At 42.4% G+C, this 72089-nt stretch overlaps 2 protein-coding genes and 1 long non-coding RNA gene across 5 annotated transcripts in view; all 3 read left to right on the top strand.

The window, feature by feature from the left end:
- MAPK1IP1L (mitogen-activated protein kinase 1 interacting protein 1 like) overlaps nt 1-2566 on the top strand; it is a 9908-nt gene extending 7342 nt beyond the window's left edge. For both annotated transcript variants that reach the window (XM_033107915.1, XM_033107914.1), the window contains 2 exons: nt 411-1118; nt 2105-2566. In XM_033107915.1, coding sequence (XP_032963806.1) covers nt 411-1118; nt 2105-2116 — 720 coding nt within the window. In that variant the 3' untranslated portion in view covers nt 2117-2566. The remainder of the gene's footprint in view (nt 1-410; nt 1119-2104) is intronic.
- A 27994-nt stretch (nt 2567-30560) lies between these two features.
- LOC117024200 (uncharacterized) lies at nt 30561-39514 on the top strand. The gene is made up of 3 exons (XR_004423322.1): nt 30561-30771; nt 36962-37078; nt 39302-39514. It is a non-coding gene; the product is annotated as an uncharacterized LOC117024200 (long non-coding RNA).
- Nucleotides 39515-52290: 12776 nt separating this feature from the next.
- Nucleotides 52291-69487, top strand: LGALS3 (galectin 3). Of its 2 annotated transcripts, XM_033108744.1 has the most exons (7): nt 52291-52426; nt 62169-62190; nt 62846-63122; nt 63153-63268; nt 65043-65131; nt 67678-67843; nt 69181-69487. In XM_033108744.1, exons 2-7 carry the CDS (start codon nt 62173-62175, stop codon nt 69334-69336), a joined length of 822 nt encoding a protein of 273 aa, XP_032964635.1. In that variant the 5' UTR covers nt 52291-52426; nt 62169-62172; the 3' UTR covers nt 69337-69487. The 2 variants fall into 2 exon arrangements, with proteins under 2 accessions (XP_032964635.1, XP_032964634.1); XM_033108743.1 differs by having other exon boundaries at nt 62846-63268.
- Nucleotides 69488-72089: the final 2602 nt, after the last annotated feature.

Genomic DNA, 72089 nt, shown 5'->3' with positions numbered 1-72089 from the left:
TTAAGTACCAGGCAGTGTGTAAGTGCATTACATGAATTATCTCATTTAAGCCTCAAGTTAACCCTGAAACTATTTTTTGAAAATGAGGAAACTAAAGCTCAGAGAGGGTATGTAACTTGTTTGAGGTAAAGCCAGGATTCAAATCCACAATACATTGATTAGTTATATTTAGAAAACTTGAGCTTGTCTGAGGAATTTGCATTATAAAGTTGATATTCAAGGTTAACCACTCAAGTTTTGGATTAAATGAATTGTTTTTTAAGCTGAACAGCTTGGCTTTTGAAGGTGTTAGAGAGAGAGGTTTATAATCCCTGCCCATATAGCTTACTATCCTTTATGGATTTATAATCATGTTTGGCATGACTTGTCCCTAAATAAGATCAGTAAGACATGCTCGTTTTATTTTTCAGTTGGCAGATGCGCTACCTGAACACTCCCCTGCCAAAACCTCTGCTGTGAGCAACACAAAACCTGGCCAACCTCTCCAAGGCTGGCCAGGTTCCAATCCTTGGAATAACCCAAGTGCTCCACCTTCTGTGCCATCTGGACTTCCACCAAGTGCAACACCCTCTACTGTGCCTTTCGGACCAGCACCAACAGGAATGTATCCCTCTGTGCCTCCCACTGGACCACCTCCAGGACCCCCGGCACCCTTTCCTCCTTCTGGACCATCATGCCCCCCACCTGGTGGTCCTTATCCAGCCCCAACTGTGCCAGGCCCTGGCCCCACTGGGCCATATCCTACACCAAATATGCCCTTTCCAGAGCTTCCACGACCCTATGGTGCACCCACTGATCCAACTGCAGCTGGTCCTTTAGGTCCATGGGGATCCATGTCTTCTGGACCCTGGGCACCAGGGATGGGAGGGCAGTATCCTACCCCTAATATGCCATATCCATCTCCAGGGCCATATCCCGCACCTCCTCCTCCCCAAGCACCAGGCGCAGCACCACCTGTTCCATGGGGCACTGTTCCACCAGGAGCCTGGGGACCACCAGCACCGTATCCTGCCCCTGCAGGATCCTATCCCACTCCAGGACTCTATCCCACTCCCAGTAATCCTTTTCAAGTGCCTTCAGGACCTTCTGGTGCTCCACCAATGCCTGGTGGCCCCCATGTGAGTGTTTAATTTGTTATTTAACATACACTAATAGGCACATAAGTACAACTGAAAGGTTATTTGTCTCCAGTTTGGAATGGAAGATTAGAGAGCTTTTAAAACTTTCTAAAAGAAGGTGTGTGTGTGTGTGTGTGTGTAGAGTTGTAGAGTAAATTTCAGGTAAAGCATTTAAAAGGATGAAGATACAAGTTAAGTATTCCCGGTACTAAAAATGGAAAGAAAAATTTCCCAAAGATCCCAAAAGACTTTGAATGTCGTAATAAGCAATATCCTCAACAGCATCCTTGAGGGAAACTCAGAGATTGTTACATTGGGCTTCTTAAAAATATTTCTCAATATTTTATAGCATCACACCAAAGCACACTTCAATAAAAGCAGTCTCTGCCTGTCTGGCTCCATACAGACGTAGATTTTTAGAGCATCTGGGGTAGTTAATTTGTAACATTTGCCCATCTTTTATGCAGCTCTCCATAGTGCTTTTCAGCCAAGGTTTGTTAGATCCCGAGCAGCATTCAGCTCAAGTTTATACCACTGTTCTACATGGACAGTTAAGTGTAATGCTTCATGTTTTACTGTCAGCTAAGCTGGAATAGGGTTTACACCTCAGTTGAGGAGCTAGTCTTAGACATATGACCAAATAGAAAAGCACCCCACTTCTCCTGGGAAGTAAGCCAAGTGAGTATTCAAATACAGTCAAGATTCTCCTTGAGGAAAAAAAAAAACTCTTAACAAAATAACTGATCAGATCTCCAACTAGATTAATGAAACATCCCACCTCAACTGTAATGGAAGAAAATCCTAATAAAGTGCCCCCAAAGCTTCCTTTCATTAGTGCAACTTCAATTATTTTTGTAAATTGGATGCCAAAATAAGTGAGATGACTTGCTGTTTGGATTTATTAAGCAATAAGTGTAAGCCACAGCCAGGAGTTAATAAACTCCATTTACAAAATCTAGAAGTTTACTTTTTTTTTTCTGTTGCAGTCTTACCATTAAGTTAACAATGGATGAAGAGATGACGCTTTCCTTTTTGAAGTACATATATATGCACATGAATGCATATATATAAAAATCGCTGGTTTCACTATTAGAGGGCATTCATGAAAGAACAACTCTTGCACCTCTCAGAGAAGATAATCTGCCTCTTGTACTTGGACGTATAGTATGTCAGATGGATACAATCAGATAAAAATGTAAAGTAAATCATTCAAATGTGATTTTTATTCAGTTTTTATGGAAAGTTAAAGTAATTAAGTATATTGAATAGCTCTTTGATACAATTTGTTTGAAACAAATTTTGGATTTGTTTAAATTATGAAATTCCACACTTAAAAATCTAAGATGATGTGGATTGTTGTTAGAATCTGCAACCTCATTGGCAAATATTTCAAGTATTTTTCTATAATATAATCACTTTTTTCCCTAAATAAACACACTTTGAAGACATTCACATTGTCATAATTTAAACAAATGATGCCTCAACATCTTGAGCTGCTCTATCTCTAGGATAAATAAACCTGGTCCTCTTGTTTTGGATATACATTTTAAAACCATCAGTAATTATTGTCAGATGTTGAGTTCATTAGCCAGGCAGTGTTCATTTTTATCCTTGAGAGTTCAGGAAGAACTTTCTTTTTGAGTTCCACCTGATTCGTTTTACTTTTATCCATATGGGTCATACAGCTCCACAATCTGCCATATAAAGAAACTTTTTTCTGTTTAATGCAGGCCAACGTGTATGTAAATTATGTTAGGGAATTGGTGATCTCTTTGTATTGCTTTAGAATAGATTATGAGATGTTCATATTGCTTTGGTAAGAGCTCAAGGAAGGAAACAATTCTCTCCTTTGTCTTGAACCTCAAATTAGAGGAAACCCTGGGAATTGCTTCGTAGTGACAAGTAATTTGCATTCCCACAAAACACTCTTCCACCCACACCTTTCCCTGTAGCCCCTCTTCCTCAGTTCTTTAGGAACATGTCCTTTAATTCCTCCCTGATACAGAAAACTGGCACACTAGGGATCTATCATAAACAAATAGCAGTGATGTTTAGAGAACCTTAGTCACACAGACATGACTGTTCTCTTTGTACAAGTGCGATCAAAATACGTATCTGTCTTTCAGAGTCTGGTTAAGCTATGTCATTGTCTCTTGCATAGTTTCCTGGATCTGTTTGTAAAGTGCTTATGGCTAACAGTTCAGTTCTGTATTAGTTGACAGGTAAATAGGTAGAATTAAGTGCCACACTTAAAAATTATCCTCTAGCTCTAACACTGAAAATAATAATAATAAAGTGTAGATCTCTGCATTTGAATTTTTTAAAAGTGTGATTATATTACTTAAGTGTTTGTAACCACCAAAATTGCCCAAGTAGTTTTTTGGCACCTTATCTTTAAATCAAATTCTTAGATTTGGGATGGAGCTGACCATGTTATTTGTGAAATAATATTTGAAACTTTGAATATATCCATTGGGTTACTAAAATGTGTTGTGAATTTCTTAACTATAGGAGAGATTTATGCTGGAGCTCGTTTTTGCTTAGAAATAAAGTATTTAGTAGTTTATTTCTCTCATAGTTAAAATGTCAAGAATGCCAAATGCTGCCAATTTAATGGTTTGACAGCTACCTCCTTTTAAGAAAGCAAGATGGTCACCTTCGAGAGGAACGTTCAGTAAAACCTCCCTTTTAAGTAGATGATAGATTCAGACTTTCAGAATTGAAACTAATTTGTTTAGATATTTTCAGACTGGTGAATGTCGTTAGACAGCTCTTATATAGTGGCACAAGCGGTCTTTTTTGTGTGTGTGTTTTTTTTTTTTTTTTTCATTTCCTTGCAACAACAAGTGGCAGCTATCTATAACACTTTTGGAATCTGTTATTAAAGTAGCCTCCAAATTACTAGGCAGGTAGCCTTAGAAGGTGCCATAGCTTAAATTATCAGTCAGTATCATGTCAGCTGACTGGAGGGATAAGACGATAGGAAAAGTGAGATGGCAGCAAAGATATCTCTCCTTATAGTTATTTTGGTTGTCCTACATTGGGATAACTTGACAACTCTGGCTTTAAATGCACTGTTTAATATAACACTAGAAAGTACAAGGTTTGACTAAAAGAAGAAGAGGTGGCAAATTTGGGGATCTGTGATTGTGGAGCCCATTTATTATTGGGGAAAGTCTTTTGCTGAAAGATTTGAAGGACCATAAACACAAGATTTGAAATGACTATTCCTATAAGTACCTTAATTTTGCTAGTGACCCATACTGCTCAGTGTGCCCTAGACAATACAGCTATTTTAACCTTTGCTTTTCAAGGACTGCCCAACTGGTATTGGGATTTTTGTTTTCCTTTTTTTAAAAGAAAGAAGGGAAAACAAAAGGAACAGAATTTGCTGTTATAGTTGTAATTCTTCAGAGCATCATTTCTCAGATTGGGGAAGAGAGGTCTCAGTTCTCATGGATATTCTGGGACAAAAAGTATTTTTAGGTTCAGGGTGGGATTAAAACAGAAGTTTTTTAATGAAGGAATGGGGCAAAGCATGTAAGGAAGACTTTTTTCTCTTTACAAAGGAATAATTTGCTTTCAAAATAAGTCATGCTAGGCTAAGATCAGTTTATGGAAGACTACGTATGTGTGGTCTTAAGGGGATACGAAGTATTGAATATGCTGGCATTTGGACTTCAGAGCAAGAATTTATAAATAAATTTGATAGTGTTTCTGGAGTTAGAATGTTAGACTTTGAAATGTTGAACCTAAAAATGACAGCGAAGAATTAAAGTACAGACCTAAGTTCTAATTCACTCGGTTCTCAAGAATCAAGGCTCTTTAAAGGACTCTTTAAAATACCTTGTCTTACTGGACTCAGCCTGACACCTATTCATGCTTTGAAGGTGGCTGTTTACAGCTCTGACTCCACAGCCCTGTTTTATTTAAAATGATACATTGATTATTCAGAAATAGACGTTTTTTTAATTACCCAAGGGCCTTTTTCCTTCTTTGTCTATTTTACTGTTTATTGTTTTCAGTAGAGAATAATGAATAATAGGGCAGAGAAGAAAAGGGGTGAATTTTTGGCTTTAGTTGGTCACGCCCCTATAATGGAATATTTTCTAGAAGTCAGTTGTGCCCGTGATACTTTACCTCATAAATAAGTGCTACCTATTGTACTCACATGTCCAGCTTCTGAAACTATGTGTGGATGAACATAGCCCTACTCAAAAGTTTCAGTTAAAATACTGTGCCTAGTTTGCATATCAGTCAGTTGCCTACACTTCTAAATGATTAGTGCCACGTCTTCTTCCTTCCTCCCTCACCCTGAATAATCTAGTGCTAGCTTTATAAAACGCCGGGGGAATAAACCCTGGAAATTAAACCTAAGCACAGAGTGTTAAAGTTTTTGAAAAGCAGAAGGCTAAATTCACATGAATCACACTATACACCGTACTATGCATAGAAAGTGGTGGGTGGGTGGCTTTCAGGGAAGACTAATTTAATCTCAATAGAGCAATATTTAGTATTAAAGACAGACACCGTTCTTTTTATTTTCAGAATTCTGCCAAGTAAAACAAAAATTGCCAATAAAATAATCAGTGTTAAAGAAATGCCATGCAAGCTTCTGGCTGTAGACTACATCTGAGAACTGCATTCATTCAACACTTAGTCTGTGATCCAGGATCCAGGAGTTTTGCCCAGATGCCAGAGATGCAGGGATGACAGAGAATGCCTATCTTTGAGAGGCTCACAGTCTATGGGTGAAATTACAGAATTCATTGGTGCACCCATTATTAGTTTAGCTAGATAAACATACTTTGGTATCGCTGCTGGTGGAAATTACAGACCAGCCTTTGGGCGTTTTAAAGAGCAGAATATGGTATACTTTTTTTTTTTTTTTTTAGTAAAAAATTAATGTTTTTCAAGATTGTAGTTTTGTCAGTGCAACTTTTCAAGCATGCAAAGTAATGGGATGTTTTTCCTCTTCACTTTTCCCCGGGATAAAGGCACTTTCACTGCCTGTCACTGATTAGCAGATACTGATTTGTTGCCATTAAGTACACTTGAGTTCTGTGTGCTCTATAACGGTTTTTTGTATTTTTTTCTTGATATTGTGATTTTTTTCATTGACTTAATAATGACAAATTTAATGTATGTAATTGTCTATGCATTTTAAGTTAAACTGCCTAAAATGTGATTTGAGACATATACATTTGTTGTTTGTATTATGAACTGTAAGCAATCTGTTTGAGACATTAGGTTTTATCACCTGCTGCTGTATTTGTAAACAAAGACAAATGTTGCTTTAAGAAGTAATTATAATTAGGAATAGTCTATGGATGTAATACTTGATATTTTTAAGATAAACTTGTTTGCTTTTGTGTATTATACCTGAAAACTTTTTTTAAAAATGTATTTTCATGGTTTCACAGTTTTTCCATGTATTTTATTCTTTAGGCCCAATTCTGGGCTTCCCTGAGCAAGTCCAGAGCCTAATTAACTGCAAATTTGTTATAAAGAAAGGAATAAGGGCCAGAGATGCCCGTGTATGTATGACCTGCATTCACCAAGGCAATTAAATAGGCTGTATGGGAACAACCTTGCCTCCACAAACCCTCTTTCTGCAGCATGGTATCCAGTGTGAGAATTTCCTCTTCTCCCTTCAAGGCCGGACTATTCTTTGTAACCAGGCTATCTGTAGATGCCAAGGTAGGGATCCTTCCCTATCTACCCCTGCCGTCGCCACCCCCACTTTCTTCTATAAAAGATAGTTCTGCGCTTGCCATAACTGCTATGCCCTTAGTGAGGATCACATTGCTAAGCTTGGTATAGTTTGCTATTTCCTTTCCACAGGGGGTTTGCTGGCCTTTCTTCAACCCCCGTACAAGGGGGGCTATGAATGAATGATTTGTAGTACATTCTACTTTGGAAAGGGGGTTCTGCTTGTTGCTTTATAATTCGACAAAATGCAACTATAATTTTTAAAATTGCATTTGATATCTTATATCTCCTAAAAGTACCCACCTAAAATGGAGCGATGAAATACAAGACCATTCTGGAGCAGAGCTGGTATTTTTTTCCCCATCATGAAATGATAATGGTTTAACAAACATGTTCTTCCTTGGGTACCTGACCCAAGCAGATTCTTTTTTCACCACCATATTAAAACTGAGCACCAATCCTTTTGCAACAGATCTCTACAACAATATAAAATCCTAACTGTTAGCCGACTTCTTTTAAAGATGATGATGCAATAGAAGAAAATTTGGGCCATCCCATAGAGTTTGTTCCTATAGCATTTGAACATTATTCTCATTTGGGCGGGTTTTATGTCAGTGCATTAAACAGTTTATTTCCATACTATGTCTTACAGTACTCGGGGTGGTTCCAGCTGAGGAAGGGACCAAGCAGGTAGCTCTTATTTCTTCTCTGCTCCCTGCTTTCACTAAAGCAATTCCATCCTTCCACTTTGTGTATTTTACGTACTGTGTTAGTCAACTGGGGCTGCCCTATCAAAATATCATTGACTGGGTAGTTTAAACAGAGTGGTTTATTTCTCATAGGTTCTAGAGATTGGAAAGTCCCAAGATAAAAGTGCTGGCCAATTTGATTCCCCAGTGAGGGCACTTCCTGGCTTGTAGGTGGCCACCTCGCTGTGACCTCAAGTGGTGGAAAGAGGAAGCAAGCTCTCTGTCTTATAGGGCACTAATCCCATCATGAGGGCCCCACCCTCGTGACCCCATCTAATCTAATTACCTCCCAAAGGTTCCCATCTCCAAATACCATCACATTGTGGGTTGAGGCTTTGACATAGGAATTTGGTGGGGCACACAATTTGCTATATAGCACTTAGAGATTAGTTGTTGGGACAAAAAGGTTTGCTGCTTTTACACTTTAAAAACCATACATGACCATGTGTCCTAGTTGAGGTTTGTTAAAATCATAATCACTTGTTCGCAAGTATAATAGAATCTCAGGCCATCTAGAATTCTAAGCCATGGTTAAAGTGTTAGTGTAACATAAGAAATGAGGAAATTTAACCCTAAGTTTTTGCTGTGGTCATGTTTATGTTAGGCCTCATTTTCTTAAATGGTCGTTTAGACTAGCATTCTTTAAAGGTTAGATTTAAACGATATCCTCTTATAGAGATAAGGAAACACTTAAAAAGGTTAAGTAAATTTCCGTGGTCAAACTACATAAATGATGGCACCAGCTATTTTGTCATCAAGACTTAGGGTTTGTCCGCTGGATTATATTCTTCTCGGGCATCCAATACCCTTTTTATCTAGTTCTTTGATTGCCAGTCTAGACCATTGCCTTTCCCACAAGACATCCTGACTTGTCCTCTTAAGTAGGTTCCTTTGGGTAGGTTCCAAAGCTATGGGAAAACTTTCCTAAGTTGCTAAGATAACACTCAACTGGTTAACTTTTTAGATGAAAAGGTTGTTAAATTGAGCTTCATGTATCGTCTCCCCTAATTCTTATCCAGCTTCGTTTCCTGGCAGCTAATAACGAGAGCTCTTGTACATTTCACATACTTCATCTCATTCTGAACTCCCCTGCCTTTGAGAAGCAACCTAGGAGGAGACAGAAACGTGTCTAGTTAACACTACTGAACTGTCTCATTGTCTCAGTTCAGCCTCCCAACAAGCCTCTAATACAAGGACAGTTCTTATCCTCATTCTACAGATGATAAAACTAAGGATAAGAGGTTATAGAGATCACACAGCTCATATGTTGTGGAACAGAATCCTATGTGACTGGCAGCAAAGCTTTTGCTCTAAACCACTGCACTACAGAACACTACTTTCCTAAGAACAAGTTCACGGACTATACTCGTATGTGTCTGTCATGGTTGCCTTCGTGCTTCCAAAATTGTGTACCTGGAAAGGCAAATCCATCTAACATTGAACGTTACGTAGCAGACTTTTTCACACATTTTATCATTGGATGAGTTTCATTGGATATTGACTTTAAAAGGCTAGTGTGTATGTTTGAAATGCATATCTTTATAGTTTAGTAAAGAAGTACAATTCTTAAATTGCTAATTTAGACAATTATATTTTCATAAACAAAGGCAAAGTTCAAAGGGGTAGCAGTTAAGAGGAGGTATAAGATATGGATGTGAGAGTTGTTATAAAAGGTACTGAATGATCAAACCACTAGCTGCAGTCCTACCGATTACTGATGACACTGGGTGTCCAGCTGCCATGCAGTGGGAAAGGCTCAGACAAGGCTGTTAGAATGTCTGAGACAGAAGTCTCTGCTAGCAGTGGAGGAGCAGCCAAGATGTATAGGAACTGTACAGGGAGTGGGAGAGTCTAAGGGAGTTCTGCCAAATAAGGCCTTAGAATTCTTTTTTAAACTTGCCAATGCAGGACATGCTAAGTAAAAACATCTTAACTGCAACACAAAAATCCTGAGTACGGTATTTAATGAATACCTGTATCCCTTGAATGCCCAAAGAAATCTTTACCAAAAAAGACCTAAGTACATGACTAATAATCAGGACTTGTACTTGGGCTTTTTATAGAAGTGGTATGAGAAGGATGACAGTAATGTGAACGAGGGAGAGCCTCTTCACAAACTTCACGAGATTTATCTGAAAGGTGGTGGTAAGTCTCCACCTCTGGCGAATCCATAATAGAAATCCAATCACATTCTAGAAAGCAGTCCTTCATGGTCCAGTGGGCAACACAATAGCTGGGGACTTAGGGGACAGAATTTTTCGCTTTGAGCTCAGCTCTAGTGTCATTTGGTGCGATTGCCTAGCTTCCTGTGCTCATCTGTAAAACATAATATTGCTCAAAGTTCCACAAGGGGAAAAAATTGAACATTCTTCCTTCTCTCTAGACAGGGATCTATTTGGTATACCCGCGTAACTAAATAAATACACATCTAATAATAGTATCTGTGTGAATGTTCCTTTTTCTCAGATTGTCAAGCTTGAGGGCTAAAAATTCCACAATGTGATAATACATTAGTATTTATCGAACACCAGGCTTGCACTGTAAGTGGTCATATATTCCAGTTTGCCTAGAACAATTCTGGCTTATGTTGTTCAGGCGTAATTATTAATAGCACCCTCCTTGAATTCTCAAAAGTGTCCTGGTTTTAAGGATAAATTATTTGGTTATCCTAACTAACAAAAAAGAATACAAGTGAAGATTTTCGGGCGGGGGAAGGGGGAGCTCGTCCTAAAAAACGTTTTAGCATGCAAGTTAATCTTTGATTCACATATATTATTAAGGGTGCTACTTCTGCATCTTTTAAAGGTGAAGAAAAATATCCAAGTCATTTAATTGCAGCCCCACTGTCTTCAGCAAATCCCCAAAGCAAGAAGGGAGCACGTTCCAGTCATAGAACAGGAAGCCAGGCCTTTTTTAGGGTAGAGAAGCTAGGTAGAGAAAGACAGATGGAAATAAGATTTCTTACTTTTCTGGGCATCTCTCCAAGGGTTTCTGCCTCATGGCCTAATTGTGTCTTTTTCCCCCCCCAATTCTGAAAGCAATTTCCCTTAAAGCTCCAAGTTTTTTCCTAGCTTAATCCTCAAAAACTGAGTAACATCAAAAATTATGTCCAATTCTTTGGGGTTTTTTAACTGCTGCTTACAAATATTACTAAATCTATAGTAGAATTGCATTTCATTTCCTCCAACCCTGGGCTGACATGAGTGTTTCTAAATTACAGTAACGGGGAGTTGCGGGGGGAGAGTGAAATTATTTCATAGGGTACATTAGCGGCAAGGAATAATTAATGAAAACTTGTTAAACCACTTCAGAAATATCTCTTGGCTGGAGTAATAGTTCTCAATTGGTGTTTGGGGCACATATTTTAATACTAGAACCTGTAGCCCTCCTGTAAGGATTAAACGCTTCATGAGTTAGCACACTAGTATTCATTCATCCGGCTGTTGGAGTAGAATGTCTACTACCATGAATGACCAAGTTCTCTCACACTCCCGTCCCTCCTGCAGTTTGAATCCTGCTCTTCACCGTCTGCAGCACCCACTCAGCTTAACATTCTGAAGGCCACTGCCATAAAAGAATATGCCCCCAATTGTGGCAAAAATTAATTGTGCTCATTGACCACAGTTTCGTGACACATCTGTTCTCAGCACTGTTGTGTTGCAGTGGTTATGAAGTTAGAATCGGAAACAGCTCGCTGAAAACACCAATTTGGCTAGAAAGGGAAACCTCCAAATACCTCATTGGAGTATGCGTTTGCTGCTAGCACCTTTCATAAAGTACTCAGGAATTACATCTGACTTACTCATCAGAAAATGATCACTCAAACAACTTAACACTCTGTAATATAATGAAAAGCGTATCAGCATTACCAGGTGAGGGCTGAGAGAGGGATGCAGTGGGGGAGGGGCACATGGAGGATTTGACAGTCTGGTAGTACGTCTACTGAGATGATAGTTATACATGAGTATTCATTGTATTTATTTAACTCCAAAGGTATGTAATACTCTTGTATGTGTAATTGACATATTTTTAAAAAGCAGATGGAGTCTGAGCTGAGCACCTAAAATGGAAGGAAACCTGTTTCACCCAGACTGTCTTTGAGATAGGCAGACAGTGCTAACTTCGGTGCTGACTGATTCCTGAGGAATGGAACAGTGGTCACCCCTGAGTCATTTCCTTTATGCTAATAACTGAATATCTCGATTGCTTTAGGAAACAAGATGGTTGTCATTAAGAACACACGCATAAAGGGTGTGCCCCGTGGTCCACTCAGACTAATGTGGAGTCTGACAGTGGCACCAAGAGATTTTTTTGTGAAAGAGCATAATTGTGACATAAAGCCAGCATAGCAAACCCAGCACTAGACAAATGGAGAGGCGATGTACAGCATTCCATTATACAAGGCACTGTGCTGGCCCAGCACGGAGAATCACAGAATAAATGGGACCCCACAAACACAGGAGGAGACCATAGGGGTGATAGGAGGTGATATTAGGGTAGGAGGTGATATTAGGGTAGGAGGAAAACATAATTAGAGTGAGGCTGAAGGTGGTATGGTACAGTGGAAAAGAGCACAGGTTCTGGAACCTGACCAGCTATATTTAAGTACTGGCTCTACCACTAACTGAATATATCACATTGGGTGAGGTACTTAACCTTTTGATGCCTCCATATCTTCAGCTACGAAATGCAGATAATTCCTAACCTCATAAGGTTTTGAGAATTAAATGAAGTAACCCATGTAAAGCACTTAACGCTGGGCATCATAAGCAGTCAACAGATGGATGGCATTTTTCTAGGTGTTGGGCCTACAAGGGTGTTACGGTCGAGAGAAAAGGGAGCCGGCTTTTGCACCCAGTGTGACCTTACTGACGCGGGAGGCGCAGAGGACTCAACGCCCACGGAGCACCTAACAGTTGAACAGCTGCCATGTTTCGGGCACCGCCGACGTACCATTCGTTGTCCTAAGGGATTTCATCACGGTATCTCATTGAGCCCTCCCAACAGCTTCAAGCCAGTGAGGGGTCAAGTTCAGCTCTGTCGAAGGCAGAGGCCGGTTTCCCCTTTAGGCAGGTCTCCATGAGTGCTTCCAAGTACCTTGCCCTTCAGAAAAAGTCCTGCCTCAGAGAGTGTACTCAAGGGAGACTGCCCTCCCTGCCAGCGACGTTGCCCTAATCACATCCACACCCTGCTTGAAAGCAGTTGACTTTGGAGATGAGCTATGGAACCCCCAAGACCCCGGCATGGGTATGTGAACGAGTTTGAGAGAGCAATGAAAGGCGGGCAGCTACTCAGAAGGAACCAACTGAAGCAGCTCCGTGTAGCTATTTTACCTCTGCGTGGCCGTGTTCCCAACATCCCAGAGAACCGCCCCGCACTGGAACCGCTTTCCATGCATTCTCCCCAGTGACAGCAGCAGCATACCTGCGAACATAACTTGCTTCATGGCTGCCCACAGCCACACCACTCCATCTTGCTGGGTTTTGAGAGTACACATGAGCTATTCATTAGCGTCTCAGACCCACTAGAAACTCCGAAAACCTCATTTTTTAAAAATTAGATTTATAGAGGTAATATTGCTTTAATAACATAAATTTCAGGTGCACATTACAACTCAACGTCTGTATACTCTATTGCGTGGTCACCACCTGAAGTCTGGTTTTCTTTCATTACCGTATATTTAACTCACTTAGTCCTCCCCTCGTCTCCCTGAACACCTAATATTTAAAAGGACAGTGCTGCTTTTTCCAGTCTCCTTTGCTCCACATGAGAGCCTGGATACAGTGATGACAACTAGTATCCTGATCAGAGAAAAGATAACAGAGGCATTTCTTGGAATGCGTATGGGAGGATCTGAACGTTGGACAAAGGGAATTGAGAAGACTTTGACCCACGACAAAGGAAGACAGAACAGCCCTAAATTAAATGAGCAAAAATATGCCAGCATCTAGATTTTTCAGTCATTCAGCAGGTACTTATTGACCACTTACTCTGTGCCATGTGCTGGTAATCCAATAGTGAACTAGTCAAACTATTCTGCCCTCATGCAGCTCACAAGCTAGTGAAAAAGACGATCATTAAACAATATTAATTACACTTGCAATAAGTGATGGGGGAAAAAGTATAATCTAGTATATAGGAGTCAAGTAAAGCTCTCCGAGAAATGACACTTGAGCTTCAATCTGAAGGATGAGCAGGATATAGGCAGGAGAAATATTGGGGGGAGGGCACCAGGAAGAGAATGCAAGAGGGACAAGAAAAAGGCATCCCTTGTGTGCAGAAGGAATGGGCCAGGAGTTGGGGTGCCTGCCTACATGCTAACGGTGTTGGGACAGAAGGTGTGAAATGGAACACAATAGGGTAGGAGACATATGATCAGCTCCACTTCTTTTCCTCTGTTTTGTCTACTAGATTAAGATAGCTGTCCTCCCATCAACAAATGCAGTGGACACCAATAAACTCAGTTTCAAGGCTTTAACATCATTTGGCCCTCCAGGGTAACCATATCAGGGAGATCCTTTGCACAATGAGCTGAGTTCCCTGAGGAAAAATAATAGCTAATATTTATTGAACATATTTTGTGTGCCAAACTCTGTGCTAGTTAAGAATTATCACTTCTTTCCATCTTGCCAGTAACTTATAAGGCAGATACTATTATTTCCATTAAGCAACTTATTCGAATCACACAAGTCTCATTAAGCATATTTGCCCAGCCTGGTGGTAAAGGAAGTCTCTGGGTATCACTTCCGGATTTACCCCAAAAGGGAAATTAGAGAAACCCTTGATTGAATAATTTGGTCAGCTCACACCTGAGTAACTTCCATTTCCCTGTCTGGCTTCTCGTAGTTTTCTTTCTAACCTCGAAAAGCAGAATGCTTATGCCTTAGAAGATACACAAGGGACTTTCAGATCAACTGCTTAGTCTACGGCAGCTACAGTAAACGTCTACATTTCCCAGCCTTCTTTAAGGCTTTGCACAGAGCAATCCCCAAGACAGTATTTCCCAAGATGTGTTCTGTAGAATACTAGCTGCTAGAGATGCACCTCAAATAAAGGGTTCCACGGGTCAGTAAGTTTGAGGACACAACATGTGCTGTCCAGTCGTCCCACCACATTAGTGCATTAAGACTCTAGCAAGTCCTACAGTAAATAAATCCAATATTTCCCACGTGTATTTAACCACAGAAACTCTTTGTCTGAATCACTGTACGAAAAGACTACCTGAGGGTATTCCTGTTGTTGAGGATGTGGAGCAACGGGAACCCTCACGCACTACTGGTGGGGATGCAAAATAGTTCAACCACTTGGAAAACAATTTGGCAGTTTCTTAAAAATTTAAACATATGCATATGTACTTATGACGCACCCATTGTATTCCCAGGAGAAATGTTAAGTATATGTCGATACAAAGACTGGTACACAAATCCTCATAGAATTTTTATTTCTAATACCTCAAAACTGGAAACAGGCCAAATGTCCATCAGTAAGAGAATGGATAAACGAATTGTGGTACATCTACTGAGCAATTGATACACTCGACAACATGGATGGATCTCAAAATAATGCTGAGTAAAAGAAGCCCAAAAAAAGTGCACATACTACCTGATTCTATTCATATAATATTCTAATAAGCTAACGTGGAGAGACAGATAGTAAATAGTGATTGCCTGAAGATAAGGAAAGGGATTACAAAAGGATATAAGGAAATTTGGGGGGTTTATGGATACGTTCATTAACCTGATTATGGTGATGGTTTCACAGATGTGTACATGTCAAAGCTTATGACATTGTATACTTTAAACATGTACAGTGTATATTGTATGTCAATTACCTCAATAAAACTGTTAAAGAGATCGGAGACTAGTTTTCCAAAATAAATGGAGTACCTATTTAAAAAATAATAGCTAATATTTATTGAACATATTTTGTGTGCCAAACTCTATGCTAGTTAAGAATTATCACTTCCTTGAATCTTGCCAGTAACTTTATAAGGCAGATACTATTATTTCCATTAAGCAACTTATTCGAATCACACAATGCTAAGCCAGGATTCACACCTTGGATCAACTGATTTCACTACCCACAGTCATAACCACTGTAGAACCTGGTTCCAGGAGGCCTTTGAGGAGTTTGAAGTTCAGGGGGGAGACAGACACCACCCACAAACTTACAAGAGAGTAAATGAAGGGGAGACAAGGGGAAATTACAGTGAAGATGAAACTAATCTCTTGCTCGGTTCCAAACTGGACCATTGACCCAATAGCAGGGGCGATGCTCTAGCCACAGTCTAGGTGCTTCTGTCAAGCCACTGGGGAAGGGTGGGGCTGGGGCAGGATAGGAAGCCTCTTCCGAGACTAAAGGAAATGGGACCGTGCACACTTGGTTCAGGGCTCCTCTGTTCTGCCCACATTAAACACAATCAGATGTATTAGGTTGGTGCAACAGTAATTGCAGTTTAAAAGGTTGAAAATAATTGCAAAAACCGCAATTACTTTTGCACCAACTTAATAACTAAGCAGACATTGCCTTATCCTATTTCAGGAGTTCCCAGAGAAATCTGAAATGGAAACACCTAAGATTTAGAACCTTGAGTGAGTCCTCTCACTGCTCAGTATTCCCACTTCCTCATCTGTAAGTTGGGGAAGGTGACTAGGTGCTGCTGTGGTTCCTAGGTCTCACATGCTCTGTCCTGGCCTGTTTCTATGGTTTTCCCAAAAAGTCTAAAGGCTCTGATGGGCATCTAGTAGGGTAACTTGACTTCTCTCAGCAGTTCTACTGACTACAGGGAAATATACTCAGATTACAAAGCAGCGTGATTAAATCGCTAAAAAAACCATTCACTTTGGACGCCTTTATATTAATAGTTACATTTCTTATTATAAAAGTAATACAGGATAATTATAGGCATTTTAGAAAATACAGACTGTGAGGAAACAGTTAATACAGCAGCTCTGGTTGCTTACTCCTTACATGTCTGCAAGGGACCCATGATTAACCTTTGGCCGACTGCTGGGAATGTGGCCCCTCGAGTGTTCTTTAAGAACCCTGGAGCGATGGACATACCTGCTTGTCAGGTTGCTTCGCACAAACACCAAGATTGACGATGTGCACCTGGTTTCATTGTTAGGGTCCTGAGTTTTGTTTGACATAGCTGGTTGCAGAGTAGAATATTCCTATGTGACCAGCTTCCCATAAAAGCCTTGGACTCTGAGAGTCAAACATGCTTCCATGGGCAAATACATTCCACACATATCCCCATAGTTGATGATGAGACAAAAAGTAGCCTGTGTGGCCTCGAATAAGGACAGACATTGGGAGCCTGTGGTGAACCTCTCTGGACCCCATTAATGCATATCTTTTTCGTGCTGTTTTTGCTTTGTATCCTTTGCTATAATAAATCTCAGTGAATGTATAGTCTTGTGGGTCCTTCTGGTGAATCCCTGAATGAAACGCACAAATATGAAAAAAGAAAATATAAATTAAACAAAACCCCTCCCCCAAGTGATAATCTTTTGGCTAGCTTTCAAAACAGGTTTTGACCAATCAAATCTTTTTGCAAAAATCCTTCTAAATTGTGAGAAGGCAAACAAAACTGCTAATTAAATCAATGTGTTGTATTGTGGAGAAAAGATTAAATTTTATGGAGGGCCCATATCGTCCTAAAAGAATAATTTTACTGTTTTAAATGATTACCACGATTTACTGAACTTTACTTTTGTGACATAATAACGGTTTAATCTATGACTTAGTCCATAATTTGGAAAGTAACTTTTAATCTTGATTGGGTTCCTGCAGAAAAGACACAACACTTAACAAGAAATGGCTCTATAATGTCCCCAAGAACAGGTGGTGAAAAGCAGAAGCTGCCTGTACATTTTGGGAGGCAAGGGGTGGATGAGCGAACAAGACTAGCTACATTTCCACTCTTCTCTGACAGCTTACCTCAGGAACTACTAACATTTATCCAGTACTTACTCTGAGCCCGATACTATTTTAAGCACGTTTTCTCTTATTTAATCTTCATAATAACCTACTCAGTAAATATTACTATTTTATTCTTTATACAAATGAAGAAACTAAGACTAAGTATGATTAAGTAGCTAGTTCATGAAGCTAGTAAGTTATATGGGTCTAGGATTTAAACCTGAACTCAGACGGTCAATTGCTGTACTTCATGTCCCTTTATATTCTGGGTTTGTAGTTAGGTTTTGTATTAGTCAGGATTCTCCAGGGACACAGATTCAAAAGGTGTGTGTGTGTGTGCGTGCGTGTGTGTGTGTAGGTGTCTGTGTTATTTTAAGATTTATTTTAAGGAATTGGCTCACGCAATTGTGGGAGATGACAAGTCTAGAGTTTGTAGATCACGCTGGCAGGCTACAAATTCAAGGAAGAACTGATGTTGCAATTTTGAATCTGAAGTCTTCAGCCTGGGAACTCAGGCAGGGTTTCTATGTTGCTGTCTTGAAGCAGAATTTCTTCTTTGGGAAACATCAGTTTTTGCAAAGTTTTAAAGATAAGGCCCACTCATATTATGAAAGGTAAAAAAAAAAAAAAAAAGTCTACCGATTTGAATGTTAATCACACATAAAATTAACCATCACAGTTTTATTTTTATTTTTTGGAGAAGAAAGGGAAGGTGGATCCCCAAATGTGATTTACTCAAGACTAACCCCAAGATGGGCCTGCCCCAAGCAAAACACCAGTCCCGAGTTGGCAATCTGTGCAAGCGTGGCATTGGCCAGAAGAGGGCAGTGCCTTCCACTTGTGTAACAATCTGCACTGAAATCAAGAGGATGCAAGAGATTTTGACATTCCTTTCAATTAATTATGTTTTTTTACAGTCTCAGATTTCAACTTTGGTAGAATGAATGACTGTGAACTTTTAGTTTCACTGAGAGACCAAAGCACCTCATTGACAGTATTCAACCTTTACGTTCCATAATGCAAGAAGACATGGAATGATTGTGTCCTTGGGCTTTCTTGGGGTGTAATAACTGGCCTCGTCAAGCCGAGCCCAACCAGTTTTTCGAGAGTAGGCCAACTCAGGCCGATGCAGGGGGAGAAGGAAGCTGGGGCATTTGGCAAGAGCTGGGAGGACCCCTGGGACTCCAGGCAGTTGAAGAATCTTCTGGTGAGATGCTAAGGACAGGCTTGGGAGGTTACTCATTGTGTCTGGGTTTGACAGAATAATACGCCACTGGCCTGATCCTTTGGCAACACAATTCTGTCTGGCAGAGCAGTTAATCTAATCTCTGATTCCGTAATTCAAAATGGAAATTCACATAAGCATAGTTATTCTCATTAATAATTAAAAAGCTCCCTCCTCTTCTTTCCATTTTAATGACAGCTTACATTTGCACAGCTTCAGACTTTAGAGTGGGCTTTCCCATCTCACAGGAAGTAATACAACAGGTATTAATTATTTCCAATTTACAGTTGCAGAAACACAGAGGTAAGTGGTTTGCTCCCCTGTAATCCAAACCTGGGAGGAGACCAGAAGCCTGGGGTCTGATCTTAGCTCTGTGCTCTGTCACGTGTCAAAAATACATTCCTAACTCTCATTCACTGCTGTTTCCAAGGTTCATTAAAGTTGAATGTATGCAAATACTGTGACCCAGCAATTCCACTTGTAGGAACGTTCGCAACAGAAATGCCTGCACATGAACACCAGAAGATATGTGCAAAACTGTTCATAACAGCATATTTGAAATAGCCAAAAACTGAAAACAACCTCAAATTCCATAAGCATGGAATGGTTAAAGAAACTGTGGTATATTTCTATCATGGAATACCTTTTAGTAATGAGAATAAATGAACAAGATCTACACAAAACGTGAATAAATTTCACCAATATATATAAAGGTCAAAAACAGGCACAATTAATACAAAGTATTGAAAATCAGGTTGGGGTTATACCTCTAAGGACTAGTACCTGGAAAGGGGGATATGGGAGTCTTCTGGGGGTACCGTGAATGTTCTGTTCTATTTCTTGGTCTAAGCAGTGGCTACCTGGGTAACATAGGTATATTCACTTTGTACAAATTCACCAATCTGTACATTTAAGATGCATGCACTATTCTGTTCGTATGTTACATTTCAATAAAACGATTTGTCTAAATAAATTACTTTTCCATGAGCAAATTTTGGTTTTGCATAAACTGCCCAAACATAGCTTATCCCTGATTAAAGCAGATTTGTTTATTGTCCTACTCTGACAGTGACCACACCACCATTCCCCGAAGAGTTTCCACAGGGTTGAGAGAGCAGGTCACCATCTGCCTTTGCATTTGCGTGTGCAAGAATACATTTCAGGAGAGCTGCCACACAGGAAGTTCACCCCTGCCTCCAATACCACAAACATATGTTCTTTTCTGTGTATCCAGAAAGTAAGGAAGAAGGAAACACCCAAGCAGAGTATGCCAAACACAGCAAACATCTCAATCAAATGACAAAGCTCTCCTGCCTGCTCCATTTTTAACAGCCAGTGACACTTGCAGGAGAAACGAGAAACCTAACCCCTGTATTCCAAAGGCACAGATGGCACCTCTAGATGAGAAAGACTGAAAACATGGGGCAGCAAACTGAAGCTGCTCAAAATTCCATGGCCAGCCCTAGTGAGGTCATAAATGAAACCAGATTTCCTGTTTCCCAGAGTACAGCCTGCTTCTCATTAGCCCTTATTGCTTCTTGCAGTACAAGGGTGCTTGAAAATCTTAAAGGACAAAAAGTATGACACTTTAGGGCAAGGGTTGGCTCTCTCCATCCATGGGCCAAGGACATTTGGTTCAGGGCTAAACACGCATGCACACGCACACACACACACACACACACACACACACACACACTTGCTTCCTTTGCTGCTTTGGAGTGCTTCTACCACCACTTCAGCTCCTTGTATCTTTCATGTCAGTGATTCATTGCCATTTCAGCCCCACACTCCTTCCCAAGAGCAAAAGAGTGAAAATCTTGAAAACCACTTTGATCAATACCCACTCTCACACTTTCTCCAGCTGGATTGCATTTGGAGAAGCTGGCCATCTTTCTTTCCTCCAAATGGTCAGAGAGACACTAGCTACACTTTTTTTTACCTTTCTATGTTATGGTAAAGTCAGAACTCTGGCGCCTGGGCCATAAGATATGACAGCAAGACTATGGGGCGAGAGCAGAGGCCAGGACTGAGCCAACGTAGTGTTCTTCCAAGATCTCAATGAGTCCTGGAGGTAGCAAAGATATTCAAGGTATGAATAGTTGGAGCCCAACACCAGGAGTTTTCCAGCAGTGGATACTCAAAGCCAGATAGATGGCACAAAGACATATATACAAAGGAAGTTCATTGCAGCGTTGTTGCTATAGAGAAAAAGTGAGAAGTACTGAAGCATCCAACAACAAAAGTGTTAAATTATGATATCGTTATAACATATGGGTCATTATGCAACCATGAAAAAGAATGAGGCAGATCTGGACAACCAAGATGGTGCAGTAGGTAAACGTTGTTTACTTTCTCGCACAACCACATCAAAATTATAACTAATCTATAGAACAACCATTATTGAGAATCACCTAAAATCAAGCTGAACTGAAGCCTTTCAACTAAGGACTTGCAGAAGAAGCCACCTCCAGACTTGTAGGAAGACCAGAGACGCTGAACGGGCTGGTCCGACACCCACGTGTGACCGTTAAAGATCGGGAGGGCTATTTTGGCTGTAGGGGGTCCCCCCATCCCCTAAAGGAGTGAAAGATACCAGCTCCACCCCAGCCCAGGGTTCCAGTGCTGGGCAGAGAAGTCCCCATAATTTCTGGCTGTGAGAACCAGAGGAGATTGTGACTGAGACAGTACGGTTGCACTCACAGGCGCTACTCGTAAAGGAACTGTGCGCGCGGACTTACCATCAGTGGAATCACTTGCTCTGAGCTCCAGCGCTGGGGCAACAGCTGGAAAGGCAGCAGGGACGTATGATGGGGAATTGAGTTGTCTGGCTTGGGACAGAGCCTGGAGAGGCAGCTTTCTCCTGGACAGAGGAGCTGGCGGAAGCCATTGTTTCTTTGTTGAGCCCTCCCACTTCCCCGCGCATGCGAGCACAGGCAGTGGCCATTTATGAGTTTCTGCTGCACGTTCGCCCAGCCCTGGCAATTTAAGACCTGGCCCCACCCAACTTTCAGGCACACCCAGGATGCTTCCAGTGGCTTTCTCATGCAGACCACCTGCCTTGGCTCAAGCTGCAGACTTTCCTAGGGTCTCTCAAAGGTTCCTGGAACCCAGACAAGCAGCATCTGGCTTGAGCGTGTCCTGCACCTCTGGCTGAGCAGCCCTAAGCCGGCACTGGTGGCAGCCGGCCTTGGTTCACAGCTTGGCCTCTCAAAGGCACTTCCGAAGCATACCATGAGTGGCAGACATCTGCGGATTTCTTTCTGGCTCCTGCTAGGTGGCTCCAGGTGGGGCATGGGCTGTGGCTGAAGTAGACCTACAGCGGCTCCCCTCCAAGGTAGTCCGGGGCTAACGCCCCCAGTGGCCAGCTTCAAAATGAGCTGAAGCATCACCTAGCTGTCTCCAAGTACGAGACACCAAGCTGTCTCCACACCCAAGGGGCAGATTGTGCAGGCACCAGAATCCTTCTGAGGCAGATCCTGCTCTGTAGGATCAGCCCCTGCACAACAACCCTTCTACTATAGTCAAGGTCAGTCCTTATAACCAGTGAGCCCAAGCATCAGTCCCTCACATTGATGTGCAATTATCAACCAAGGCTCAACTACAAGAGGAGGGCACACACAACCCACACAAGGGATGCACCTGGAGCGCATGGCTCAGGCAACCAGAAAGACTCTGCCACTGAACCCCACAGCACACCTACTACATAAGACCACTCCACTAAGAACGGAAGACATAGCAACCCTACCTAATACATAGAAACAAACACAGGGAGGCAGCCAAAATGGGGAAACAAAGAAACATGTCCCAAATGGAAGAACAGAACGAAGCTCCAGAAAAAGAACTAAGCGAAATGGAGATAAGCAATCTTTCAGATGCAGCGTTCCAAACACTGGTTATAAGAATGCTCAACGATCTCATAAAAATGAAGAAGGAGACCATGGGAAAAAAACAGTCAAAAATAAAGGCTACAATAATGGAAACAAAGAATATATTACAGGGAATCAACAGTAAATTAACAGTAAATAATGAAGCAGAGGATCCAACCAGCAATGCAGAAGATAAGGTAGCAGAAAACATCCAATCAGAACAGCAAAAAGAAAAAAGAATCCAAAAAATTGAGGAGAGTTTAAGGGGCCTCCAGGACAATATCAAGTGTACCAACATTTGCATTATAGGGGTACCAGAAGGAGAAGAGAGAGAGTAAGGAATTGAAAACCTATTTGAAGAAATAATGATAGAAAACTTCCCTAACCTGGTGAAGGAAATGGACATAGAGGCCCAGGAAGCACAGAGAGTCCCAAACAAGATAAACCCAAAGAGGCCCACACCAAGACACATCATAATTAAAATGCCAAACGTTAAAGACAAAGAAATAATCTGAAAAGCAGCAAGAGAAAAGCAGTTAGTTACCTACAAAGGAGCCCCCATAAGACTGTCAGCTGATTTCTCAACAGAAACTTTGCAGGCAAGAAGGGAGTGGCAGGAAATATTCCAAGTGATGAAAAGCAACGACATGCAACCAGGATTGCTCTACCCAGCAAGGCTGTCATTTAGAATTGAAGGACAGATAAGGAGCTTCCCAGACAAGAAAAATCTGAAGGAGTTCATCACCACCAAACCAGTAATACAAGGACTCTTAGAAGGACTTCTTTAAGATGGGAGGGGGGTTAAGGACAAGTGAAATGGGAAGGGATTAAGAAGAACAAATTGAGTGTTATACAGTAGTCATGAGAATGTAAGTTATAGCATAAGGAATATAGTCAACGATATTGTAATATGTATAGTGCCAGATAGGTACTAGATCTATCAGGATGATGGATGGGAATGGGGTTGGGGTCAGGGTGAAAAAGGTGAAGGCATTAAGAAATATAAATTGATAGTTAATACAGTATAGGGAATATAATCAACAATGTTGTAAGATCATGCAGGGTACCAGATGGGCACTGGACTTATCAGGGGGATCACGTCATAGACTGTGTAGATGCCTGACCAATGCACTATGCACCTGAAGAGCTGAAGTAGAATAATATTGAATGTCAACTATAACTAAATATGTAAGTATATATAGTCATGGGATGTAGAGTACAACACAGGGAAGATAGTTGAAGGTATTGTGACAGCTATATAAGATGTCAGAGGGGTAGTAGCTTGGGGGGTGGGTTGTCACTTTATGAGGGGTTTCATGTCTAACTATTACGTTGCTTTGTACACCTGAAGCTAAAAAAAAAAAAAAAATGAGACAGCGCTATATCAACTAACACAAAGTGGTCTATGCTATGATGTTATCTGATAAAGGCAAGTTGGATAAAACTATATATAGCATGATTCCATTTATGTGTTTTATAAATCCTGTATGCATGCACACAGTCTCACATACACACTAGCATTGATAAATGGACAGAAAGAGAATGAGGATACACACTAAATTATTATCAGGTTACCTCTGGGGAAGGAAATGGAAGTAGGGAGATGAGAGGGAATCTTTTTAATTTTGCCTTATTTGTTTATGGTGTACCAATAGTTCTTTCATAATTTAAAAAGCAATTGAAGAAACCAAGGCTATGGGAGTGGGGGAAGGCACATTTGATAGGGAGTGGTTAAGGGGCTTCTGTGAGTCAGGACCCTGGGCTGGGAAGTGGAGTCAGGGAGAGGCTCCAAGCTCCTGATGATACAAGGCAAGTCCTTTTTTTTCTTGTTTTCCCTCTTTGGGGTCACGTGCTCTTGGTTCTCAGCTGGAGGACAAGGGCCCCTCCCTAGAAAAGCCCAGGGAGAATGGCTTGGGCCACTGTGGTCTTAGGCCTTAGGAAGAAACCTTCTGTTTCCCTTAGTGCCCACTTTCTTGGGGTTCTTTTCCTAGACTTTTGCTATCACAGCACAAGATCTCCAGAGGCTGAGAAAAAGGGACAACAGAACCTGACCAAGTTTTAGTCCAGCATACTATTGTTTTCCGCCCAGACTCCACCTTAGAATAGCCTGGGGAGCCTTTACAAATACAAGCCTCAAATATAGACATATACATTGAAATATAGGATAAATGTTTTGTTATATTAGCAGATGACACATGCTGGGTAAAACAGAAATTTTCATCCATTCTGGAATGAGGGTAAATTGGTTAAGAGCTTTTGAAAAGCAATTGAACCAATAATAAAACTGAGAATTTCTCCTAATGAAATACAAAACACCTCCAATAAGGAAAATTTATGTGAAGACTGCTCTCATGTTTTCTTTTATAATAGCTAAAAATTGGAAACAAACTATGTGTTCAACAAATGGCAGGTGAATGGTTAAATACGTATACTCTATGGAACATTTCACAACAATTAAAACTGTAATGAAAATTTGTAATAAGAAGTAAAAATCTACTAATGATGGACTTGTAACTCTTTTTGGACAAAAGAATTTCTGTACTTACAGAAAGTTCATTTTAAAAGAAAGAATAAACATGTTCAGGCCTCATCGCAGTCTGATTAAATCAGAAGCTCAGGGGGTGGGGTCTGGACATCAGAATTTTTTAAAGTTTTCCCAGGTGATTCTAACTGAAGCCAAGGCTGAGAGAGTACCACTAGCCTTGGGCTCTAATGACACCTCCCAGTTCAGCTGTGGCCCAGTCCTGCTTATCTACATGGAGTTCTATGTGAGGTACTAAATTTCCCTGGCCTTGTCCCTGCATATAGGGACTCATGGGTCAGGTGGTGGCTAATCATAAATTTGGGATCATGGCCAGAGATCTTCACATCTTATCACAACCTGAGGCAAGTACACTCATTCAGAAGTAGATGGTTAAAATAATCTAGGTAAGATTGAGGGCTTCAACTGAGTCAGAATAGCAGTGGGAGGCTTAGCACAGGCAGATCCTACACAGCTAGGCAACTGAGCAAATGAAGGAGGCTAAGGAGTTGGGACCAAACCCTGGAGTGTATGTGGCCTGTTGAGGAGGGGACCCAGCCTGCAGAGCCCCCGATTGCCTGCTGGTGTCAGACTCCACGGTCTTGTTAGTAGAGACAAAAGCAGAAAGTTTAGAAGGTTTGCCACTAGGAGATTCTGGCAAGAGATACTTGTCTACAGGGCTTTTTGTAAGAAGGTGCTGCGGTCAATTCGCTGTTGGGCCAAAGGAAACAAAGGAAAATTTAATAGAAGAGAGAAAACTCAGGAAAGGCAGACAACAAAAGTGATCCTTCAGCAGAATATAATGATCCCTTTACGGCCCAACATTCTGAGGACCTCAAGAGAAGAGTGACATCCTAATGTGGCATGGTTGGTGGGGCATCAAAGAGCTCCCTGCTCATAAATGTCCTCCTCACCCAGGCTCCCAGGTGCCTAACTCTGCTAGGATTATTAGCACATTCGTTGGTGTCCTCTTCTAACATGCAAACTCCTAAAAGGAGTAATATTTTGATTCAGCAACAATTTGCTGTAATAAGCTTATAATTTATTCAGCCAATTTGAGTAGCTACTCTATGCTTGGTACTGCCCTAGGAACTGGGATACAGTGGAAAGAAGATCTTGTCAAGATGCTAAGAAGATACTTCAAGTCAGAAGTATCTACTGGACACCTGTCACCTGACCAGGAGCTGGTGCTGAGATAGGAGGAAAACAGAAAAATGCACAACACTGTCACCTCCCTCGAGGAGCTTGTAGCCTTGTCGGGGAATCCAGGCACACAAAAGACAGACAGAACAAGCAAGTGCTTATTAAACTGCTAATATAATCAAGGGCTAACATGAAGAGTGGGGCTAAGTGCCTGCATGTCAAAGAGCCTTCCCAGATTCTTCTTGTGATTGAACCACACTCACACTTTTCATTAGGGAGCTTGGAAAATAAGCTATTATAACTCCACTGTCTTCTAAATATTAACGTGGGAGTTGTTCATTAAGCATTTACAGGATCATAGGGGTCCGCCGAACTTCTCTGCCTGTGCCCTCCACTCTAGGCACTTGCCTCGTCTTGGTAGTGGATTGAGTGGTTTCACATTTACTAAACATCCACAAGATACATGGGTTCTGTCTATCATAGTCATATTCACAAGATACCCTCGTGAGAAAAGCCTCACCAGCTGCTGGCTGTGGCTGTTCCTAAGGGATAGTCACCCAACTGGGGTGAGGAAGCAAGATTTAGTAACAGAGGAACAGATGTGACTCAGAATCCAGGCATCAAGAAGGGCCAGACAGGAAGATATTGCTAAATCTTGAAGAACTGTGCCTTTTTAAGAAACTGTCATTATGTTATCCTGGAAGCACATTCCAGGCCAGAGATCCTTTGGGGCTAGATCAATAGCCCAGGAGGAATGAGGAATATAGACTAGGGCAGGAACCAAATCAACCTAGCCTGGAGGAGGAGCAGACTCACTGGCATCAGGGATGAGGAAAGACTGGAAGCCAAACTGGAAATCAAGGAAGAACAGACAAAACATGACCTAAGGCCAGACTTTGAGGTGGTGTGAGCTTCAGAGAGGGAAGAAAACAAAGTAGGGCACAGGATGAAGATGGGGGTTCAAAACCAGAGAAATTAATTGAGACTATAGACTAAGTAAAATATTGGAACAGTGGTTTCCTCTGGTGGTGGGGGCACTGACTGGGAGGAAACACAAGGGGACTTTCTGAGAAGATACAGAAATGAATATTCCAGATCTTGAAAGAAGAGTGGGTTTCACAGGTGTATCCATTTGCCATTGAATTATATATATAGAATTTGTGCATTTCAATGTATGTAAATTTTACCTTAAATAATTGTAAACAAACTGAACTCTCATTAGGTTTATTTTTAGCAGGACTATAGATTAGCAATTATGAAACTACAATCTGTGTACCCGTATTATTGAGCTTCAGGCTCAATAATAATAATTATTATTGAGCTTGGGAGGTGGATTCTTCATTGTTTGGGAAAGAAGTTACAAACATGGAAAGGGTGGTTTTACATTGGAGTTGGAGTTATCAGTATAACTATATGTCTAATCTCTCTATATATGCATACATATGATACATATCTATATTTATTTCTCTGTGCATGTTTGTGTGTGTGTGTGTGTGATACTACCTAATTCTCTCTGCTAAGAGGACCTACTCAATGACACACCAGTAGGAATTAGCATATTTAGCACCCAGATCTTGGTTTCTAAATACCATTCCCTACTAAAGGGACCAGGGATCCTTGAGAAATGACTTGTCCTAGGGCTGGGTCAGGGAAAATAGGAGATGAACTGGGGACATCTTGGTTTACACCAAAAAATAAGGACGTGCTCATGGGAAGAATTATGGGAATATGTTGAAAGAACTCAGAAGCCAGCTTGAAGGGACTCCCACTGGCCAAATTGGGGACAATTTGAGCAACAGAATAAATAATATTTGTAATGAATTATACCCTATTGAATAAAATAAGAATACATATTGAGATAAACAAATACACACATAGATAAACAGAGGTGAAAGGAAATGTCTTTGTTATAGTAGAATGCCAACTAATAAATGTGAAAGGAATGACAGAGGTAGAAAATCATCAATGGATGCTAAAACTGGTGGGTAAAGTTTGATAAGAAATAGATAACTACAGAGTTGCAAAGTATACTCCCACAAATTACTAAGAAAAAGTAATAATGTCACAGTGGCAGATACCCACTCATCAAAACTAACATCATCACTATATTGGTATAAACCAATATCCGCTATCATGTGCCTCTGGTGAGGATGCTCGGATTTTGTGATATTCCTACCCAAAATGCATAACCTGACTCTAACCATGAGGAAACATGAGGCAAACCCAAACTGAAAGACATTGTACAAAATAGCTGGCCTGAACTCTTTTAAAATGTTAGGGTCAAAAAAGGCTGAAGAAATGTTTCAGAAGAAAGGGAAATAAATAGACATGACAGCTAAATGCTGTGCCTGATCTTGAATTTGATCCTAGACTCCGGAGAAGGAAAAAACAAAAGTAAGGACATTTTGGGGCAATCGATGAAAATAGTAGTATTGATGTTTAATGTCGTGATTGTGTTAACTGTACTGTGGTTATGTGAGAAAATGTCATTTTGCAAAATGCACACTGGGATATTTAGGGGTAGAGACGCACGACATCTCCAACTTCCTCTTAAATGGGAGAGAGAATGATAAAGCAGATAAAGCAAATAAAGCAAAAATGCGAACAAAAATGCAAACAAACGAATCAAAGTTTGTAGGAGCTCCTCGCATGATTCTTGTAATTTTTCTGAAAAATAGAAATGATATCAAAATTCAGAGATCTTCCCCAAGATAAAACAAAGCAAGTAAACCAAGGGCTGTGGTCAGCAGCCAGGCAACACTAAGTACACCGGAGCCAGAAGGCCTGTGCTTCCTGCTGGGACGGAAGCCAGCCTGAAGTATGGCCTTTGCAGGGCCTGCAGGAGAGGACAGACAAGTAGTCACCCTGCAGAGTAGGCATAGTTGGCTGAAACACGTATTGTGGAAAATTCTATCAGTGAATAGACCACAAACTGGAGTGCAGCTCCTGGCAGAGCCCATCCTGTCCTCACAGCAGAGGCCTTACAGCTGCTCTGTGTCACATGGTTTGTAAATAACATGCCGCACACAGAGAAGTATCACTGGTAAATGTGTGAACTGGACTCAGATTCATCTCTTTTCAAAAACCAGTAATTGTTGAAGTTTTCTGCTTTTGTTACAGCCCATCGAAAAACAGAGATGTGTTTGCATTTTTGCAAGGAGGACTAATTTTTTTAAATCTGGTAAAAGAGTGTAAGGTAAAATCCGTTCAAGTTTTCCCATTTAGTAAGAGTATAATTAAGAGACACAGTTTCCCTAAGCAATTCCTTTCCAAAGAGAAGCATACGTTTATAAACACACACAATTCACTAATACCTCTTCTGTGGCCACTGTCCAATGCCTGGCCTTTTGCCACAGCTCTAGGCACAGTGATCTCTTTTTCTTTGCCATTTCTTTTTGTGGCCAGGGATTCTGAAAATCTCTGAATTGCTAATTACCATGTTTCCCCCAAAATAAGACCCAGCCAGACCATCAGCTCTAATGTGTCTTTTGGAGCAAAAATTAATATAAGACCCAGTATTATTATATTATATTATATTATATTACATTATATTATATAAAATTATATTAGACCTGGTATTATGTTATACTATACTATACTATACTATACTATACTATACTATACTATACTATATTATATTATATTATACCCAGGCTTATAGTAAAATAAGACCAGGTCTTATATTAATTTTTGCTCCAAAAGACGCATTAGAGCTGATGGTCCAGCTAAGTCTTATTTTGGGAAAACACGGTATATGGTTTTCTCTGGTTTTCCCCTAGAGGTTTAACATCCAGATTGCTTATTCCAGCAAATTGAATGCCCTACAAATCAAAGATCAATTAGCTGAAAGTAAAGCAGCTTTCTTCACACAACCCCTAATAACTGCCTTTTTCTCAAAGGAAGAGGAAGCCACTCTACCAGCTCCTTTTACAATTGATCCCACTATGGAAGTTCCTGCTAACATCTAACTTACACCTCCTCGGCTGAGCCTGGGAAGGGCCAAGAGTGATTGCATTGTTAAGGAATGGAACACACCTTCCCTTGCCCTCTGCTGCCTGTGGGAACATTTTTAACCCCTAACCTGGCTCACGCAAGGCAGTGGCCAGGCATGGGCGGCACCTGGACAGCATTAGACGAGGCACTGCCCGAGGAAGGCCTGGAAAACACAACTTATTAAATCTAGGCTGAGTCATCAGGGTGTGGAAGCTCTTGGGTTACATTCTTGCAACATAACCAGCAAAGTACAGGCAGAGAGTCTATAAAACGTTTTCAAGGCCAGTTCACAAAAGCATTCACCAGCTCTGGGGGAGTGAAATACCTAATAGAGGAACAGAGACACAGCTACAAAGTCGGGCCAGTCCAAACTACACAAGGTGAGGTTGGCTCAAGGCTGACTCAGAAGAGCAACAGAAGAGACCTCTTGCAAAGCAAATACTTTCTGGGGACTAAAGGTTCCAGCAGAAGGAGGGCAAGAGGCTTAAGATTGGAAAGTGACCTCTCACCGGGAATCTCAGTAAGTCTCTTACCAGCTTCTGGTCTCCAGCTTTAAATACTCTTGGTCTTGAACTCCTAGCTGGACAGAATTTTAGCAAAACAGAATGCAGCCCTTCATACCCCCTGAGCACCCAACCAGAGAGGAGTGCTTTGAAACTGAGATCTGTTTCCACGGCATAATTGGTTCAGATCTCTGAAACTGGAAGATAAAAGCCCAGTTTATCAGGAATCAATAGCATCTGAGAGGCAGGTTTGCTGGACCCTGGAGGCTCACATAGATAAGTCAAAGCACGCCTGATTTATATTCCTCATAGCTCAACACCATTTCTTTTACTTTTTTAAAAAAAGATTTTTATTAAAATACAGCTAGCATACAATATTATATTAGTTTCAGGGTATGCCATAGGTATTCAAAATTTATATATCTAAAGAAGTGATCACCATGTGATCACAACCATCTGACACTGTACCACGCTATCACAATATTATCGACTATATTCCCCATGCTGTACATTACATCCCCATGACTTATTTGTTTTATACCTGGAAATTTGAACTTCTTACGCCCCTTCACCTTTTCCCTCCTTTTAAATTTTTTCAATTACAGTTAACATTCAATATTATTTTATATTGATTTCAGGTGTACAGCATAGTGGTTAGACGTGTATATAATTTAAGAAGTGATTCCCCTGACAAGTCAAGTACCCATCTGGCACTATACACAGTTATTACCATATTATTGACTATATTCCCTGGGCTCTGTTTTACATCCCCATGACTATTTTGTAACTACCAATTTGTACTTCTTAATACCTTCACCTTTTCACCCTACCCCCAGCCCCGCTCCTGTCTGGCAACCATCAATATGTTCTCTGTATGTGTTAATTTGTTTTGTTTGGTTGGTTATTTTGTTCTTTAGATTCCACATATAAGGGAAATCACATTGCATCGTCTTTCTCTGTCTGATGTACTCCACTCAGCACAATACCCCCCAGGTCCATCCATGCCACAACAGATGGCAAGAACTCATTCCCTTCCATGGCTGAGCAATATTCCATTGTACCACCTCCTCTTTATCCATTCATCCATTAACGGACATCCAGGCTACCTCCATATCTTGGCCATTGTAAACAATGCTGCAATGAATATACAGATGCACACGTCCCCTTGAAGCAGCTTTTTGGATTTCTTCAGATAAATACCCAGAAGTGGGATTACTGGATCCTTCTCTGTCTCTTGTTTTAAAGTCTATTTTGTTTGGTATAAGTATTGCTACTCCGTTTTTCTTTTTTCTCATTTCCATTTTCATTAAATAACATTTTCCCCATCCCTTTACTTTCAGTATGTATGTGGCTTTTAATCTGAAGTGAGTCTCTTGTAGGCAGCATATGTAAGGATCTTGTTTTCTTACCCATTCAGCCATCCTATCTTTTGATTGGAGCATTTAATCCATTCACATTGGAAGTAATTATTCAGAGATATGTAGCTATTGACACTTATTTATTCATATTTTTTTATCTTTTTATCTTAAAGAAGTCCCTATAATATTCCTTGTAATTCTGGTTTTGTGTTGATGAACTCCTTTAGCTTTTTCTTGTCTGGGAAGCTCTCTATCTGTCCTTTGATTCTAAATGATAGCTTTGCTGTGTAGAGTAATCTTGGTTGTAGATCCTTGCTTTCATCACTTTAAATATTTTCTGCCAATCCCTTCTGGCCTGCAAAGTTTTTGTTGAGAAATCAGCTGACAATCTTATGGGAGCTCCCTTCTAAATAACTAACTGCTTTTCAGATTATTTCTTTGTCTTGAAAGTTTGACATTTTAATTATGATGTGTCTTGGTGTGGGTCTCTTTGGATTCATCTTGTTTGGGACTTTATGTGCTTCCTGGGTTTGTATGTTTATCTCCTTCACCAGCTTAGGAAAGTTTCCCATCATTATTTCTTCAAATAGGTCTTCAATTCCTTGCTTTCTCTCTTCTCCTTCTACATCCCTATGATGCAAATCTTGGTACATTTGATGTTGTTCCAGAGGCCCCTTAAACTATCTTCATTTTGGGGGGGGGGATTCTTTTGCTGTTTTGTTTGAATATTTTATGCTACCTTGTCTTCTAAATTGCTGTTTGATCCTCTGCTTTCTGTAACCTACTATTGATTCCCTCTAATGTATTCTTCATTTCAGTTATTGTATTCTTTATTTCTGACTGGTTTTTTTTTTATGTTTTTATCTCCATTTTTATGTTTCCTATCTGTTTGTTGAAATCTCCCTGAGATCACTGGGCATCTTTATAACCAATACCATTTCTTTTTAGCAATGATCTGAAGTGAGACAATGATCTAGCCCTGAGACTAAATTATATGTTCATCCTTATTAGTAAATGCTTCTGATAGATCAAATGGTAGGAACCCACAAGAAGCAAAGAATGCCAAGACTAATACACTGGTGTGATGGCCACACCCATCTCTAGTGTGGACACCTTTTCCCTACAGGATATCTTGAGCCTCGCTTTTAATAAACTACAAGATGCTTGTTTTCACTCTCTTAATCAAAGTATGGGGAGATGCTTTCTGCCTTTTTGCCTTTGGTTGTTTTTTTCCTGCTTCCTGAACTGGGCTAGGGGGAGACAGAAAAGAAAAGGAAGGAGAAATCCAGGAAGAAAAAGAAGTTCCTTCCATCCTTTGACAAATTTCTGTTCTGCTCCTATAGTTGTGGAGGCAGGGCCTGGAATGGCTGGTCTGTTCTATTAACATTCTATCATCTTCTCTCTAAAATAAGGCTCTTGGGCCGGCCCGGTGGCTCAGGCAGTTAGAGCTCCATGCTCCTAACTCCGAAGGCTGCCAGTTCGATTCCCACATGGGCCAGTGGGCTCTCAACCACAAGGTTGCCAGTTCGATTCCTCGAGTCCCGCAAGGGATGGTGGGCTCCGCCCCCTGCAACTAAGATTGAACACGGCACCTTGAGCTGAGCTGCCTCCCGGATGGCTCAGTTGGTTGGAGCGCATCCTCTCAACCACAAGGTTGGCGGTTCGACTCCTGCAAGGGATGGTGGGCTGTGCCCCCTGCAGCTCGCAACAGCAACTGGACCTGGAGCTGAGCTGCGCCCGACACGACTAAGACTGAAAGGACAACAACTTGAAGCTGAACGGCACCCTCCACAACTAAGATTGGAAGGACAACAACTTGACTTGGAAAACAGGCCTGGAAGTACACACTGTTCCCCAATAAAGTCCTGTTCCCCTTCCCCAATAAAATCTTAAAAAAAAAAAAAAAAAAGAATTAGGAAAAAAAAAATAAAAGAAAATAAGGCTCTTCTCCTCTCCTCTCCTTTCTTCTCTTCGCCTCTCCTCCCTTCTCTGCTTGGCTAACAGGATTTTAAAATATAATTTACCTATGGTAAAATGCACAATCCTTAAGTGTGCAGCTCATGAATGTTCACACATATATACTCATGTAACGACTGCCCATATCAAGACACATACAATGTCCAGTACTCCATAAAGTTCCCTCATGACGTTTTCAAGTCACTTGCACCCCTCTCCCTATCATTAGTCTGACTCTACAACTGTAGACTAGTTAGTCACGTGCCATTAATTAGGAGGGTTATGAGCCTACACTGGCCTTTTATGTCTGTTCCAAGAACAAAGCACTCAGGCAATTGCTCAGAAGTCTGTATTTGGTCCATGCTTGTCTTGGGCCTCAGGGAGCTTTCACAAACCAATGTGTAACCTGCCTCGTAGTGCTACTGCTTATGAAAATTGTTCTGTATTTCATGTCTGATGTTTGTATCTAGGACAAGAAATTCAATAGTTCCAATGATGATTGATTTGGATATTTTAAGACGTTCTGGAATTTCTTTTTCAAACTTCTGGATCAGTTTGAAGAATAGACAGATGCTATGTATGGTGTCAGGGAGTACTAGACTTACCAGGGTGATCATTTTATAAGTTATATAAATGTCTAATCACTGTGCTGTACACCTGAAACTAATATAATATTGTATGCCAACTGTAATTGAAAAATAAAATTAAAGAAAAATTCAACATCTGTGAAGTTCAATAAAATAAGATATGCCTATAAAAAATGAGAAGGCAAGCTTTTTTTAAAAAAATATTTATTTACTCTTTGCAACTACAGTAATAGAAGTAAATTAAATGCTGAGCTTGGTATAAGGTTCAATGGTTATACCTATATTATTTCAAATTTTGTATGCATTAAAAAAGTAATTTTTCCTCATAGATTAACTTTATGAGAAGCAAATACTAAATAAGTTTTAAGTTAAAATGTTACAAATAAATTATTTAAAAATATTTTAAAATTAAGGTTCATATAAGATTAGTCTGAAAAAGTTGTACAACTAAAAAGTTTGCAACCTAGGACATAATTTGTCAGGGTGTAGAGATTGGATAGTCCTTCAAGTAGCTGGGTTTTTCTCTTCTTGATATGCAATTTATCTCAGGCTCACATTCTTCTGGACTGCTCTTGTTCTTTTTCCATCCAGTTTGAAGCACTTTGTCTTTGTGGGCACGATGGAAACAAAGTAATTATCACTCCACCACCTTCACCAAGACAGCCCTACTTATGTCCTTCCTTGAAAGTCTGTATTTAAAAAGCCCTTTTCTTAATAAGACAAGTGTCCAATGGAGACCCTACAAAATCTTTACATTATTGATTATATTCCCCAGACTATCTTTTGTAGCCCAGTGGCAATCTTGTGGTCACCAGGGGTGTAAATGTCTAACTATTACATTGTTCATACACCTGAAACTAATAAATAAATAAATAAATAAATAAATAAATAAATACATAAAAATTAATAAAATAAACAAAATAAAAAGCCCCTTTTGGGGTGTGTGTGTGTGTGTGTTATTAACAGCATTGGCAATTATTGTTCTTGTTCCCTATAGGTGAAAAGTATTTTATTATTGTTAAAAAAAAAAGTGAGACCATTCTCAAAAGTGATTTCCTGAAATAAAGTGGGGGAGGAAGACATGGGCCTGAGGGCAGTGAGTCACCAGAAGACAGCTTGGAGAGAGTGTGGGGCTGCAGGCACATGAGCTGGGGTGAGGGGTGGGGGGTAAGCCTTGCTTAATCCCCACAGGAATCTGATCTAGGAGCTGAGCTACATGCACATCGGGCCCTTCTGATGTGGGAAGACTACCTACTGAAAAGTCCAGAAAGGGTGGGTGTACCGGCTGGAGGTCAGCAAGGTTGGAGTTCAGACAGAAAGCAGACAGGGATATTGCTGGGATGTTGGCTGGGGCCACTCAGCTGCTGGAAAAAGGAGGTTCAGAAAGTTGCTTGGACTGTATGAAGTTAGACTTAGGCTAGAATCCACCTTAACACTTGGTTAGGTAACACGCCCCAGAGGCACATGAACGGGACCATGGAAACAGGCAGGACTTGCAAGGTGGGGAGGGGGCGAGGAAAGTGGGAGCAGAAGGGGCAAAACTCTACAGTCAGTACAGGAACCTGAGGTCCCAAGAGAAATCACAGGGCTCCCAACCTGGGTTAGAGTCAAGCCATTGCTGAGCAGAAGCGCCAAGTGGCAACCAAGAAGGTCTAACCAGAGTGAAAACTGAGTAGGAGGTTCTGAAAGAGGCTGCACAGCCCACAGTCCGGCGACGAGGGCAACCCTGTTCCACACCCCTCTATAATCGGAGAGCATGACACTAGCATCCAATCCTGTAGGCAGCGGGTGTGTGGCAGGATGGTTTTCTTGATAAAACCCAGACCGTAACATCCCACTAGAGCTTCTAAGAAGGAATTAGGAAAGCCGGCCCACGAGATGCCTGCTCCCACTTGTGACATCACCAGGGACCTACTCTAAGCTTTGCTGTGGTTAACTGTCCCCTCACTTGCTACCTTTGTGATCTTCTGCTCCTCAGTAGTTAGCAGTACATTGCAGTAATTCAGAGTGGTCAAGAAACCAGATTGCCTGGCTTCGTATTCCAACTTTGCTACTTACTAATTGTGTGAACTTGGCCAACTTTTTAAATGTCCCCGAGTTTTTATTTCTTTATCTGTAGAGTTGGAATAATGATAGGACCAACGCATAGAGTAAATATGATTAAATGAGATCATGCATATAAGGACCTTTGCACAGGGTAAGTGTACAATAAACATTTGCCTGTGGTGATGGTAAGGGTAGAAATAATAGTTGCAATAGAAGTGATGATGGTGACAAAACAAATAGTAGTTGTGTACTTGTTTCAGGGATGGGAGTGTAGAAGAGAAGTTGGGAAGTGATGCCCTACTGGCTTGGGGCCCAGCGGAATCTTAGAGGAAGAGCTTCCTAATGGTGGTTACTCTCTGGGCACCTCGTCATTCCAGGTTGGTTCCCTTAAGCCTGCCCAAAGCCCTGGAAGTCCTCCTCTCTTCCTTCAGATCTCTGCATTAAAACCATCTCAATGGAGTTTTTTCCTGCTGGGAACCCGACTGATCCAGTGCCTGACGGCGTTGTGTGTCTTTCATTAGTCTTTTGTGCTGGTCCTCAAAGCAGCCCCTTCTCCCTCCTTGGATGTGGGCACCAGCACTCTCCCATGCACCCAAGTGTGACTCAGCGTCATCCCTGAGTGATTCTTCCCTCTCCCTGAGACTTACCCCACAGAATCCCTCATGTCCCCCACCCCCGTCCCTTCCCTTCCCAACTGTCTCCTTCCCATTCAGGTCCTTCTTACTGCACCCGGGGGTTATGACAAGAGCATCCAGGACTCCCAGCCTCCAGGTTCCTCTCTGCATTCCTAATTCAGCCTATGATTTGCCACCAGGTGAATCTTCCTAAAGCTAGAGCATTCACATGTTTTTGACCATCACTCACAATAAGAAATACATTTTACTTCCCAACCCACTACATACATACAAAACTTAGAAAGCCATACCACACTTCAATATTTTTTTATTCATGACCCAAAAATAGACTGTGTAACCCATTAAGGAATCATATCCCACAGTCTGCAAACACTGCCCCAACGTAGCTCTAATTATGTCACTACCCCATTGAAAGTTTTCAATATTCTCCATCATTGACCGAATTTACTGTAAGTTGTTTATCCTGGCATTAAAGGTTTCTTTTACAGGATGACCCCAATTTTTCTGTCTAAATATTTCTGTCCTACCTCCATGTATGTCATTTAATCTCTCTGGGCCTTAGTGGTCTAATATATTGAATAATGGGAAAAGTATTTCCCCAGTCTGAGGCCAGGTGTAGACCAGACGATCCATTTAGTTTCCTCTATAAGAGCTATGATTCTGGGATTCAGTGCACAACATCCTATAACCAAACATATCTCTTCTCTGGTCGCCATACACTCCCATATCTACATCTTTGTTCATGTTGCTCCCTTTGGCCATTTTTCTCTATCTCCGTCTTCCTATGTTGAAATCCCATCAAAATCCAGTAGGAGCAAAAGGCACAGGGAGAAAAGGACATATGCATATTCATATTCAAGGAATGCAATTAGTCCCCTAAGAATGGAGCCACTAAGGCTGGTATGTGGGAAGTAAGATGAAATCAAAGAGGTGGGCTAAGCTAGTGCATGCCAAACTGAGACCCTCAGACTGAGATTTCATCTTAATGTAGGGGTCACAGGGAGTCATTAATAATTTCTGAGCAGGAGCCACATGATCAAAGGTGAGGTTTAGGAAGACGGACTTGCCTGGAGCTGGGGACAGCAGAGGTCACTTCAATGGTAAAATTGACATAGCCTGGATGTAGTGGGTATCAGGACAGGGCACACCAGGAATGTCCCCTAGAACTCCACACAGGCAGCATCTAGGAGGTTCAGCTTTGGCCACAGGTAAGCATCCTGGAGAGCAGAAGAAACAATGCATCGAGATAGAAGGGGCAGACTTGAGCAGAGAGCCAAGGAGGTGCCTGGCTTCGGCCAGCACTGGCCGCACAGTCCAGGGACACAGCCAGACACTGAGATTCAGGAGCATGAGGCCAGTCCTTAAGAGGGCTGGTGAGAGCAAAGCTTCTGGCAGAAAAGAAAAGGAACTGAACCACCTTTTACTCGGGAACTTGATGTGACAGTTTCCCCGCCAAGCACCTTCACACACTGGTCTATCTGACTCCCAAGCCTGAAGTCTAAATGACACCAAACTGCTGCCAAGGACCCTGAAGAGTCCTGGTGAGACTGGTGAAGAGTAGAAGTGAATTCTCTCTTTTCCTGGGACCTAGAGCACCGCTTATACATAGGAAGCCTAGATAAATATTTGTTGGATTGAACTGGAAAGGGATTATGATTTCTATCACTCCACAGATACCACTGCCTGTCGGTCTATCTTCATTGGTGATTCTTGGTGTCATGGGTCTTACTGTTTACCTGAAAAAGCCTGACTACCAAAGCTCTGTGGGGCATTATGTTGATACTTTGAATTCATTAACCTAAATCAATTTCTAAATGACAGGCTTAAGGTACAGCTTCAATGACAATGGTGTGTAAACAGCCAAGGGAGAAATGAACGTGACTGTTGTCATGAGATTTGTTTCCCCTCTTGCAGAAGGAGTAACCAGCGCTATTATTATGTCTCTTTTCCTGTGTTTTCTTCCAGCTATATCACAAACATCTTGGCCTCCCACCCCTCAAGGTGTTCAGTTGGTGGGTGGAGCCACTCAAGGAGTAGCTGGTGTTGGGAGGAAACTGCCTTGTGCTGGAGCTGCTGGAATTTGCGTGGGCCCCACCATCCAGGTGTTCTGGCAGCCCTTCCATGGGTGGGAGAAGCTGGCTGAGGTCGCTTTGGAGCAACACACTCCTGAGAGTAAACAGGGGGCATCTGACTCCCAGGAAATGGGTATAAGACTGTTTGTCTTGGTAACCTCTCCATAAGCATGCATTAATTAGTCAGAATCCATGGCTCCTAGTTACTCAGTCAACACCTATTAAAAGTCCCTGTTTTCCTTCTGGCGGGGAAGCAGAGGGAAGGCAGATCAATTCCACTTTTGAGGCTCCTAGAATATTTTTTAAAAAGTACAAATGGGTAAACAAGATTTTAAAAATCATAGTCTATTTTAAAGTTTGTGGTTGTAAAATTAAAATTCTATGATGAATATTGTCTTTGCCTCCTGTAAGCACAACTTACCTCTGAATTCATAATTTCCTTTGCAGGAAACACAAAAGTCCAAATGTGAGGCTTTTTATGAATATGGGACCTAGCTCTCTTGCCCTCAAATCTCACCACCAGACCCTGATGCACAGAGGACTGAACTACCTCTCAGATGGCTTTGATTAATGCCGATTGTCCACTGCTTCCATTCAACCAGAAAAGTTCCTTTCCACTTCAAATCGAGCCTGGAGCTTAGATCTGCCCCAAGGGGCTACACCCAGATGCTAGACTCTATCCTTATCTGAAGCAAGTCTCCCGGGTGGTGAGGGCCTTTATTGCCAACTCAGCCAATAAACCATGCTACTTGGCTCGAGTTCTAGCTATGATTGTTCCACAGGTAGTAAAACTGCTGAGAACACCCTGTTTCTATACAGTCACCTGTAGCAACAGGAAAAGAAGGTATTCCCCAGAGAGACTCTTTTGCTTGGGCACGTGACAAATGCCTCTAAACTCACTGAGCCAGGAACAGGAGGTGCCCTTATGTTCAGACACAGAAGCACATGATTTGATTTCCATTGTGATAATATGAGGAACTGCCAACGCCCTCTTTTAAAAAACCAGCCAAAGGGATGTAATCTAAAACATTGTAAGTTTCTAGCTTTAGGGAGCTGTGGTCAGAGGGACCCATTTCTTTGGAATCTGCTTCTTCTCTAGTTTGGGGACTCAAGCTGGAGGATCTTACAAGGCCAACTGACCTTGCTTGGTTTTCCCTACTCAGACTTTCCCTCTTAAAATCTTAAACCTGTTTTGAGAGAATTAAGGAGTTAGCACTTAATCCTTACAATCCCCATGAAGAACGGGGTATCTCCAAGAGATGGGAAATCTGAGGCCCTGGAGTCTGTTCTGTGTCCTTGAGTGGTAGACGTGATTCCTGCCCCAGAGTTCACGGACAGTTGAAAATATAAAAAGGTGGTGAGAAACGGGGTGTGACGTAGTTAGAGAGTGCTGTCTAAAGAACTTGGTAATCTGGAATCTGTAAAAGTGCTTACCCTTCAGAAAAAGCAGAAAGAGCAGAAGGGATAACATAGAATCTATATCATTAAATGAATAAAAATATTTTTTTCATATCAGTCTCATCTTAATTATAAAGAGGTACAAATATAATGATGTAGCTGACACGACTGTGATTTCTGGCAAACAGCTATGTAATTTTATGTTCCCAAGGCTCCATGGTCCATCCTCCGCCCTCGCTGTGTTCCATCCATTCTGGGAGATGGCATTCACTTTCCAGGCCTCCACGACACTCTTTCTAATCATAGCTCCAGTTTGAGTCTCTCCTAGCTCAGACCCATATTTCCATCTCAACCTGTACTCCTGGATGCCCTGTTGGACTTCTGATTTGAGGACCTGCAAAATAAAACTCATGGCTTCCCGCCTCACTCCTTATCTGTTCTGTGTCATAATCAATGACATCACTCCACTCAGGCACCCACGTCAGAAGCCTCGAGTTAGCTATAACCACACCTTTCCCCTTTTTCAGGCATTCTATCTGCCATTGAGTCCTGTTAGCGTCCACCTCCAAAATGTCTAACTCAACGAAGGATGGCAAATAGGTTTCATCTAATGTACCGACTCACCGATTAGAGGCTGCCTGGAGCACTGTGTGAAGAAGGATTCTGAGGCAGCATCTGACCTCACCAAGAAATAGTATTGTGATTAGTTGTCCGTTCTGCTTCGGGTGGTGATATACAGACCAAGTATTTGCCATCCAGCTCTAAACCCTCCCCAGAGAACCAGTGGAGTTCTCCTTCCTCTTCACATTGCCATTGCTCTGGATATTCTCTTCTCGAGAGTATGCAATAACCTGTTATGGGGTATCTCCTTTTGCTCTCTCCTTTCTCCAATTCATCACTCATCAAGCCCTTGCTTTATCCTCTAAAGCAAAGAGCTATCTAATCATGTCTGTTAAAAAAGGCTCCCTCAGACGAGGATAAAGCATATGGCATTAAAGGCCAATTCGAATCTAACTACAGCACACTCATCCACTGCCATATGCCCTGCATGCTCCTATATCGGGCAGTAAGGCATTGTGGGTCACGGCATGGACGCGAGTCCTCCTTGCCTGGTTTCAAATCCCAATTCTGCCACTTACTAGTTGTTTGAACCCAGTCAAATTATTTGAGTCGCTGTGCCTCAGTTTTCTCATCAGCAAAATGAGGAGAATAACCATTCCCAACTCATAGGGTTGTTGTGAAGATTAAATGAGTTAAAGGATGAAAAATGTGTAGACGAGCTCCTGGCATGTACTAAACCCAATGGAAACATTCGCTCCTCTCATTGCTACCATCCCTGGTACACTTACCCCCATTGACTTAAGTCCAACTGTTTCCACTGGCACTGCCCCACCTTCCCCATTCCCAAGCAGAATAAGTTATTCCTTGTTCTGTCCTCCCACAGCATGTGTCATACTCCTCTGCTCCAACAGATCCCACATTGTACTGCAGTTAGTAGGTCACGCGTGTGTTTGACCCAATAGTTGGGGGCAACAAACGTCTCTTACTTACTTTTACATCCTTTTCTTCCACAATAGAGTGGATAATAAACAAGACTTTATCTCCTGGAATACTATTCCAGTAGCAGGTAAATTTTCTCTTGATCTTTTACCAGTACGTCACCAGAAATCAATTATGCAGCTCTGACTTTTTCTTTGCCTCCGGGAAGGGCTTTTATTAACTTAAATGTTATAGTGTTCATTTTCAGCTTCATAAACACAAACTGTACTTTTCATGATCTCATTCCTCCCCCACCAATTCTATGCTAGATGTAGAGCAAACAAACCGAAGCTCACTATTTGATTGTAAGAACTTTGACCTTTACTCTCAATGGGACCATGGGCAAGTGGGTCTGAGATTCCTAGGATCGAGAATACCACCGAGGCTAATAACAATAAGAAGGGATTTGGAGAGCTTTGACTTACAACGTGGAATAGAAAGAATTAGCCCTCTTCTGAAAAATACCTACTGTGTTTCCCCGAAAATAAGACCTAGCTGGACAATCAGCTCTAATGTGTCTTTTGGAGCAAAGATTAATATAAGACCCGGTCTTATTTTACTATAAGACCAGGTCTATATAATATAATATAATATAATATAATATAATATAATATAATATAATATAATATAATATAATATAATATTAGTATAATATAATATAATAAATATAATTAAATACCAGGTCTTACATTAATTTTTGCTCCTACAGACGCGTTAGAGCTGATTGTCCAGCTAGGTCTTATTTTCCGGTAAACAGGTTACTACTTTTTGCTGCTCATACTCTAGGTGTGATTTAGAATGTGCTCTTGTGGGCAATAGACTTCCGCAGTTTATAGCAAACAGCCAGGCATAACTACATGCCTCTTAGCTTCTCTGCAAGGTTCTACCCTTGTGGTTTAGAGCACGTGGCCTGTCCTTCAAAAGTCAGAAAGGGGGTAATTCCCCTCCATATTTTCCTGTCTTCTGCACAAACCAGATTCCCCAGTTCATTTCACAGAGACATTTCTAGTTGCCGACCAGCAGATGCATAGGAGATACGCATAGCACGTTGCTGATGTGCAGATCGGGAAGGATCACTGAGCAGGAACCTGTCTGTCCTGTTCCGCCCCACCCTGCCCCAGCACTGGATGCTCATACTTCTGTGTGTGCTGAGAGTACTGGGGCTCCATGCAGGCGGACGTGAGAGATGCTTATCAATAGCTAGCGGCGAACACATTTTCCAGCTGCCCTCCTCCCTTCTGCTTTCCCTAAACTAACAGACAGCAGGGGGAAAAGATGTACCCAGAGAATATTTTGACTATTCAAGTTTCTGTAAAAGGCTGGGGGAAATCCATGTAAAGTAAGCCTATGTGTTTTGGGAGTAGAGAGCATGATTTGGGGCCAGAGAAGAGGGTAGAATCTGCTGAGTGACAAGTGGGAAGCAGAATGACAGTCCTAGAGAATGCAGTAAGGTGGAAGCCAGCCTCAGGAGGATTTGTTAGGAAGGAAGACGAGAAAATCATGGGTCTGAGCAAGTCTGGGTCAACAGTGGACAGGCTGCCCAGCAGGGACAGTGCAGCTCGATGTGAAGTTCCCAGATAGGCCTTCAGGGGAGCAGGACATCTCTCAGGCCCCTGAGCCACGGATGAGTAGTGTGCAATTCAGTGTGGAAATTCTGGAACATGAGTCAAATAGCAGTAACTATGGCAACAACACTGAAAGCCAGTTCTCTCTGGCTCAAGTCTGGAGCAGCACACATGGAGGACCCAGCCTTCCACTGGTCACATGACCCCACAGAGGCTCCGTGAAGGGCCTCTGTTCTGTATTAGGGCTCCCTTGTGGCAAGTGACAGAAACCAGCTTCAGCAAGCCTAAGGAGAAAAAGGATTTTAAAAGGCGTAAGTGGGTGGGTGGGGCAAGAGTGACATATAAAATCCTAATGCAGAAATAAGGCCAGGGCTCTGGAAGGAACTGAAATACTTCCTAACCTCTATATGTCTCGTCTCCTCTCCATGCAAATTCTCGATTCATCTCTGCAGACCAGCTTTCCCGGCTCTTCATTTCATGTGGCAGAACATTTCATGTGTTTCCTAAGTTCACGTGTACTGATGCAGCCACACCTGCCAACTGACTGATGGTCTCTCAGGGGCCCAAATCCAAGCTCCCCGGTGAAAGAATCCGAACGTTCAGCTTGTTTCATGAGCTCACTCCCGATTCTATCAAGTTTAGCTGGGATGAGAGGTTAAGAAATGCCAACATGGCTGCCAGGGGCCAGTGCTGTGAGGATGGCAGGGAGGGGAACTCTGAGAGATGTGGGCAGGAGAAGGTGTCTATTCTGTCACTTGCCTCTGTTGCTCCTCTCAGAGTTGTTTTTGTTATCCCCTCTTTCCTGAGATCTTTACGTGGCTGCATCCCTTCTCATGATTTAGGTCTCAGCTCAAATGTCACTTCCTTGGAGAAACGTTTCCTGACCACACCAGCTGAAATAACCATCATCCTCTCCCCACTCCTTCCCATTTTCTCTCTGTTATGAGATGAATTGTGTCCTCCTCACCCCAAATCCATATATTAAAGACCTAACCCCCAGTATCTAAAAATGTGACCGTATTTGGAGATAAGTTCTTTAAAGTTAAAATTGGGTCATTAGCATGGGCCCACATCCAGTATGACTGGTATTCTCATAAGAAGAGGAAATCTGGACACAGACATGCACAAAGGAAAGACCACATGAGGATGCAGGGAGAAGGCAGCCATGTGCCAGCCCAGCAGAACTGTGAGAAAATAAATTTCTGTTGTTTAAGACACCAGTCTGTGGTACTTTGTTACAGTAGCCCTAGCAAACTAATACACTCTCCGTTCCTTCCCCTTGTGTTACATTTCCTCAAAGAGGCAGTCTGTATAGTGGTTGAGTGCACAGACTGTGGATCTGGGTTCTAACAACTGTAATGGCAGCAGCTGTGACAGAGTCTGGGGGTACGCCCGAAGCTCTGTGGTCATAGAGAAGTGGCGGTGGTAGAAATGTCGGTTATGCTGGTAGCTAATGCAGAAGACAGGCCTGGGCTCAGTCTCGAGGGCCAGATAAGGAAGGGCTGAGGTGGCCAGGGCGGAGGCTGGGCTGGAGAAGGGCCTTTCCACTTGCTGTGGCTTCAGAGAGAACTTTCATGCCCTGGTGCTGCTGGCTGCCCCATCCAAGGAGGGAAGGGGTCTCCCTCCTAAGCAGCTTAGAACCTTCCCCGCACTCCTGAGGGGCTCTAGTTGCAGTATATGAGGGACTTTGCAAACCAGCATCTGGCACGTCATTGCCACAAACCCCATTTCATTTGTTGACCACATTTTGACGAACCTGTTCATTTGGTGAGCTGGAAGGGGTGGATTTTGTGAAATGGTTAAGGCATATGTTAGGACCCCCACCAAACACCTTTGAAATGAAAAAGTATGTGCAGATAACTGGGAATAGAAACAGCAGAAAGGCCCCACCATTTTGTTCTGGATTTGGAAATTGTTCTGTCTTCAAAGCATAAACTGTGTCCCCATGACACCTAGTATCTCCTTCAATCCCTCAGTCTGCCAGCCACATAGTCCATGCTTCCAACTCAGAATCCAGTTGCTGGCATTAGATAGACCCAACACCTGTCCCAATGCCTGATTCAAGTTCTCACTTGTCACCTGGAAGTGTTGACATTATGTGGAGGTGGACAGAATTGCCAAACTTGCCATTGATTCCCCAGGGTCCAAATGTGAAAACTGGAAAGATCTGTTTATTTTCCATTTTCTGGCTGTTCCCGTATTCTGCTGTCTATAAGACTTCCTACCATTATATTTTTCTTTATATCTCATAAGAGCTTCATCTTTTATGAGACATTCTTCCCGTATTGGGCCTGTCATGCTAGCAGCTTCTGAGCAGTTTCTCATCTCTTTTCTGGTTTGCTCCTAGGTTCACTCACACTTTTTTTTTTTTTAATATTCAGTAATTGAATTATTATTATTATTATTTTTATTGGGGAATGTTGGGGAACAGTGTGTTTTTCCAGGACCCATCAGCTCCAAGTCAAGTTGTTGTCTTCAATCTAGTTGTGGAGGGCGCAGTTCCCTGGCAACCTTGTTGTTAAGAGCTTGGGCTCCACCCAACGGCAGCCATCCGGCTGCTCCCACTCACACTTTTATATTTCCCATAGTTCTATTCTCTCTCTAGTCTTCCTTTCCAATTCTGTTTTCCTATTAAAAATGAGCTCTGCTCTCTCCTCCAACTAATTTTTTCTCTCTCTTTTACTCACCCTCTGAGGCCCTCTCTTTGCTCTCATCTTCATCTCCTAGTCTTTCCTGGCTCTCTCTAACTCAAGTTCCCCTCATCCAGATGCCCTCTGGACCTTCTGGAATGCCACCAGCTTCTTGGAAGTTCTTCCTTCCTATCCTGGAGACAGGCCTGTCCTAGGGTCCTGGATTTTTGTCAAGGTCCCCAAATCTCTGTATTAGTAGAAATCAGCCAACCTATTGTTTGAAGTCTAATAGTGAGCTTGTCCCTTATTTTAAATAGCACAGTGATCCATACATAGAAGTCATTCAGTGATATTTTTATCAATTTTGTTAGATTGCTTTTTACATTTATCTTGGAAGCATTTATGCAGGCTTTGAGTTGGGTACTCATGAGCCATTTGCTGCATGCGTACAAATTTAAATTCCCATGTACATCCTAATCACAGCAAAATCTTTTGTTAGCATTAAGGGGCATGAAGTTGGCACTAAAGGGCACACGAGAATGTGCAAATAAAAAAGTGAAGACAAAAGGATGTCTGATCATACGGATCAGATGTAAGTGAGCCCAATAAGTAGCAAGAACGTGAGCTTTAACTACCCTTGAAATCACCAAAGATTAACCAGCAAGATAGGCAACAGGGTGACTCACCCCTTATCTTCATAACAACCTATTGGTTATCCCTTTTTCTTACTACCAGAAGCTAATCCGCTAAGGACATTGGTACCACACCTGTTTGCGTGGCCTCATGACTCAAAGTCTTAAGATTTACAGCATTTTCTCAAGAGACAAAGGCCGTTCCTGTGGGTAACTCCTTTTCAACACCCAAAGGTTAGTCATATACTATGGATGATCTGTTCAAGTAAATTGGTTGCCAGGTTCCCTCTTTAGAGAAGAAGTTATGCTTTCACAATTAGTTTCCAGCTACACAGTGATTCATCCTCAGCACACAGTGACTTCTATGTGCAAGCTTAGAGGGAACAGTGACGCAAGAACAGTACCAGCCACTAAGGCACTTTCAAATTTATCCCAGGGGATGCCAAGACACCTTTTCAATTCCGTCAAGTGAGAATTCCCTCATGTGCACATTTCCCTCTGATGGTGGAAAACGGGTGAAATCATTTATCTTTCCACAGCTTATTAATTACTTTGCTATTTTAGGGAGTACAGGAATTATTTAGGAAACACATTATACCTGGTTTTCTCCCTAGTTTACATAAATTGGTCCCTGCAAGGATGCTCAGTGTTTTTCTAGATGAGTTATAAAAGTCAGGACTTCTGGATTCTGTTCCTAGACATGAATGAGCTTGGATAAGTAAATCATTTTCCCTGACAGTAAAAATGAGAGGAGAATACTTATCTATTTCTTCCAAGAAAAAGATATGATGAAGTTTAAAGGACAGTATACATAATTTTAATTTCCTGTGCAAAAGTATTAAAGAGGTGGCTTATAATTTCTTCATAGTTAAGTTGCTTTGAGACTAGGTCTATTTATCCAAAAGAAATGATCAATCTTCAGTGAGTTTCCTGGGGAACAGATATTTAAAAACTTTTTTTGTATTGTACAAACATAGTAACCTATTAATCAAATTCTTCACTCTTAAATTTTTTTAAATCATTTTTAAGGGGAATTAAATAGTTAACTAGAGGGAAGGGCATTGAAAGTGATAAAATCGAACAGCCACAGGAGTTTCTCCAGTTCCCACACTATGAATTTATTCACTTAGTAAATATTGAGTGCCTACTACGGTATGTACCACTGGGTCCATCAGTGAATAACACAGTAAAAACTCTGCAGACAGGGAGGGAAGTGAAAGAGAAGCAGGGGGAACCAACAACATACAGCAGACATAAGAAATGTGTAGAGTCAATGGCATGCTGGAAATTGCATATACTATGGGGAAAAAAGTAAAGCAGGGTAAAGGGGGATTAGCAGAATGAAGAACTGGGGGAGGTTCGAGCTGTGATTTTAAACAGGGTGGTAAAATAGTAGACTCTGGAAGAAGGTGGCATTTGAGCAAAGACTTGAAGAAGGTGGGAAAGTTTAGTCAGTAGATAATGGGAGAAGAGAGTTCCAGATACAGGGAGCAGCCTGTGCAAGGATGCTAAGTGGGGAGTGAGTCTTGTGTGCAGGAGGAAGAGCTGGGGGCCCTTTTGGCCAGGGTGGGGTGAGCAAGGGGTGGAAAATAGGAGGAAATGTTTGAGTTAAACTCCAAATTTAAATGTTTGCTTCCTTCGATATCCTTAGTAACAATACATCTTTATGTTTTAGGTTGGTGCAAAAGTAATTGCGGTTTAAAAGGTTAAAAACAACTGCTAAAACCGCAATTACTTTTGCACCAACCTGATGTCACGCATCCATTGTTCTCTGACATCACAGGATCCCAAGTCGCCAACATGACAAGGCTCCTTGGGTCACCTTACATAATTTCTAAGTTTACAGGAACATTCCAGCCCATGATCACATTAATGTATTTTATTTTTTAGCTATTTATAGGTAGGTGGAGAGATAGCTATAGATCTATATATCTAAATACACATCTTTTTCTGGTAAAATGTAATTTGGTTTTTCATTAATTCCCACCCTTCAATCACATTGGATCAGTGAGATTATAACACAATACCACCTTTCCAATTTTCCATTTTGGTTTACTGAGTGAAGTCATTGTCCAAAACACAGAACACGTGTAACTGTATCACCAAGTTACATCACAACTACCCGTTGCCTAGTTCAAGCCAGGCCTCCTCATCCCACTGAGGTTATTTCTAGGCTCCCCGTAGTTCTGTTCTTGCATGAGCAGGGTTCCTTTCCTAGCCCCTCCCCTGCTCTATGTGCCCCCAACCCTGTGGTTTAAGCAGACCCCTCTCATGCTAACAAAGGCCAGCCTGCGTCAGCTGCAGCAGCTGCCCTGCCCCTTGGGAAATTGTCATTACCTACTTGAGGAAACTCCTGGTGACACTGCCAGTGAATCCGCCTGGTGAGAACATTAATGTCTGTCCCAGCAGTCTGCTCTGGAAATCTGCGAAGAGCCAGCATTGCCAGGGGTGGGTGCAGAAGGGGGAAGAATGGCTGCCTCACATCTGAGGACTGTAGTTTGTTACTTGGGCCTCCATGCACCTTCTCTCAAAGCTTTCACAAAGACAGCCCTATTCTTCTTTCCCTGGGGCTCCAACCCAGCAAAAGAGGCTGGGCTGAGATTGGTTCTGATATCCTCTCCTTAGTCCTTTGTCCTTACTCCATTCTCTAGCACTGAATCCCTTCCTCCACTAGCCAAAAATCTAAAAGCTCCCAGACATAGATCAAGCAGACACAGAGGCTTTCTCATATAGGTTATCAGCCAGACACAGAATCCCAGTGTGAGACAGGAAACTGTTCCTCAGCACTGAAACTTTGGAATGGGAAGAGTGACTGCTCTGTTTTTTCAGAGAAAATTTCACTTCGTGGTCAATTATTCTTTCCATTTCTGAATGGCACTTTCCAACTTCTAAATCTACCAATAAAAATGTGGTGGCCTATTGTAGGTGGCATATCCTTCCTTCCTTCTCTTTCTTTCTCCCCCCTCCCCTCGCCTTCCCTCCCCTTCTTTCCTCCCTCCCTCCCTCTCTCCCTTCCTTCCTTCTTTCCTTCCTTCCAGTTTTGTCCTTTGCCTCAATCTGGTAGGTATTTTTATCAATAGGGATTTTTATCCCCATTTTCAAACACTGATTTCTCAGACCCTGACATGCTCTTAACTTGATCTATGTTGTGCTCTTGGTTATATTTAATTATCTGTGCCTCAGTTTTCTCATCTTTAAAATGGGGATAAAAATACCTACCCACATACTATATGTATGTAAAGCACTAGGTATAGTACAAGACACATAACCAGTGTTCGATGAATATTAGCTGTTATTAACAACTAACTATTTTTTTGATATACATATATAATGATTACCACAATAAAGTTAGTGAACACATCCATCATCTTGCATAGTTACTTTTTTTGTGTTATGAGAATATTTAAAATCTACTCTATATTCCAGTGTGTGTGTACGTATGTGTGTGCGTGAGAGACATTTTCTTTATCCATTTATCCACCAACAGACACTAAGGTTGTTTCCATGTCTTGGCTATTGTGAAAAATGCTGCAATAAACATGGTTCAGATATCTCTTCACGATAGTCATTTCATTTCCTTTGGATATCATACCCTGAAGTAGGATTGCTGGATCATAAAATAGTTCTATTTTTAACTTTTTGAGGAACCTCCATCCTGTTTTCCATAGTGACTGCACCAATTTACATTCTCACCAACAGTGCACAAGGGTTCCCTTTCTCCACATCTTTATCAACAGTTATGTCTTGTCTTGTTGATGATAGCCATTCTACTGGGTAAGAGGTGATATCTCATTGTGGTTTTGATTTAACTTTCCCTGAAGATTAGTGATGTTGAGCACATTTCCTTGTACCTGTTGGCAATTTACATGTCTTCTTTAGAAAAATGTCTATTCAGGTCCTTTGCTCATTTTTTTAATTGGATTATTTTTTGCTATGGAGTTGTATGAGTTCCTTGTAGTTTTTGGAGATTAACCTATTACAGATATATGGTTTGCAAATAGTCTTTCCCATTCTGTAGATTGCCTTTTCAGTCTGTTGATTGTTTCTTTTGCTGTGCAGCTTTTTAGCTTGATGTAGTCCCACTTGTTTATTTTTGTTGCTTGTGCTTTGTTGTCATATCCAAAAAAAAATCATTGCCAAGACCAATGTCAAGGAGATTTTCCCTTCTGTTTTCTTCTAGGAATTTTGTTTTCAGGTTTTACATAGAAGTCTTTAATCCATGTCAGGTTCACTTTCATGAGTGGACATCTGAACTTCTTAAAGAATCCACCTTGCTCATCCTTAATCATTTCGCTCAGCTCTTATCCAGATAAATGATACCAGATACTAAATACAGTCTCTCTTGTAAGCGTTGGTATTTGTTGTAACAACCTTTCCTCAAGAGTAGCTTTATCCTAGTCCGGCCCTTACCAAATGTACTTTTGTGTTTCACTGTTCCCTCCTTCATCAGGGCTCTCCCCAATCTTGGTGAAAACAGATAGTTAGACTTTCTAGGAAGTGACTCATTATTTTGTTCGTTCATTCACTCATGAAGCAAATATTCACTGAGAACCTACTGCACACAAACACTGCACAGATGATGGATGAGGAAGCAGGAGGGAGCAAACAGCAAAACAATTTAGGTCTCAGTCTGAGACGTGTGTGCCCACATCACAGTTCAGAAAGGCCAAGAACTTGGGAGCATTTCACCCAGCATCTCAGAAAACAGGTCAGGGCCCTCCCAGCGCCCCAAGTCACTGTGAGCTTCTTGAGAAGGCTTTGATGCTGAGAGAGGGTTTGGGTAAAGTAAATGCAGAAGGGACGAGAGCGCCTGCAATTCAGTAAGAAAATAAGTAAACACCGTTAAAACAAGCAAGCAAGCAAAACTCCCTAAAGAAGCACACACCCCAAGCTTCACAGACTCTCCCTATCTTCGTCTGAGGAGTCAGGTGAAATTTGGAGAGAGGCCTGTGAAAGTGGCCACCCTCCAGGTCGAGGAGGGGTCCAATGGGAGGCGGCAGGGGTGGGGATCACCCTTCAGGGTCCCGCCCGCTGTCTCCTGGGTCCCAAGGTTGTGTTTTGTGCCCAGCGGGGCTCGGGGCTCACCCAGCTTGTTCCGCAGGGAGAGGCCGGGTGGGCAGGGGTGGCGGCCCCGCCCCGGCAGAGGCGGGCCAGGCTGGGTGTATTTGAGGCTCGGAGCCGCCGCCCTGTCGGGGACAGCAAGACCTCACCAGGAACCGCACCCAGAGCAAGCAAGCGAGTGCCCAGGATTCGGGTGAGTGGCGCAGGTACCGGGGACGGGGACCCGGCCTGTCGGCGGCTCGGGGCGGGCAGGGGCGAGGGCATCCTGGCAGTCCTTGGTGCGCAGCCCCCTTTGGAGGGCTGCGGCGGGAGCCTGGGGGCGGCGTGGCTTTCCGGGCGCGGGGCGGTGGGCACCAACAGCTGGAGAGCCCCGAGCGGAGCGGTGGGCGCCGTCTGAGCGCGGGTCCGCAGCCTTTGACGCTCCGGAAGAGGGGATTCGGGGAAAGTTAGCAACGTCTCACAGACTCACACACACCTCCTCCGGGCGGACGGGTGTGTGTGCAGACACCGGGCGTGGGCACAGGGCACGCTCTGCGGCGTCTAGGAGGCTGAGCCATGCGTCCTGCCCTCCCGCCGCTGGGCTACCTCGGAATCAGCGGAGGCCAACTGCTGGCGGGTGGTGAGGGGCGCGCCCAAGCTTGATACAGGAACCAGGTCCCCTAAAACAGCACACAGGGCGTACTGCTCAGGGACTCTCTCGGGCGGCTGCTGGGACCACTGACTTGGCTGGCCGGCCACCTGATCTTGCTGTGCCGAGCCAATGTGTCGTCTACCACGCCCAGCAGCGTCCGTGACTGCCGCTCCTCTCTGCGTGCTGATCCCACAAAAAACGGTGCTGCCCCAAGGCCTGAGTGGGCATGTGCCCAGCTTGGCAAAGACTGCAAACCCTACGCTTTTCCAAATCAGCGACTCCTCCTGGATCAGATTGGCTAATTTGGGCATTAATGATCTCAAATCTGTGCTGAGGATGTGTAGGGTGTGGCAGGATGTTGGCTAGAGTGTGCAGAGCCCTAGTTGGTGTGTGTGTTAAAAACATGTTCGAGGATTTATTCTCAATTGTCAGTTGTGCAAATACAAACACTGAAATACATCCACTCAGGGGTATGAGCTCAGGGCCAGTCAGTCAGGAACACATAGGTTGAGGCTGTGACTTAGGTTTCAGGCCAGACCCTTAAAGTTAGTGATTCCTGTTCCAGATACTGTGGAATATTTGTAAAGTGACTCCTGGGAGTTGGGTTGCTGGACAATGAGGACGGGTGGACCTCAGTGACCTAGTCTGTTTCTAGGATTCTGGGAAAGGAATCAGGCTCAGTTAATTCTGACGAAAATGATAGCAATAAAAATTAACCACTTGGGCACAGAGCATGAGAAAAAATTTTCACCAACTTCCAAAATTCTGACTCATTTGTCTCAAGTATATAACGTTTATCTTTCATACTAGGAAATTGTTTTTTCATGAAAGCTAAAATTTAATAATAAAATTAATTTTTCCACAGTGGTCTTCTTTTCAGACATTGACTTTAAATCTCTAGTTTCTCAGTCCTTTGATGGCTGTGCCTCATCTTTGGTCTTTGGGAGATTGGAGCTGCTTCCTAAATTCATAATGGTGGGGGTTTCCACTTAGAATCAGCATTATTCCATATTCTGGGGAGAACTTTGATGATGATCCTTGAATGTATGTGAGACTCGTGGTAACTGATCTAAAACATAGGCTGTTTTTCTTGTGATGGTTTGGGACACAGGCTCCTGCTGAGGACAACTAGGTAATATTTGGTGCCTGAACAGGTTCTTCTCATTAAATTCTGAGTGGTAAGCCTGCCAGGGTAGTGCTTGCTGTATACTTGCAATTTTCTGCTGACTAAGTATCATGTGTTCTCTCTTGACTGATATTCAGTTTTTCCACAGGGGGAAATATCAGTAACTGAGAGGCACAAAGTAACTTTACCTTCCTTGATGCTGAGGAACTATGATGAGAAAGAAATCCTAGTAAAGGACCAGTGTCCTTTATTCCAACTCAGCATCGCTGAATTTGGCTTTGGAAAGTGCCCTTTATCCAAGTCCTGCTCTGCTTTTAAACAGGGCAGGAAATAGACTGTCTTGCCTGTGTTCTTTGGAGAGGAGTGTGGGCAGAGCCCTGGGGTTCTGAGGAAATACATTCGTGATCTATTTCCCTTATGGCTTGTGTAAAGGTCGGGGCCCTTTGTGAGCAGAAGTTTCACAAGTGCTCCGAGGAACCCGGGCAACTGGATTAATTGCTAGATGGGCCTTGAATAAAATAATAGAATAGATAACTGCTCTTTATTAAAGGGAAAAGCTACAATTAATGGATGACTAACATGGTCAACCTTCTGACTCATGTTTAAAGTCCTTATTCCAAAGCAAACTGAACTACCTCCTGTAGGTTTTTCCAAAAGTGAAGACCCAGGTTGTACTTCCTCTATTTTTTGTTTGTCTTTGATGTAGTGTTTCTTTTCTGGCTCTCCAAAATTCTCTGATTCTGGAAATGCCAGGATGGAGTTCACATATCTATAGTACCTGCAGAGTGGAGAGGTTTTTTTTCACATTTGTTGAACTATATAAACTACTCATTTATATAAACTACTCATGTACAAAAAAAAAAAAAAAAGGAAGAAGAGAAGAGAGAGAAAGAAAACAGAGGAGAGAGCCTAGATAGTGGAGTAGAAAAACACTGTGCCTGTTACATTAGTTACATTACAACTAAATTATAGAACAATCAACCTGGAGAATCATCTGAAGTCTGGCTGAATAGAAGTTTTATAATTAAGGATATAAAGAAGAAGCCACATCGAGACTGGTAAGAGGGGTGGAGACATGAAACGGGCAGGACCCAAACCTCTGTGTGGTTGTTGAGAACCAGGAGGGATATCTCAGCCAGGGAAGTTTCCCCAGAGGAGCAAGAGACCCCGGCCCCACACCAGCCTCCCCAGCCCAGAGCACTGATGCTGGGAAGAGGAGCCCCCATAACATCTGGCTGTGAAAAACAGTGGGGATTTCAACCATCTGACCGGGACGAAAGGCTCCAGGGAAACCAGATGTCCTCTTAAGCGGCCTGTGCACAAACTCTCACTCACAGGCACTCACCTTGGGCTCCAGCGGAGGGGCAGTAACTCAGGGGATATCAGAGGATGGGGTGCGGGGCAGACTGAGGTGTGTGATTCGGAGTGAGGGTTGGAGGACGGTTGCCATTTTCCCTGTAAGGAGGTCCTTCCATGCAGCTGGGTGCTATCTTTCCTGTGTTGAGCCCGCCCCCACCATGGCCAAATCTGAATCTGATTGGCCTGGTGAGTTCCACTGCTCCACCCTGCTGAATCCCTAAGACACCACTCCACCCAACTCATCCAACACTAGAGGCACTTTCTCTTAGAGCAGCCAATCCCACCTGCATTGCACTCTTTCTTGAAAACTATGGGAGTTCACAGGACCCAGGCAGGCAGCAGCTGGCCTTGGTGTGCTCTGAGACTTTTGCTGCATAGCTCCAGGCTCAGCACTGGCACCAAACCAGAGTCTACATTAACCTATTAACAACAACTTTTCTCACTATACTGACTCCCTGAAACCCTGCTTCACCCAACTCATGTATTGCACAAGGCTTTATCAGGCTGAACCATAAGGGAGCCAACAGGTGTCAGCAGGCCTCAAGGTGTTCTGACTTTTTGCAGAACTACCCCAGGCCTGGTACTGGTGGCAGCTGTCCTCAATTCACAGCATAGCCTCTCCCACGCACCTCCAGGGGTGGGAAAGGCAGTAAATAACCACAGATCACTTTGTAGTTCCTACCAGGTAATCCCCGGCCCGTCACAGGTAGTGGGTGACCTGGGCCTGCACTGAAGCTCCTCGCAAGAGGCCCCAGAACCAACATACTTGGAGGTTGGCTTCAGGCCACAGCAGAGTACTGCCTAATTAGCCCCACAAGTGGCATACCCGAAGGGTGGTCTCAAACAAGCAACAAAGCCCACTGGAACAAATCCCACTCATTGGGGTAAGCCTCCCTCACAGCAGCCTGTAAGCTGTGGACTTGATCAAACCCCACAGCCAGTCAGCCTGAGGGTTATTCAAACCCACTGATGTGCCAATAGCAATCAAGGCTCAACTACAACAGGAAGGGACACACAACCCACACAAGGGACACTCTTGGAGCACCTGGAGCAGGTGACCAGGAAGACACAGGGTACCTACTATATATAGCCACCCAGCCAAGACTGGGAGACATAGCAGATCTACCTAACATAGAAACAAACAGAGAGGCAGCCAAAATGAGGTAACAAAGAAATACATCCCAAATGAAAGAATAGGAGGAAACTGCAGAAACAGAACTAAACAAAATGGTGGTAAGCAACCTACCAGATATAGAGTTCAAAACAATGGTTATAAGGATATTCAGGGAACTTAATAAGAACTTCAACAAAGAGATAGCAGGCATAAAAAAAAAGGACTTAGAAACCATAAAAAGGAATCAGTCAGAAGTGAAGAATACAATAACTGAAATGAAGAATGTACTAGGAGGAATCACCAGCAGCCTAGATAAAGCAGAGGACTGAATCAGTGATTTGGAAGACAAGGTAGCAGGAAACACCCAATCAGAGCAGCAAAAAGAAAAAAAGAATCCCCCCCCAAAAAAATGAGGGCAGATTAAGAGACCTCTGGGACAACATTCAAGCATAACAACATTCGCATCATAGGGATACCAGAAGGAGAAGAGAAACAGCAAGGGATTGAGAATGTATTTGAAGAAATAATGACTGAAAACTTTCCTAACCTGGCGAAGCAAGTGAACATACAAGTCCAGAAAATGCAGAGAGTCCCAAACAAGATAAACCCAAACAGGCCCACACCTAGACACATTATAATTAGAATGGCAAAGGTTAAAGATAAAGAGAGAATCCTACAAGCAGCAAGAGAAAGGCAACTAGTAACTTATAAGGGAGCTCCCATAAGATTCTCAGATGATTTCTCAACAGAAACTTTGCAGGACAGAAGGGACTGGCACAACATATTTAACATGATGAAAGCAAGGACCAATAACCAAGATTACTCTACCCAGCAAGGCTATTATTTAGAATAGAAGGACAGATAAAGAGCTTCCCAGACAAGAAAAAGCTGAAGGAGTTTATCACCACCAAACCAGTATTACAAGGAATGTTACAGGGCCTTCTTTAAGAAGGGGGAAAACAAAAAAAGATCAAAATTATGAATAATAAAATCACAATAGCTACATACCTATCAATATCAGCTTTCAATGTAAATGGATTACATGCTCCACTCAAAAGACATAAGGAGGCTGAATGGATAAGAAAACAAAACCCTTACATACGCTGCCTACAAGAGAATCACTTCAGATTGAAAGCCACACACAAACAGAAAGTAAAGGGATGGAAAAGATATTTTATGAAAATGGAAACAAACAAAAGCAACAACAAAAAAATCTGATCATATAGACTTTCAAACAAAGGCTATAATAAGAGACAAGGAAGGACCCAGCAATCCTACTTCTGGGTATTTATCTGAAGAAATCCAAAATGCTACTTTGAGGGGACATATGCATCCATATGTTCATCACAGCATGTTCACAATAGCCAAGATGTGGAGGCAGCCTGGGTGTCTGTCGATGGAAGAATGGATAAAGAGGAGGTGGTATATATATATATATATATATATATATATATATATATATATATATATATACAGTAGAATATTGCTCGGCCATGGAAGGAAATGGGTTCTTGCCATCTGCGATGGCATGAATGGACCTGGAGGGTATTGTGCTGAGTGGAGTGTAAGACAGAGAAAGCCATATACAATGTGATTTAGCGTATATGTGGAATCTAAAGAGCAAAATAACCAAACAAAACAGAAACAAATTCATAGATACAGAGAACATATTGATGGGTGCCAGATGGGACAGGGATGGGGGACGAGTGAAAAAAGGTTGTTATATGATAATCATGGGGATGTAGGGTACAGCATAAGGAATATGGTCAATGATATTGTAATAACTATGTTTGGTGTCAGATGGGTACTTGGTTTGTTAGGATGATAGATGGGAGGGGATTGGGGGCAGAGTGAAAAAGGTGAAGGGATTAACAAGTACAAACTGGTAGTTACAAAATAGTCATGGGATGTAAAGTAAAGCACAGGGAATATAGTCAATAACATGGTAATAACTGTGTATAGTGCCAGGTGGGTACTAGACTAGTCAGGGGGATCACTTCTTAAATTATATAAATGTCTAACCACTATGCTATATACCTGAAATTAATATAAAATCATATTGAATGTCAACTTGAACTGAAAAATTTTAAAAGGTGGGGGAAAGTTGGAAGGGGAATAAGAGATCCAAATTTCCAGGTATAAAACGAATAAGTCATGGGGATGTAATGTACAGCATAGGGAATATAGTCAGTAATATTATGATAGCGTGGTACAGTGTCAGATGGATACTGCTCACTTCTTTAGGTGTATAAATGTTGAATAACTATGGTATACACCTGAAACTAATATAATATTGTATGTTAGTTATATTTGAATAAAACTCTTTAAAAAAAAAAAGAACATTTCCAGGCAAGTAAGGAAGATATTTATCCAAATAGATGTTTTTTGTTGTTGTCTTTATTTTGTTTTTTTAAGTTCTAAGGTTGCTAACCTTGATTTCGAAAGAGCATTGGTTAAGGAGACCTGATGGTTAGGAGTTGACAAAACAAAACACCACAGACTCAATTTTTGGAAAAGTACACTTTATTGGTTTAAATGTGGTTATAATTAGCAAAGTGACTGTGCAAAATGGCATCTGTATGTACAAGGTCACTGCACACTGAATGAGTCACCCAGCTAGTTTTCTGACAAAACATGATCTCTTTTTAAATTTGTTTACAATTTCAACATGTTATGTAGTTCTATATGAATAAACTAGATCATGTCTAAATGAAGTAATTAACACTTGACGGACTATACTTTAACATTTGAAAGTGTGAGGTTTTATATTAGTGTAAAATAAGCCTGAATTAGGAGTCAGGATGCTTGGGTGCTTGGCCTGCTAATGACAGAATGGCTTTGGGCCACTACATTAGCTCTCCGAGCCTCAGTTTCCTCACCTCTAAAGTGGGAATATTAACTTTCCCCTGTCAATCTCGTAAGATTATTGTCAGAATCAAAATAGATAAGGTATGTAAAAGTGCTTTGTAAACTGAAAAGCACCACACAAAGGCAGGGTGTAATTATTCTCATGAGCTTATCTAATGTGTCACAACACAACCCAAACTGTCATCCAAAGCGTTATGTGAAACAGTGGAAACGAGGTGGTTCTGCTTTGTTTCTCAAATTGTTTTGGTCAGGTTGGAAAAGAAACCGAATATGCTTGAGCAGAGACTTTGAAAAGAATAAATGTTAAATTCTGGAAATGCTGTGAGTTTCTGATTGTAATCAGCCTTTAAACACATCTTAGTTTGATTGGAGTTATGTCAATAAGACACTTTATGAGGCTGATGGCACAGATTTAGCTAGTTTTAACAATTGAAACTACCTTTTTGTTGTTTATTGACCTGTGTACATACAGAGAAAGGTAAGGACACACATGTTAATTAGCCTAGACCAGTGGTTCTCAACCGGGCAGTTTTGCCCTTTCCCCTGCTTCCCCCAGTGGTTTGTGGCAATGTCTGAAGACATTTTGCGTTGTCACAGTTGGTGGGGGTAGGACGGTGTGTGCTATTGACATCTTGTGTATTGAAGCCAGGCATGCTGCTAACCATCCTGCAATGCACAGGACGGCCCCCCACAACCTGAAATGTAAAGGGTGCTGAGGTTGGGAATAAGCCCCTACCCAAAAGGGATATTTAAAAGAAGTCAGCACACTGATAAAGTTGTTGCTGGGTCTTCAGTATGTTGCCCAGGAGTGGAAGAAGAGTTTGTGTAATTAAAGGAACTAAGCTCTCTGCCCACCCTCAAGTTCAAGATGGTTTCCTACTGGCGTCCAAAATGAGAGAGGTTTTCTTTTCTTGACTTAAGAAATGTCCTTCCTTTTCCTTTTCTGTAACAACTCTTCTCTCAAGTTCCTCCTGCGGTAGCAGCACAGCTTTCTAGGTCACAGTGGCAGCCTTTTGTGGGGAGAAGCACAAGCAGAGAGGAGCCCCCAACTTTTGCTTTACGTGGTCGAGTACTAAGGAAATGCAGTAAATGTAAGTCCTGGAAGAGCCACTGTGACTTCCCAGTCAAATTGCCAGCAGTTTTGCACCTTGGAAGTTGGGCACGGTGATAACCTAACTGCTTCCAAATATGTTAGAGAATGCCCAGATTCAGAAAGAGATGTGCAAAAAATACATTTATCTGGTGTGTGTACATGAAGCACACATTAAGTCCAGGAGAAGCTCTGTCTGTTCGAATTTTTATTAAAAAATCTAGTATTTTACAATTTTTAGGACCTATCAAGTTGTCGCCACTTATTGGATTCCTTGGAGGCAATGCCATTTTTGAAAATAATTGAGTAAATATCACAAGTGGGCAACTCCAGGAAAACGACTGTGATTGTTTAAGGTGCAGGTAATTTTGGCTATAACGCAAGTGATCGTGAGCTGAGAAAACCCACCAGGCCTCAGGGGTCTGAAGCTGCCCTCCTCCCCTCACTGTTGTTGGTGTGTCTGCCCAGGGAGCGGGTCTCACCTGGGCAGTTGGCACAGGGGGAGAAGCAGGAGGAAGCAGAATGATGTCTCTACCCTGCCCAAAATACTGTCCTCCACATTGCCTAACTTTTTTTTTTTAACCTAAGTTTGTTATACTGCCAAAGATTTCATTTGGAATAGCAAGTATCTCTTTACAAAAGGCACATTTTGGGGGCGGCCGGAAGGCTCAGTTGGTTAGAGCCCAAGCTCTGAACAGGGTTGTCGGTTCAATTCCCAATGGGATGGTGGGCTGCACCCCCTGCAACAAAAGATTGGAAATGGCAACTGGATTTGGAGCTGAGCTGCACCCTCCACAACTAGATTGAAGAACAACGACTTGGAGCTGATGGGCCCTGAAGAAACACACTGTCCCCCAATGTTCCCCAATAAAATTTTTTTTAAAAAGGCACGTCTTGTGCCTTTCTTCTTCATTGCTCCACATCCCAATCTCAGCTCTCCTTGAAGGCTTAGTTCGAACGACACCTCCCCTCTCAGAAGTCATTGTTTGGTTGAGACTTCCCATTGCCCACGTTTGGCTCAACAGTGTCCATCACTTGTGATCCTGCGGGCCTGTGGACCCTTTGGCCATTCCAATCTTGGCCTATTTATCTTGACACACCAACAGGAGCCCGCATGCTGCCTGTGCAGAGCAGGCATACATGTGTGCAAATGAAGGAATAAATAATCAGGCGGCAGCAACTCTGTCTGGGGGGCGTTGTCTTTCAGGTCTCAGCAGGAATCAACCAACTCTGCTTTCCTCCTAAAACCCAGAAGAGGGCTCGGGGCTGTGAGTGGGAAGGGGAGGGTAGGTGGACCATGTTACCACACGCCACCCTTTGAAGATGTGGTGGAAAAGGCGCACAGGAAGGAAAGGATGGAGGGCCAAAGGTAAACCAGGACAGTTTACATTGGTTACCTAGGAATAGGGCAGAACACTTCCTTTCTCGTTCTTCTCCCCGCTGCAGTCAGTGTATGGCCTGGATTAGTCCCAGGATTCAGAACCCAGGCTAAGGTGATTAGAATTGAAAGTTGTGGATTAAATAGCGTTGGTAATCTAGCTGGAGTGCACCCCCACCCTTTGATGACTCATTTTTGTGGTTCTATGCTATTCATTTAGGCATATTTTGGAAATAGACTGGCTTGTGCTAGAAGAATGCCCATAAAACTAGAACTACCCAATGAACTATTTGTGATGTTAAATTTAAATGGAAACCCATGAAATCTCTTAGGATCAAATGATAACCTATCTTTTTTTTTCCCCCTCAGGAAAATGGCAGACAGTTTTTCGGTAAGTGTTTTACTCATACGTCTGTTTTCTTACATTCTGATTCCATGCAGGTTGAGAGTTTTGTTTTTACCACCCAACTTTCCTTCTGTGTCTCCCACTACATAGCTTCCTCTGGCCTCACCTGTTCAATGAGGGCTTGTTAGCTGGAGTCTTATTTTTCCAGCAACAGGTTTGGGAAGAAAGCCCAGTGGAGAGAAGCCTGGGACTCACTAAGAGTAATCCCTTTACCGAAAAGTTTGGGACAGAAGTGGTGAATTCCCCAGGCCCGGAGCTGAGAAATAAGCTGAGAAATGGGAAGTGTGGTTCTGTCTGAGCATCCTGAGTTTTGTGATTGTTTGTCTCATGTCAATTAGAAAATATGTGCTTTTACACAGAGGATGAATAGCTTCTGACTTTAGCAAATTACAAAAATGCAAGCCTCCACATTTTCACATGATGGGAGACACGTATTGATAAAGCATATATAATCCCAAAGTCTAATTGAAGTCTTTGGAATGCAAAACTATTTAATAGATGGAAAAAATTGTATTGATATAAGTTTCATACTTTCACCATGTCCTTCCACTTCTTAGATTGCATATTCCTGTTTTCCTGAAAATTCTGCTTTTGTGAATGTTTTCATCCAGGAATTGTTTATATCTTTCTTTCTCTCTAGCTTAATGATGCCATATCTGGGTCTGGAAACCCAAACCCTCAAGGATGGCCTGGTCCATGGGGAAACCAGCCTGCTGGGGCTGGGGGCTACCCAGGGGCTGCCTATCCTGGGGCCTATCCTGGACAGGCACCCCCTGGCACCTACCCCGGACAGGCGCCCCCTGGCGCCTACCCTGGACAGGCACCCCCAGGAGCCTACCCCGGACAGGCACCCCCAGGAGGAGCCTACCCCGGACAGACACCTCCAGGAGGAGCCTACCCCGGACAGACACCTCCAGGAGGAGCCTACCCCGGACAGACACCTCCAGGAGCCTACCCTGGCCCAACAGCACCTGCTTATCCTGGACCAACTGCACCAGGAACCTACCCCGGGCAACCAAGTGGGCCTGGGGCCTACCCTGGTGCCAGCCCTGCTGGACCACTGGTAAGATGGAGTTAGTCATTTCATGTACTTGATTGTGACCAGGACAAAGCTAATGAAGAACAGGGCACTTGTCTGGGGCAGCAGTGCCGTCACTTTGCAGTGCTCTGGCTGGGAGCTCATTCAGGGAGCCCTGAAGCTTAGAGCCACATTTCAAAGACCAGCCACAGTGTATGTTGGTGCACTAGAAAAAGTCGTTGTTGTGAGTTTAGTATGATACTGTTAAGAGAAGCTAATGCATCTTTTGAAGTCATCTGCAAAGGAGCTTTAATATAAATCAAGTTAAGATCATAGTAATGGGAGAAAGTTTGGCTGTTATTATTAATCAACACTGAGTAAATAACGTGCCAGCAGTGTGCTTCTACATGGATGATCTCATTTAACCCCATTACCACCCTGTAAGATATTGTTATCAGCCCCATTTCACTCATGAGGAAATGAGCAAAAATTATATAGCTTGCCCAGGATCATAGAGCATGTGGAGGAAATAATCTAGGAAATAATCTAGTTTTGAAAAAACTTCTAATGATAATTTTGTGATCTAAGGATTGAATTTTCATTGATATTAAAACACATTCTAGTAAACAAAGTGTGCTTATTTACTAAGGTTTTACATTACGTGGGCTCCAGACACAGATCCTTCCCTTCTACACTTACAGTCTAGCTGGGAAATAAGCAGATATGAGGAAAGAGTTCAACAACAGCATGGGATCAGACCCTTTCAGGACCATGTAGAGGACGGCACAGGGAGCATCTGATCTGCTTTTAGGTCAGCTTAGAGGAAAGCACAGAGAAAATGTTGGGGGTGTGGGTGGCATTGGGCAGGCCCTAGACCACAGACCGTCAGTCCACTGCAGACGGAGGGCTACATGGAGGTTGTGGAAAGGAGGAGGCAGATGGAGGAGAGATTGCCGAAGAACCCCAGGATCTCCTGGTTAAGTCTTAGGAGTCAGAGATGACTCTGGCTTTTCAAGGCACCAACTATAGCACCAGCCAAGCATCAGTCTTAACTAGGAACTCAGGAAGGGGACCAATGGGGGAGGGGGCAGGAGAGACAATTCCAGTTCATACCTGTTGGATTTGCAGCACCAGTAGCAAATCCAGGAGGTAGCATGGGAATAGTACAGATCAAGGCTAGAGAATAAAGACTTGGATGACAGTTGAACCCAGGGGAAAAAGTATAAAGGAAAAAGAGACGAGGCCAGAGATAGAGCTTTGGGAATATTTACAGCACCTTGAACATAGATGGTCAATAAATATTTGTGAAATAAACTAGGGAATGTGTTAACTGAAAGGTGTTCATTCTACAAAAATTGAGTATCTGCCACACACAAAGTACTCTGCTGGTGCTGTGAGTAAAATGTATGAGAACCCAGAAGCCCCAGAATGTGACATGATGAAGTATGTTACGTGACAAGGGTTTTAGGAGTGGCACAAAATTGTGAATGTTGATTGCAAGGTCTAGCTTCAGCCCTTTCAAAATACAGTCTAAGTGAATGAGTTATAGGTTGGGATACCCCCAATAATAACAGCTACAGTCCAAAAAGGACTACGTCCTGCCATCGGCATCTATTAGCTGATGGCTTTATTCTCGGTTACTAATTGTGCACGTGGGGAGCCTAGTTTCTTCTGGTCCTAGACAAGGTGGCCCAAGAGTCTGCTCAAATGAGGATTATGGGTGATTGACACGTATTAATAGTGATTGAACTTCAGCAACGTCTTTTTCTTTCTTTCCCCAGGATCTTTATTGATACATATATATTTTTTTTCATCCTAGACTGTGCCTTATAACCTGGCTTTCCCTGGAGGAGTCATGCCTCGCATGCTGATAACAATTATGGGCACCATAAATCCCAAAGCAAACAGGTAAAGAGCAAAACTTAAAGTCTAACATATTTGTTGATTGGTTTAAAGGCTGATCTATTTTGAAGTTTAATAGAATTTTAAAAACTACACATTTAGAGTGTTGGCTATACCCTAATATGGGATTATCCTATAAATCAATGTGTTCTCACCAAGGGGACAAGGTTTCCCTCGCCAAAACTTGTTTTCCTCCTAGAACTTGAATAAAACTGAGTTCTACTTTGTTAGGACAAAGAGGAAGAGCAGTAAAACCCATGCGGTTGGTTCTTCCTGGTAGTGAAAGCCTTAGAATTAAAGGCAACTAGAGCCTTTGTAATGTAATGTCATGTTTGGCCATCCCTCCACCTCTGAGCCATGCATTGTCTAAAGAAACCTAACCACATACTTTCTGTCTAGATGCCGATCAAAACCTAGGCTCAGAACCAAAAACATCCCACTGGACATAGTTCCGAGAGCTTGAATAGATCTGAGAGCTTGACTATTATACCACTGTGTCCTCAGATTCGTACAAATCTCCCTGCAGTGTGCAGGTCACAGTGCAGCCTCAAGTCTCTTGAGCTTGGCTGCCATGTTTGTCTTCACACGGGGTGCAACTGCAGAGTCACAGATTCCCACGGTGTTGGCCTGCTCTGCAGACGATAAGGGGCAGGATGGGGAACCGCAGTCTTCTGAGTGGATACTATTTACTTAAAAGGCTTAAAAAAATTCTATAAGTTAAAGACTTTATCAAAAGAAGTCAACCTTGCCATTGGAACTAGTTTGATTGAGGTGAGCTAGGATGGAGCAAGACTTTGAGCTACTTTAGGAAAATCCATACCAATTTACGGCTGCCCTGCAATGCCTGGCTCTGGTTATCACCACTGGTTATACGTATATATAATATAAGCAGGCTAAGGGTATGCCTGTTCCTGAAGCTAGTGGTACCACTAAAGTTCCTGTAGCCCTTCATTAATCTGTGTCTCTGAGTCTTACAGACAGCATACAAAAGATACAGATTCAGGCTGTGTACACAGGTTTATTCAAGGATCCACTATGAGTGTCTGTCACCTTGCTCCTGGTGAATCAACGGAGCCACCTCCTCTGTCTGTTAGCAGGAGACGGACTCAGCTTCTGATCTGATCGTTTTACATGCACATAGCTCATTCACTCCAACCTCCAGCCAGCCCCCTCTGGTTCCATTCACTACCCCACGCCAACTTCTCTTCCCGTACAGCTTCTACAGCTTCTCTAAGCACTGCACCATAAAGCTCCTCTCTCAGCAAGTTACAAAACAGACCTTCCGCCTATGTTCTTCTCCGTCTTTCCACCCAATATAACAGAACCCAGCACACCTTATCCTGTGCATACAGCACCCAGTTTGTGAATGACTGCTCCCTCTCCCCACAACCCCTATTACACAGAACCACACTGGTATCTTTGCCTTATTTAGGGTTATCGCACTGGAAACTTTAGCTCCAATATGACTAGAGATGTAGACTGAGATTGTGGCAGATCAAAACTAATGTTGGTCGAAATGGTGGTAAACTGAAAAAAATTGTTGCTTGGTTCTGCAAATTCTATGTGAGGAAGTCCAAGAAAAAAAGGATGCTTAAAGTGGTAGAGATAATATCTTCCTCTTCACTGCAGAGGAAATAACAGCCACTACGTGATATGTAGCCAAAGACAATTTCCATTGCTGTTTGATTCCTTTGGTCCTTTCCCTGTGAATTTAATCATTTGAAGATACATTTGTGGTTGTGTCTGTTCCTAGCTCTATCAAAATGCCCAGGGAATGATTATTAGTGGGTCTCGAGTGCAGGTCTTGCTTAAAACCAAAAGCCCCAGCTAGTTCTGATGTCAGTGCTCTATGGTGCACACGCTGAGAAACTGGGGGACAGCGTCCTAATAATCAGAGGACCTGTTTTCATTAACATCCAAGGAGAAGGAATGGGGTCATCAAGTTACGCCATTACTTTCATTAATTCCACTTCACATCATGGAAAGTTGAACACATCTATTGTCGTGACTTTACCACTTAGCGGCAGGATACCGAGCACTACCTACGGAATCTCCTTTCTGCTTTAGGACTAGGTTTTGGTTAGCTAGGAGGAAGCCAGGAATTCGATACCTCTTATTTATGTGACTGGCTTGCCTTCAATAGATACTAAAAGCAACCTGGCAGGGCAGGAAGGAGGTAACCATTATTATCTGCTATGTAAAGCATAAGGTGCCCTCAGAGTGGCCTTACACCTCTATAAGGAAACCTTGAAGGGTTTTCATGACAAGAGTGGGTAAGGAGGGAATTATAGCTGAATAGAATGATCTAACCAAAAACAATGAGGCAAAAAAACTCAACACATATTGTCTTGCTTACTGTTAGATACTATGGTAGTATATCGAATACTTGGTCTACTATACTTTCTAGTTTGAACCCCTTCTCTGGCTTGTTTTCCATTTAGGAAAATTTCCTGCATTTTATAAAGTGATTTGCTCTTTAGAAAATTATATATTCTTCACTTGATACACACAACTTGAATCATTTTACTAACGCTGGTCTTTGGTTTAAACAGACTTGTTTTAGATTTCAAGAGAGGGGATGATATCGCTTTCCACTTTAACCCACGCTTCAATGAGGACAACAAGAGAGTCATTGTTTGCAATTCAAAGCTGAGTAATAACTGGGGACGGGAAGAAAGACAGATGACTTTCCCATTTGAAAGTGGTAAACCATTCAAAGTAAGTTATTGCTATTATGATGGTAATGCATATGGCTCATGGGGAATCACTCTAACACCACATTGCACTTGAATTGTCATCAGCTGTCCTGGGACACTTAACAGTACATCTCCCCATCCTAGGGGACCAGGCTCAGCAGGCTGGAATGTGGTCAGGAGTGGCCCACTCCCCACCTCCATTCAGGCACCTCACCGTCCTTCCTGTTACCGCCCCTCTGAGTTTAAGCTTTTCTGCAAGTGAGAAAAATAGCACCTTGAATAAGAAAATCTTTACGGTACAGATGGACTGAACTTAGTTCCTTAAAACAACATCAGTGGCATGGCAATCAAAACTAAAAAAGAATTTTAATTCTAAAATTAATACATGCTTGTTTTATGAAAAGAAAAATGTATAGATTTTTAAAATAACTAAAAAGCCCTCCATCCTCACAAAGGTTGCAATTTGGTGAGTATCTTGCCAGTATTTTCTATGACATACAGCACATTTTTTATTTTTAAGTGGTGCTTCAACAAATAATTAGGTTCACAGCGTTGGGTTAGGATGGATGATAGAGCAGGCAGTGAAACAGCTAGACTGAAAGTTCCTCAAGGGCAGAGACTAACAGGGACCGTATTCTATATTTGGTAGACATCTTTCAGTATCAGAAGTTACTTAATAATGTCATTGTTTAGAAATGTGATCATTCAACCAGTACCCTATGATGAAAATATGGAGTATGGAAATATTCCAAATAAAACCTGGAAAGGTTTATTTATCTAAAATACTTTAATAACTATCCATATAAATCTTTGCTTCCTAGAATTTAAAGAATATGCATGTTTAAAATTTAGGTATCACCAAAGTGCTGCTTCCCAAAGGATGTAAGGATTAACACATCCACTAACTATTGGACGAATTTGTTGCCCCTACTCTTGCCAAAACTGGTTATTACCTGTCTCCTCAACATTTGCCACTCTATTAAGGGACTCCTACTTTAGTGTTTTATTTTTACTTTTAGGTGCTGTAGGCCATACAAAAACTTTAAGTTTTTATGTAGACACATTATTAATCTTTTCCCTTATGGCTTCAACTATGTATCCTTCTAACATTTTATCATTTTGTGTTTAAATCTTTGAATAATCTGGAGTTTGTTTTTGCTATAAAGTTACTTCTTCTGAACTTGAATCAGTTCCACAAATGATCATAACGATGAAATGTTGGCCATAAAGTTACTTCTTCTGAACTAAAATCAGTTCCACAAATGATCATAACGATGAAATGTTGGCCATCCTGAGATCAGGCCCACATGGTTCTGCAATCAGGGGGCGTTTCTAAGTTTCGTGTGTGTGCCGTTTCAGATACAGGTACTGGTTGAATCTGACCACTTCAAGGTTGCAGTCAACGATGCTCACCTGTTGCAGTACAATCACCGGATGAAAAATCTCAAGGAAATCAACGCGATGGCCATTTCTGGTGACATCAGCCTTACCAGTGCTACGCACACTGTGATATAATCTTAAAGGCACAGATACTTTAAAAAAAAAAAAATGAAACTGAATGTAAGCCGTACACATTTAAGTTTCATGCTCACTATGGGTGAAAAATTTTTCCTTGGTTCATCAACATCCTTTTTAAGCATCCATTTAATAAATATTCGAAGAGTTACCTGTTTACATGTGTAGTGCAGGGGATCCTGCCGACTTCGCCATGTGTCATGCAGAGTGTCATGTGGGGTCTCTGATCCCACACCCCACATAAGAATGCAGGACATAGTGAGGCCAAAAAGGAACACCCATGGAGCCATAGGTAGGGGAGTCACACCACTATACTCTCGCTGGCGGCTGTGTTGGAGAAACAGGAAACAGGAGCCACACAATTCTCAACCCTCACTGTGCCGCTTGCAGGCTCAGCCACCATCTTCTTGCTAGCCCCCATTTTCTGCTAGCATAACCACAGCAGTTATATTAGTGCCCAATGGCTCACTGGTTACAGCTGACGGCCAACTAGCCACAGCTGATGGCCATTTGATCACAGTCAATGGCCATTTACTACCTGAGCCAGCACCTTTCTATGTGAGGCCAAGAGCCTGGAAACTGCTTTTTGGGGCTCTGTCCCCACACTCCACCCCTACAGGGTCTTGCCTCACAATCTACGCGACAAGCGTATTCCGCAAGGGGCCCTGTGCGAGGAGCCTGGAGGTGAATATTTCCTGGACACAGCCAAGCTCTCTGGTCACAGCCAGGGTTTCTCAGGGCACCACCAGTACTTCTGGGCACAGCCAGACTTCCTGGACTTCTTAGGGTACCACTAGTCTCCCCGGGCACAGCCAGGGTTTCTGAGGGTACCACCAGTACTTCTGGGCACAGCCAGACTTCCTGGACTCAGCCAGGGCTCTCAGGGCACTGCCACTCTCTCTGGGCCTCTCAGGGTACCGTGCTGGAACAACAGCGGCTCACAGTCAAGGTGCTTACATATTCTCGATGGCGGCCGGTCAAGACACAAAAGCAAATATCCGCCAGTTCCACTACACGGTGGTATGTTCCCAAACAGTCAAGTGGTCAATTAAATTAGGGATGGAAGGCAATTCCCCATAGTCCATAGTCATTTGCCAGGGCTGTCCTGGGGGTGAGGGATGACCTTGACCTCACCCTCAGCTCCCACGGAGGACTCAGCAAGCCTTTCCTCCTGGGACTACAAGTCCTGCATCAGGGCTGCCTCAGCAAGCACTTCCCAGTCCACAGGGCCGCAACAACCTTCGCTTTCTCCGGCCTCTGCTGGTTGGGGAACCGTTCACGTCTTCCCACCCCTCCACGGGGTCCAGCTCTCCAGCAGCTGCTCCTCCTGGTCTTCCTGCAACTGAGTGTTCATATGCACAAACTGCTCCACTGCCCTTCGGGGAGCTTTGGCCGACACCGTATCCTGCTCGCTGCGCCTTGTCGTGCAGGGGATCCTGCCGACTACGCCATGTGTCATGCAGGGTGTCATGCGGGGTCTCTGGTCCCGCTCCCCACATAAGAATGCAGGACATAGTGAGGCCAAAAAGGAACACCCACGGAGCCATAGGTAGGGGAGTCACACCACTATACTCTCTCTGGCGCTGGGTTGAAGAAACAGGAAACAGGAGCCACACAATTCTCAACCCTCACTGCGCCGCTTGCAGACTCAGCCACCATCTTCTTGCTAGCCCCCCCTTTTCTGCTAGCCTAGCCACGGCAGTTATATTAGTGCCCAATGGCTCACTGGTTACAGCTGACGGCCAACTAGCCACAGCTGCTGGCCATTTGATCACAGTCGATGGCCATTTACTACCTGAGCCAGCACCTTTCTATGTGAGGCCGAGAGCCTGGAAACTGCTTTTTGGGGCTCTGTCCCCACAACATGTCATCTAATTGGGGCAGTTTATTCTTAATAATGCACAATGGACTCAATGGAAAAGGAAATATGTAGCAATGTTAATACTGGACTAGAGTCTCCCAAAATTTTCTATCCTTCCCAAAGTATTTTTTAAGAAAGGAAATAGGAGTAAATACTACCCCAAAACTAACCTCTTTTCCTGAGTTTCATAAAACCAGGAGATGCTACAAGAAAATCATTCTCCTGTTTTCTTACTTAAGGAGATAAAATATATGCAGGAAATGAAACAAGCGTAGAGGTTACATATAGACGAGCTATGACCCATAGGCAATTACTGTTAGCATTCTGGTATATTTCTTTCAACTCCTTTTAAATCCTATTTTTCTCTCTCTAAACTATACTTCACTGCTTTCATATCAGTTTTGGAAACCAATAGGAGACTATCTCCCTGTAGGTTTCCATGAAACCTCCAGATTTGTAGAGGGGGGAATATAGTAAATATATAATTCAGCTTCAAAAGTTTTAATAGTTCCGATCAACATTCTTAACCATGCCTTTCTGCCCTTCCAACTATCAGCAAAACCAAAGAATAAGATTTCCAATCTAAGATGTAGTCGCACAACTTCATTTTATAGAAGACCAAAATATTTTGTTTCTAGAATACCATCTTCTCAAGTACTTTCAATTGGTCACTGTCGCTGGCTGGGTTCCCCAGGAAGCAAAGAAATTCTAATACAAGAAGTCTGAGGGACTGCTCTTGCAATCAACAGCTGTAGGGACGAGAAGGGACACGACTGGGCAGGAGAAGCGGAGCATTGATGCCTCAGCCCACACTACAGGGGTTCTGAGGCTGGGGTGATGCTTTAGTCAAAAGGGGGACAGGTCCTTAGAGCCTCACTTCAGTCAATGAATA

Source organism: Rhinolophus ferrumequinum, chromosome 6, assembly GCF_004115265.2.
Source record: "Rhinolophus ferrumequinum isolate MPI-CBG mRhiFer1 chromosome 6, mRhiFer1_v1.p, whole genome shotgun sequence".
Taxonomy (NCBI): Eukaryota; Metazoa; Chordata; class Mammalia; order Chiroptera; family Rhinolophidae; genus Rhinolophus; species Rhinolophus ferrumequinum.
The sequence above is the reverse complement of the archived record's forward strand: the minus strand, read 5'-3'. Positions and strand labels throughout refer to the sequence as shown.

What these genes read in the sequence shown, in the direction of transcription:
- LGALS3 (XM_033108743.1), top strand. An exon ending in CCAGCCCTGCTGGACCACTG is followed by an intron (nt 63,269 to 65,042) that starts GTAAGATGGAGT and finishes TTTTCATCCTAG; the next exon opens with ACTGTGCCTTATAACCTGGC. An exon ending in ATAAATCCCAAAGCAAACAG is followed by an intron (nt 65,132 to 67,677) that starts GTAAAGAGCAAA and finishes TGGTTTAAACAG; the next exon opens with ACTTGTTTTAGATTTCAAGA.